At 36.2% G+C, this 71,816-nt stretch overlaps 4 protein-coding genes across 7 annotated transcripts; all 4 read right to left on the bottom strand.

Annotated features, from left to right (window-relative positions):
- Nucleotides 1–9,353: 9,353 nt before the first annotated feature.
- Nucleotides 9,354–12,540, bottom strand: LOC104089826 (metal tolerance protein 9). Its single transcript, XM_009594816.4, has 6 exons — nucleotides 12,218–12,540; nucleotides 11,119–11,231; nucleotides 10,792–11,037; nucleotides 10,552–10,632; nucleotides 9,902–10,132; nucleotides 9,354–9,787 (listed from the first exon to the last, which is right to left on the bottom strand). The coding sequence occupies exons 1-6, from the start codon at nucleotides 12,450–12,452 to the stop codon at nucleotides 9,443–9,445; spliced, it is 1,251 nt and encodes a 416-aa protein (XP_009593111.1). The 5' UTR covers nucleotides 12,453–12,540; the 3' UTR covers nucleotides 9,354–9,442.
- Nucleotides 12,541–15,833: 3,293 nt separating this feature from the next.
- Nucleotides 15,834–21,670, bottom strand: LOC104089828 (glyceraldehyde-3-phosphate dehydrogenase GAPCP2, chloroplastic). Its single transcript, XM_009594817.4, has 14 exons — nucleotides 21,389–21,670; nucleotides 20,810–20,907; nucleotides 20,593–20,660; nucleotides 20,464–20,502; nucleotides 20,105–20,205; nucleotides 19,303–19,415; nucleotides 19,115–19,214; nucleotides 18,870–19,016; nucleotides 18,717–18,777; nucleotides 18,536–18,633; nucleotides 18,265–18,407; nucleotides 18,099–18,182; nucleotides 16,268–16,357; nucleotides 15,834–16,132 (listed from the first exon to the last, which is right to left on the bottom strand). Exons 1-14 carry the CDS (start codon nucleotides 21,446–21,448, stop codon nucleotides 16,078–16,080), a joined length of 1,257 nt encoding a protein of 418 aa, XP_009593112.1. The 5' UTR covers nucleotides 21,449–21,670; the 3' UTR covers nucleotides 15,834–16,077.
- A 2,778-nt stretch (nucleotides 21,671–24,448) lies between these two features.
- LOC104089829 (DEAD-box ATP-dependent RNA helicase 36) lies at nucleotides 24,449–30,734 on the bottom strand. The gene is made up of 6 exons (XM_009594818.4): nucleotides 29,952–30,734; nucleotides 28,563–28,885; nucleotides 27,801–28,004; nucleotides 27,638–27,719; nucleotides 25,942–26,040; nucleotides 24,449–25,095 (listed from the first exon to the last, which is right to left on the bottom strand). Exons 1-6 carry the CDS (start codon nucleotides 30,561–30,563, stop codon nucleotides 24,940–24,942), a joined length of 1,476 nt encoding a protein of 491 aa, XP_009593113.1. The 5' UTR covers nucleotides 30,564–30,734; the 3' UTR covers nucleotides 24,449–24,939.
- Nucleotides 30,735–37,597: 6,863 nt separating this feature from the next.
- LOC104089830 (nuclear cap-binding protein subunit 1) lies at nucleotides 37,598–62,235 on the bottom strand. Of its 4 annotated transcripts, none has more exons than XM_070182038.1 (19): nucleotides 62,030–62,235; nucleotides 61,845–61,904; nucleotides 60,400–60,456; nucleotides 59,407–59,478; nucleotides 56,129–56,191; nucleotides 55,398–55,574; nucleotides 54,323–54,454; nucleotides 53,646–53,712; nucleotides 50,243–50,442; nucleotides 49,721–49,791; nucleotides 49,441–49,525; nucleotides 43,644–43,712; nucleotides 43,381–43,499; nucleotides 43,123–43,261; nucleotides 41,173–41,670; nucleotides 38,897–39,196; nucleotides 38,601–38,776; nucleotides 38,367–38,484; nucleotides 37,598–38,062 (listed from the first exon to the last, which is right to left on the bottom strand). In XM_070182038.1, exons 1-19 carry the CDS (start codon nucleotides 62,111–62,113, stop codon nucleotides 37,955–37,957), a joined length of 2,595 nt encoding a protein of 864 aa, XP_070038139.1. In that variant the 5' UTR covers nucleotides 62,114–62,235; the 3' UTR covers nucleotides 37,598–37,954. The 4 variants fall into 4 exon arrangements, with proteins under 4 accessions (XP_070038139.1, XP_009593116.1, XP_070038140.1 ...); XM_009594821.4 differs by having other exon boundaries at nucleotides 38,367–38,478; nucleotides 62,030–62,234; XM_070182039.1 differs by lacking the exon at nucleotides 41,173–41,670.
- Nucleotides 62,236–71,816: the final 9,581 nt, after the last annotated feature.

The following is a 71,816-nucleotide window of genomic DNA, read 5'->3' as shown; positions in this document are numbered from 1 at the left end:
TATTGTTCTCCTTTTATAGTTACCATAATGAAGACAAATTATTATTTCGTCCCTTGCCATGTCTTCGTACATTCATACAGTCATGAAAAATTATTTTATCGTCTTTCAAACTTATCATATATTGTTGCCACATTCGCTTCATTGAATGGAGCATATCAAGTAGGGTGGGCTTCATGATTCTTTCATCGATATTGTGCATTGTGACTCAAATCCAATGCCTTACCCATATAAAGGCATGTTAGGCAAAATGTGTTGGGACTCAAACCCAACTCTTATCATTATAGTGCACCAGAACTTAAATATGTCTTAACTAGTTGCATAATAGGCCAAAGTACAAGATTAAATTATCAATCTTGTGGTCAGAAACATAAACAAAATTAGTTATAACAAGATTTAAAAATATAACCACTTTTTAAGGTTGTAGGACGAAAACGTTTCATTCCTTCTAAGTGTTATCACTTTTAGATTTACGTGAATTCAAATAGAAGTGCATTCAAATAAATACTAGATAATCTGTTAGAACACTTACCAATTTTGTAAACGATAAACCAAATCAATAAAGTAAGAATAAAGACTAGGACTTGGAAGCATATATATAATTCATGTAGTACTTCCAGTATCTACATATGCGATCCAATTCACATCATAATATATGGATTATAGATGATAGTCAAAGGCTAAGATTGACTGTAAATCAGAATATCTATTATGCTTACAACTATCCTGCCACAATATTATGTTTATTTATGCATGCATTTAACCAACTATGCAGGAATAGTACCAGTTTAGTTCTATTCATTAAATATTACCATAGTAACATTCATCTTAGCGTGAAAAGGGTAAAGGGCACATTGGTTGTCTGATATCTGCGCACATATATGTAAGCACTATTCAGCACGTTAAATATAAGTTAAAGAATTGAGTAGAGAGTACTTGTTTCAAAACTTAATTACAAAATATATATTCATGCATTTTGATTTGGTTCATGAATAGATCCCTTGAAGGATAGCCAAACGATAACTAAAAATTCATATCAGACGTCAAGAAAGAATAAGCAAAAACTATACTTGCCAATGCAGGGCTCGCACACTTTCAAGCTATAACAAAATGGAAATAAAATACTGAAAGCTTATTGTGAGTTATCATGGCAAAATAGAAAAATTTTGAGATTAGTGGAAGATAAAAATAAAAATATGAATAAGCTAGAAAGATGAAAACTTATCTTGTATTAGTATCCAGCCCATTGGCTTCTATCTTTATTTTGTTTGATAGCCACAGAATTGTTGGTATAAGGATAGCAAACACAAAGCACAGTCTATGCCTATATGGAGGTGTACGAAAATGGGAGCACAGTCGTGCTGATAACGTGTTATGAAATAAAAGCAATTTAGTAAAACATGAACAAGAACAAGTTATGAAATAAAAGCAATTTAGTAAAACATGAACAAGAAATAGAGATAGAGAGAAGGAAGAGTATTTCTTCTTCAATTGTGTGTATTTTCCTATCTATTACAAGGCCTTTATATAGGCATAAAAAATGAAGAAAAATATGTCATTGAATATGTCATTAAGCATAAAAATATGTCATTAAGTATTTGAGAAGATCATGGAGGAAGAATAGACATCCACCATAATTTGATTTTTCTTATAATAGCAAGATGTGCATATACAAAATACATTTTTTGATGTACTTTCCAAAATGTGCTCGAAGAAAAATCTCCAAGGAGCAAAAAGCAAAAACAATATTCAAAATTGAGAGTGGAGCTCATAAGCAATGAGATAAGAAAAAAGTTGGAATCCCTATTAAAAATGAAATAAGAAAAAAAAAATTAGGTTAAAAATGATACAAGTTGAATAACTAAGGGTTGTATGTGTGATCATTCATTAATGTTTGCTTTATTTCTACATCATTTATTGAATTAGGTTAAGGATCATAATTAATTTTTAAAATGAAATTTTGTTGATAGGAATGTACTAAATCTTAATCGAAAGCTAAGATTTAGCTTTAGAGTTCCAGTTAGCTCTTCATTACGCGATCAATAACGAGCTTTCCTTAACCGAGAGGAGAGATTTTAGTATGGATTTATTGTATTAGTCAAGATAATCGAAAGAGGTCTTGCATTTTTTTATGAAATGAATCATATGTTTAAGTCATACTTAATATAACATCATAGATTTATACTTAGTAGCATAACCCAAAGGGATGACTCTTATTAGACGTTCTATAGTAGATTAATATATTCATGAAAAGTACCCTAAATCCTAAGAATAATTGATTATCCTAATCGGCGAAATCAAGACTCCCAACCTTGTTATATTTGAATCAACTCCAATTTAGTATACTATACCTTTCTTCCCTTGACACTTACAACAGCAGCAGCAACAACAACAACGCAGTATAATCCCACTAGTAGGGTTTAGGGAGGGTAGTTTGTGCGCAGACCTTACCTCTACCCTAGGGTAGAGATGCTGTTTCTGATAGACCCTCGACTCCTTCCCTCCAAGAACTCCCCACCTTGCTCTTGGGTGACTCAAACTCACAACTGTTGGGATTTTAAGCTTGTGTAGCTTAAAGAGGGTGAATGAGAAATTGAGGGAAAATGAAATATTTGAGTTTCCCTTGGGAAAGAGACATTGTCCCATATCGAAGGAAGAAAAGGCTTTTGATGGGTATATATATAATTGCTCTTCTTCTAGCTCTTAAAAAGTTAAGAAAAAGGCAAGCCTCGCGCCGTCGTCGTCGTCGCTCGCTCGGCTTGGATTCGAATTCGGTCAAAGATTGATTGATTAATCTTTTTGGACAAAATTTCTTTTAATTATTTAATTAATTAATTAAATAATTAACGAAAAATTCAATCTGGAATAACCCATGACCCGCTACCCGGTTCGGTCAGGCCCATTTTCTTTCCCGGATTATTTTAAATATATTTTTCCCGCAATATTTCAAACACCCCTTTTCCAACAGCCATGGCTGTTTCTGAAAGGTTGCAAACTTTTTCAGAAACAATGCCAGCAACTATATAAATAAAGTTTGAATCCCAGTGGGCTCGGGACTTGAGGAGAATAATTTTCTTAAGGACACACTGTGTATTCAGTGGGCTCGATTTGTTCCTATACTGTTTTTTATTTTTCAGAATCTATTTCGTTAAACAAGTATTACTAACTTTCTGTTTTGTTTTTTCAGAAAGTTTAATTGTTTATTACAGCAATACAGAGTTATAACATTCTTAAGGAATTTTTTTTTTTTATTTTGTATTTTGTTTGTGGAGATTAAAACCTGTGTGGTTTTCTACTCCTTCTGAATTTTACTATTCTGATTTGAAGATATAAAAACTTCATCAAAGTATTGAAATTCGTAAAACAATTTGAAGAACATAAAAACTTCATCGTTTTTCTGTGAAACAGTATATAAAAACTTCGGTTTTATTTATTATACATACAGTTTTTGTTAATAACAGTATTGTTTACTGTTCTGATTATGCCATTAATTGAACTCTTCTGTTGTTTACAGTGAGAAATGGCAATTGATAACGGAAATTCTTCTGCGACTATTGCGGCAACGACGATAGCCTCGTCAAGCCGGACTGCTGTTCCACCAGCATAGAAACCGGAGAAACTTTTCGGAGCCAACTTCAAAGGATGGCAACAAAGGGTGTTCTTCTGGCTTACCACACTTGGTATGCAGAAATTCACTAGTAAAGAACCTCCAGTTCCTGCTGCGGATATGCCGGACAACGAGAAATTCATGATTGTTGAGGCGTGGAAGCAGGCAGATTTTCTTTGCAAAGGCTATATCTTAAGCGCTTTAGAGGATGATTTGTACAATATGTACAGTGCGATGAATACTTTGAAAGAATTATGGGACGCACTTGAGAAGAAGTACAAGACTGAAGATGCATGCTTGAAGAAGTTCGTAGTTGCCAAGTTTCTAGACTATAAAATGATAGACAGTAAAACTGTTAGAACCCAAGTTCAGGAGCTTCAACTTATTTTTCATGACCTTATTGTTGAAGGTATGGTCGTGAATGAAGCATTTCAAGTGGCGGCAATGATTGAAAAATTGCCTCCTTCGTGGAGAGATTTCAAGAACTATCTTAAGCACAAGCGCAAAGAAATGAAGTTGGAAGATCTTGTGATTCGTCTCAAGATTGAGAAAGACAATAAAACAGCCGAGATGAAGTCTCGTGGAAATTCAACGATCATGGGAGCTAATATCGTTGAGGAGACTGCTCCAAAAAGTAAGAAGAGAAAGAGGTCTTCTGGACAGACTAAAGAGCAAAACAAAAAGAAATTCAAGGGCAGCTGCTACAATTGTGGAAAACCGGTCACAAAGCCCCTGATTATCGTCTCCCGAAAAAGTATAAGAAGAAGGGACAGGCCAACATAGTGGAGAAGAATGATGATATTGATGATCTGTGTGCAATGCTTTCGGAATACAACCTAGTTGGAAATCCGAAGGAGTGGTGGATTAACTCTGGAGTCACTCGACATGTTTGTGATGTCAAGGAAGCATTTGCGACTTACTCTACTGCTGATCCCGAAGAAGAGCTTTCCATGGGAAATACTGCAACAGCCAAGATTGAAGGTTATAGGAAGATATTTCTGAAGATGACTTCCGGCAAGGTGTTAACGCTCAACAACGTTCTTCATGTTCCTACTATTAGGAAGAATTTAGTTTCTACTTCTTTGCTTGTTAAGAATGGATTCAAATGTGTATTTGTTTCTGATAAAGTTGTTGTAAGCAAGAATGAAATGTATGTTGGAAAGGGCTATCTCACAGAGGGCCTCTTCAAACTAAATGTAATGGTTGTTGACAGTATGAATAAAATTGCAGCTTCTTCTTATTTATTGGAGTCAAATGATTTATGGCATATTCGTTTAGGACATGTCAATTATAAAACCTTGCGAAAGTTAATTAATTTAGAAGTGTTGCCTAAATTCGAGTGTAATAAATCAAAATGTCAAATATGTGTTGAGTCTAAGTTTGTAAAACATCCTTATAAGTCTATTGAAAGGAATTCAAATCCTTTAGACTTAATTCATACTGACATTTGTGATATGAAGTCTACACCATCTCGAGGTGGGAAAAAGTATTTTATTACTTTTATTATGACTGCACTCGATATTATTGTGTTTATTTGCTTAATAGTAAGGATGAAACAATTGAAGTATTTAAGCAATACAAGAATAAAGTGGATAATCAATTGAATAAAAGGATCAAAATGATTAGAAGTGATAGGGGTGGAGAATATGAATTTTCATTTGCAGAAATATGTTCAGAATATGAAATTATCCATCAAACTACTGCTCCTTACACACCTCAATCCAATGGAATTGCGGAAAGGAAAAATCGGACATTAAAAAAAATAATGAATTCTTTATTAATAAGTTCCGGATTACCGCAGAGTTTGTGGGGCGAAGCTATCCTTACAGCTAACCGAATACTCAACAGAGTACCCCACAGCAAAACGCAATCTATTCCATATGAAAAATGGAAAGGAAGAAAACCCAACTTGAAATATTTCAAAGTGTGGGGTGTCTAGCAAAGGTACAAGTTCCTTTACCTAAAAGGGTTAAAATCAGACCAAAAACAATTGATTGCATTTTCATTGGATATGCTATAAACATTAAAGCATGTCGGTTTTTGGTTCATAAATCCGATAATCCCGAAATTCACGTTAATACGGTAATGGAATCAGATAATGTTGAATTCTTTGAAAGCATCTATCCGTATAAAACTGAATGTGAGTCGTTAAGTGAAAGACCTAAACGACCTCGGAAAGAACCCAGGCGTAGCAAACGTCAAAGAACATCTACTTCCTTCGGACCAGATTTTATGACATTCTTGCTTGAAAATGAGCCTCAAACTTTTAAAGCAGCTATGTCATCTTCTGATTCAGCATTTTGGAAAGAGGCAGTCAATAGTGAGATTCAATCAATTTTGGATAACCATACATGGGAATTGGTAGATCTTCCTCCGAAAAATAAGCCTTTAGGTTCGAAATGGATCTTTAAACGGAAAGTGAAAGCTGATGGCACTATTGACAAATATAAGGCAAGACTTGTTGTCAAAGGTTATAGACAATAGGAAGGCCTTGATTACTTTGACACTTACTCGCCAGTAACGAGGATAACATCTATTAGGGTGTTAGTGGCACTAGCGGCCGTGTATGGTCTTGAAATCTATCAAATGGATGTTAAAACAGCTTTCTTAAATGGAGAATTAGAGGTAGAGATTTACATGGAACAACCTGAGGGTTTTGTGGTAACTGGTAAAGAAAAGAAAGTGTGCAAACTTGTTAAGTCGCTTTATGAACTTAAACAAGCACCCAAACAATGGCATGCCAAATTTGACCAAACAATGTTGGCAAGTGGGTTAAAAATCAATGAGTGCGACAAATGTGTTTACATTAAAAATACTCCAGGTCATGAAGTCATTATTTGTTTATATGTTGATGACATGTTGATAATGAGCAAAAACATGGCAGATATAAATGCTACTAAGCGCATGTTGGCTAGCAAATTCGATTTGAAAGACTTAGGAGTTGCTGATATGATCTTAGGAATCAGAATTCACAAGACTCCACAAGGTCTAGCATTATCACAGTCTCACTACATTGAAAAGGTACTTGACAAGTTCAAGTATTTGGATTTCAAAATTATGAAGACTCAAATTGACGTGAGTTATGCACTTCAAAAGAATGAAGGTGAAAGTGACTCACAACTAGATTATGCAAGAGTATTGGGAAGTTTGATGTATATCATGAATTGTACACGACCAGATATAGCATGTGTTATTAGTAAACTGAGTCGGTTTACAAGTAATCCCAATCACATACATTGGATAGCAATGAAACGAGTTTTGGGGTATCTCAAACATACCCAAAATTATGCTTTGCATTATAACAAATATCCCTCCGTGATCGAGGGATATAGTGATGCAAATTGGATCACTGGATCATCTGAAGTTAAATCCACGAGTGGATATATTTTCACAATTGGGGGTGGAGCAGTGTCTTGGAAATCATCCAAACAAACATGCATCGCTCGTTCTACAATGGAATCTGAATTCATAGCTTTAGATAAGGCCGGTAAAGAAGCTGAATAGCTCCGGAATTTCTTGGAAGATATTCCATTTTGGCCCAAACCTTTGGCACCTATTTGTATACATTGTGATAGTCAAGCGGCAATAGGCAGGGCAGGGAGCGTTATGTATAACGGAAAATCTCGTCATATACGACGGAGACACAATACCGTTAGACAACTACTCTCTAGTGGTGTTATCACAATTGACTACATAAAGTCAAGAGATAACGTGTCGGATCCACTTACAAAAGGCCTATCTAGAGAGGCAATTGAAAGATCATCAAAGGGAATGGGGTTAAGGTCTAGGACAAGTCATCATGACGGTAACTCTACCTAGCAGACTGGAGATCCCACGAGCTAGGTTCAAAGAGATCAAACAAAGTTATGAATGACGGTTCAACATTGTCAAATAACTCAACCCATTCTCGTGATGAAGACAATGTTCAGAAATCGAGGTAAAGCATTAAGGCTTTTTGATGAGTCAACAAAGCTTAAAGGTTTTTTTAATGATTTGCTAAGTCTGGAAGGATATGACCAGATAGTGTGTCTATAGGATTACACGTTTAGAAATCACCTATGTGAGTGGGAAGTGTAAGCCGCTTCAAGGGGAATGAAAGTAAAGGCCCATTCTCTAAGCACTCATGAAACCAGGCGGTGTTCATGGCTGAAACGAACACAACCGTGAGAACCATAGATGGTTAAGGATTGATTGTGTGACTTATGTTGTCTAGGTATACAACAAAGCTCGACAGTTCAAAGATATCAAATCTACCGATTGACCGAGTATATTCGATATAAGTTCACTACGGAAAGTTCAAAAGGAAACCTACTTATCCAGATGCAATTAATTCTTGCATGTAAAACACACACGCGTCCGTGCATTCCTTTATTTTATAGCCATTTCTCATTCATGTGGGGGATTGTTGGGATTTTAAGCTTGTGTAGCTTAAAGAGGGTAAATGAGAAATGGAGGAAAAATAAAATATTTGAGTTTCTCTTGGGAAAGGGACATTGTCCCATATCGGAGGAAGAAAAGGCTTTTGATGGGTATATATATAATTGCTCTTCTTCTAGCTCTTAAAGAGTTAAGAAAAAGGCAAGCCTCGCGCCGTCGCCGTCGTCGTCGTCGCTCGGCTCGGCTTTGGCTTCGGCTTCGGCTTCGGATTTGAATTTGGTTAATGATTGATTAATCTTTTGGACAAAATTCCTTTCAATTATTTAATTAATTAATTAAATAATTAACAAAAAATTCAATCCGGAATAACCCATGACCCGCGACCCGGTTCGGTCAGGCCCGTTTTCTTTCCCGGATTATTTTAAATACATTTTTTCGCAATATTTCAAACACCCCTTTTCCAACAGCCATGGCTGTTTCTGAAAGGTTGCAAACCTTTTTAGAAACAATGCCAGCAACTCTATAAATAGAGTTTGAATCCCAAAATCTTTCCTTACGAAATTTTCTGAGCAGCTTCTTCTTCTTCTTCTGCACAATATTTTCCAGTGTGTTTTACGACCATTGAGTGGTTCGCAGTTCATCAGAGTTTTTGGTACCAATACACTGGTGAGTTAAATCGTTCTATCCTGGGAGGATATATTCCAGCACCTCGGGTACTTGAGGGGAATAATTTCCTTAAGGACACACTGTGTATTCAGTGGGCTCGATTTATTCCTATACTGTTTTTATTTTTCAGAATCTATTTCGTTAAACAAGTATTACTAACTTTCTGTTTTATTTTTTCAGAAAGTTTAATTGTTTATTACAGCAATACAGAGTTATAACACTCTTGGTTGGAAGTGGAGGGTGCTCCCTTGACACTTAACTAAGTTTAATTTAATTTCATTGTGTATTTAAATCAATTCTCATACCTTCTATGATTTCTCGAATGGTAATCAAGCAAAACTAACTTGTTCATAGGAGAAATCAATCCTTGGGACGATAATTTTTCTATACTATAGTTAGACTTGTACGAGGATAATTTTACATGGTTAACTAAGCGCTCATATCCAACACAATCAATCGCCAATGCGGCTGCAATAGATTTGAGATGCTAATGTCCCATCTCATAAGCCTTAAAGGTGCGACTAATTCACAGATTCAACTCTAAGAAGCAACATTAAAATTATTTTGAGTTACAAAAAGAAACACCGTAAATGATGTGTAGTCAGGGGGCGGATCTAGCCCTTTGATACCGGATTCATGTGAACCTAGTACTTTCGACGCGAAATACAAATTTATGCGTAAAAATTATTAAAATTGCAACAAATAGTAGAAATGAACCCATAACTTTAAAAATATGATTGATTCAACGCTAAAAATCTTTAAGGTTGAACACATAGAGTTTAAATTCTGGTGTCATTATACCATAGTTTTGTGTTCTGGCCTGTGAGTGAACTCGAAGTCTATATGAACAAAAGCTCGCTCAACTTCAGGGAGTTGCTCCAATTTTTCTTGCAGTGTCTCACCAATATTATGTGCCTTGTTCAACAGCATGTCCTCTGGCAACACTATATCAACCTCTACAAAATAATGAGCACCAAAAGTATATGCTCGAACAGTATCAATGTGCTTGATCTCTTCGTGATGATTCCATATAAGATAGGTTAATTTCGTAAGAAAATCTGGTGGAGCTGTTCTTCCAATGAGTGACCAGACATTTTCTGCCACTGTCTTCGCCCACGTGCTAATTGTGTACATAGCTATCTGAATATGCAAGATGTATTAGACTCTTAACATCACCAGCAGTGTGAAACAAGGTTGGAGTATATATTTACAAGCTTACTAATTGAAATATTTGAGTTGTGATTGTGAACTCACAATTATAGCTCCCGTAGGATCAATCCACCAGTAGAATCGGACTGCTAAGACAGCAGTCACTAATCCAACTGAGTTGGTGATGACATCAAAGAAATGATCTTGAGCATAGGCTCTTACGATTTCGTTTTTGAACCTTCGACAGTAGACCATAAGCAGAAACTTGACCATAGTGACAGAGACCATAATACCAATCGTCCATTTTTCCTTCTCATGGTCCATCTCAGGGCGAGACTGATCGTAAGCATAGAACCACCGAAACAACAAACGTAGATTAAGATGTCAAGGGTAATGCAATTGTTAGTGAAATTGCAGTAAGTTACAAGTCTATATCCTACAATTGAAGTAGCACTATGCGAGTTAATCTTCACTTAGCTATGCAACATCAGTAGAAATATCAAAACCAGTCCCTTTTTATTAGGTAGTATACAGTAGCCTAATTTATCTTATGTAAACATCTTTGGCCTAACTGGTTTGACTACAACTTCATTTCAGTAGTAACTCAACCCGTTTTTCGTCTTCTTGTTTCCTATAAATTGCATGTTTTTTTTTGTCTTGATGTAAAAGATTTTAGAAACTCAAAACTCTACTAACCATAAGAACCTGCTGCTCTGAAAATTCTCAGGATAGTTGAAGTGAAGCAATTCACATACCTTAGTTATGAGTTCTTTAGCTGACTCGAACAATATTTGTAATCCTAGTGTCGCCATTACAGATGCAAAAACAATAATACCCTGAACAAATTGCATCTAATGAGTAAAAAGGGTTCTACAGAAACAAGGTAAAATATGATCCATGAATTGAACATTAAGGTCATTTTATCGCAGACACGAAACAGAACAAATGCCAGAGATAATTCTTTTAAGGGATGTCACATATATTTGAAGACTCACCAATGGCTGCATCCTCTTTTTTCCAATAGGATAGTGATACTGGTTTGGATTTTTCATGGCATGAGAAGTGAACCACAGTATAAACCCTGATAAGAGGTCTAAGAGGGAGTCCAACGTTGACGCGATTACAGCCAAAGATCTGCTCTCAATAGAAGCGTAGATTTTTGCAATGAAAAGAACCACATTAGCCATGTTTGATAAATGAATAGCCATCCTTTCACTTCTTGCAAGCTGCTTCATTTCATCCTGAACAAACATGATCGGTCGATACAAAAATTCACATACTTATCATCAATTGAAAACAGTATCCAGATTCCAGAAACACACCTCAGTTAGACTTCCAGGTAAACAACCAGATTCATTAATGGTGTCCATCTCATTGAACCCTTCAAGCAGCCTTTCTTGTTTTTTGTAGTATTCAGCAATTTTACCTTGTTTCCCTACGGATGAATTTCAAATGATTCCATTAGGTAAACTCAGGCAAGGGAAAAGCAAAACTCAAAACTGAGACTACTGAAAAAATGAATATGGTTATCTGAATTTCCTACTGTAGTTGTCATATATGAGTTATCATATCTCATTAGCTGATTAGCATTATAAATACAGTAATATAGCATAAGCCTATTAGTACTCATAGATACTGTTACGAGCACTGCTGGCCAGTATAGCATAAGCATATACTAACATCTACACTTTCCAAGTAAAGATCCAAAATTTAGGACAAACAATTGTGAGTTTCACTGATCATGTTTATCAACTCTTAGTTGAACTTCCAGTGCTGTTACTTGAACTTAAAATAAGTAATGACTTAATGAAAAAGAATCCTCTAACTTGGAGTTCTGTCGCCGATTCGATCCCATACCAGTGAGAATATGTATACATAAGAAAATTGGCCATCTGATTCATTTCCCAGCAATAGCAAATAGAAATTAAAGGCTCAGTACGTTCCATGGACTATGGCATGATAAGAATAAAGATTCCTCGCCCATTTATGTAAATATATATAAGTCGTAAATTTTGGTTTACCAATATTAGAACTATGAATCTTCTAGTCTAATTTTGGTACTATTCTGACTAAAAAACTATTAACCTTAAAAAAAGGCACTAAGCTTCATTTATGTGCGAGATTCGAGAAAGGGCCAGATCACAAGTACGCAACCTTACCTGCATTTCTTTACCTGTATTTCTACGAAAGTCTATTTCCACGGCTTAAACCTGTGACCAGGAGGTCACATGCCAACAACTTTAACACGGCTTAAACATGTGACTGGGAAGTCACATGCCATCACTTTACCAGTAAGCCAAGGCTTCCCTCAAATCTCTTAACATTAATTAACAAATCCGAAGAAGTTCAAAGGAAGTAGAAAGGTTTAATACATTGTAAAGACAAGTGAAGTGAGGAATATATATATATATATATACATACTGGGAGTGGGAAGTAGACGACGGACACTAAAGGAGTGATGATCGGAGGAGGAGCGGCTTCGTTCGGGAAGACGGAATTCGCTAATGTTAAGTCTCCATGACGCCGACGAAGACGACTGATCCACCACCGCCTGAGCAGCCGGAGACAGCAGTTCCGTCCTAAAACTGCTAAAACTGTCGTCCAGAGCGCCGCCGCTGCCGCCACCACCACTAACATTGCTGCGACTTATCTCCATGTTTAGAGGAGTAGTTAGTTATATTTGAACGATTAATTCCTCTGGTTGTAGTCGTATGATTAATGTTTATATAGGAAAAAATAATGGTGGAAATGTTGTTTGCCATAATCTTTTTATACTACTCTATTCGTGTTTCAATTTACTTTATGTTTCTTTCAAAAAGGTAGATATTTAAGTGATGAAATTGTAGATGAGGTTGATTTTCAATTAATTTTTGAGAATTAACGAAGGTAGGTTGCAGCGCTTTAACCCAATGTGGAGTTCCCACAGCGAATTTTAATTTAATTGGCTCTAATACGGATATCGAACCCCGAATGAAAAATCAAAAAAAAATTAAGATTATCAAAGCAATAGAAAGAAAAGTGACATATATACATATACATACATATATATGTTGGAAAACTTAAAATTTAAACTTTCTTATTTTATATTTAATGACAAATTCTTATAATCATAAATGTCAATGGCATTTCAATATCACAAATTTTAAAGATACTTTTGGTTTGTTTTAACTGTCTTTTCGTTCTTGTTAAACGTACTATCGTATAAAATATAAAATTATATATATATATATATATGGACATACCATAGTGCATTTTACTAAGATTATCAACATATAATTTGAATATAAATTCACACTCTAATAAAATATAAAAATTCTATAACTTTGACACTTTTGATTTGGCACAGTAGAATATCAAATATGGGAAGTGGGATTGTGAGGAAGAGTATGAGAATTGCACCACGACAAGACAAGTCCAACTATCCACGTCCGATATTCTTAAAAAAGGTTAAAACAGCCCAATAGCCAATAGCCAATAGCGGTGGCCGCACCTTCGCACGCAAGAGATTACGTATTCGTGCAATAGTGAGACGTCTCTATTTACCACTTAATACCCTGCGTTCCCTTCCTCTTGTTTTCGCCCTTTTGATTACCATTCATCTCTACCATTACCAAATGTCATAGACAAAATAAATATATATATATAATCGTGTATTTTTATTTTAATTTTTCATTCGATGTTTCATATCTGTATAAGTTTTGATTAAATTCAAATTCACGTAAAAACAAATCTCATGTTAGGGCTAAAATACTCTTTAAGAAATACAACTTCATGTAGCGTACTTATCAATTCACCACAATCCTTGTAACCCTGTCGGTCTAATGGTGCATTTTTCACGTGGAATAATCTCAAACCTCATTGTTACGTCTTCCCCAATATCTCGTGCGTTTTGAATTTCAATTTCAAGCTCGGGGAGAAGGAAAGGAGCGGAGGAATATAGAGAACGGTCGAGACTGGACTATACATACAAATAAATAATTAAATACAAACAGCCATTATTATTATAGTACTAATTAGTAAGCACTTCCACTTGAGGTAATGACGTTTTTTTAATTAAAGTAGGACTCTTCCTTCTTCAATAATGATAAAAGGTTTTTTTTTGCTAGTGTGTTTTATCCATGTACCCACATCAGCATCGGACAAGAAATACGGAAAACGTGACACTCAAACTGACGTACCATCACAGACTTAATTGGCAGAAAAGCAACTACTCCTCAATTGCTCAATACCTTATATTAGTAAACACATGTTATGAAGACAGTAATTTCCTCCAAGGTATTCAAATTTGATAGAATTGAAAAAAAAATTCCGACAAAGAGGTTCAGCATATGTTATATACCTCTAAAACCTAATATATTACCTATATACACAGTGTAATTTTTCGATAAAGATTTAGTAAATATTTCAATACAAATACAGAATTTCGAAAAAAGTTACTGGGTTCGCCCGAACCCGCACCCACTACTGTAGCTCCGCCCCTGCCCTTTAAGACATGTAGCTTCACTCATGCTTGTTATCAAGTTAGGAAACAAGTTATTACAGGACTAATTATATTTGAATTATTATCCCACCCTCTCATAGGGATAAAAATAACACTATAATTTCGGAATTAGTTATGTAAAGATTTTATCCCAACCAAATGTGAAATAAACTAATCTCAAATTTAATTTCGTAATTAAATATATTAAAAATATTAATTGCTGAGCATGCAACATGAATCATGCATCCTTGCTCTTCTTTGTTTTCCTTTTCCTTGCTTTATGGTGTGTCATTCTCCATTATATAAAAATAATGCATGAAAGTGAAAAAAAGGATATGCACTAATGTTCTTTCGTTGGCCTTTTCGATTCCAAGTGCTTAATAGAGTACAAATTAGACGCACTTATCCTGGAGATTTTATAGGTTAAAATCATAAATTGGTCAATACTTGCTCTTTGTTTATTTTTTTTCATGCATTTTGGAAGTTATTGGCACTATTAATTCATAATTTTATATACTCAATTTATATGAACCTATTTGACTGGGCATAGAGTTTAAGAAAAAAGAGAAGACTTTGAGCTTGTAATGTTAAATGAGTTACATAGAATTGTGTGGCTATAAAGCATTGCATAAAGGTATAATTTTTTCCAAATATAAAAACGGGTCATTCTTGTTGGCACGAACAAAAAAAGAAATAAGTTCACTAAATTGAAATAGGGAGACTATATTTTTATCATGCCTAGGTGCACTGCGAAAATAACTAGGGGCAGTTAGTTATCATCTCATAAGTCGCAGCAGTTAGAAACAGCACGATTTCTTAATATGTTGTACCAATACTAATGGACAAGTTAACAGCACGATGAGTTTAGCACAAACGTGCTTAGTAGCTTAGTTAACAGAATGGGCTAGCTAGTCCAGGATTGAGTATCAAGCTGTACATAAATACCATATTTTGTAAGGTCAGTGACTGAATTTCTACTCTGGAACAAGTTCCCCGAGTGTAGCTGAGTTCTCGAGCTACATAAGCTTGCTAGCTAATCTTGTTCGCCGAGTCAACAAGCTGAGTTCTTGAGCTACCTAAGCTCGCTAGGGGCAAGTACACAAATAGTCATTCTCAGGGATGCTTAGCGCCCAAGCTAACCATCTCGACTGATCGATCGGAATGAAACCGATTAATATGGAACTGCTAAAGATGGAAAAAACGCAAGGAACGAAGTTGTGAGAAAGTCCCGTGACATCCAAGTTTGATTTTCGAAATGAAAGATTGAGCAGCTGCTGAAGATGGAGCTGCAGAGGGTAGTTCCGGTAAGAGAGAGAAAGTTTGATTGATAAGGGCATTCTGTGAATGGAGGAATTGGCACAAATCTGATCTGAAGTAATGTGTTGCCGCGAATCGGCTGAAAGAGTTTCAATAGGCCAGGAAACCATTTCCGCTAAAGAGTTCTCTATTGCAATGTTTTTTGGCGGGTCGCTGCTCATCCTACTCTAAGGAAAATACTACTACTACTATAATATGAATTTACCAGTTTAGCAGGTTATTTCTCAGTGAGAATGAGACTAATGCAACACCTGACACAACTATTGTGCCCTCCTTTTAAAGAAACAAAAATGTCCACCTCTGGCCGATGCATCAAGTGTATATAATCACATCCTTGACGAAAAAGTGTAAAAAATCATACATGTCCAACTATTTATTATTTTTAACTGACTCCATAACCAAAATGGAGCATTATAACTCCATAACTTTTTCAAATACAAATTGTTGCTTGCGCCAAATTTTGCAGTAGCTCCTATCTTGTATTTTAATTGGTGGCTGCTACCAACGCCATGTGCTCTATGAGGTCCAACACTCGGTTGCTGCAAAGATTTAAAGTCCAGTAGAACCATGTCAGTTCTGTGCTATAGGGGTATGGACAAGTTTTTAAGTTTATTTTATCACAGCTTTTTTTTTTTGGGTGGGGGTTGTTAGGGATAAAAGACAAAAGTTCATACCTGTAACCCCACTCGTTGTCATACCAGGAGACAAGCTTCATGAATGAGTTGTTCAGGCCCATACCAGCTTTAGCATCAAATATGCTCGACCTACACATCAGATCAATAAATAAGTAATTCAGCATAACTTCAATCAGCAAATTGATAGTATAATTCACAGTTAATACTATTTGCAGATGTGTCCACTTATATCCTACACAAGTCACTGCCGCCTCACTTAAAATCTGGGATTGTGCAACTCTGTTTGGTAGAATTTTGTCTCCGGGATAAGTTATACCACAATTTTGGTATTATTTTTATACCAGATTTAATGCGGGATAGCTAATCCAGGGATAAAACAACCAAAAGACAAAACTATCACTCTCCCAAACTCTTCTTCCAAAGTCCTAGAAGAAGACCAAGGTTAAATTGAAAATAAAAATCTATCCAAATTTATCTGTCACAAATCCAAACACATGTTTTATATTATACCTCGTATATCCTATTCTTAATCCAAAACATTTACCAAAAGAAGTATTCCACTAGATAATCCCATTATTATTTAATCTCCGTATTATAATCCCCACAATATCATCCTGACCCCATTTTATATTACCACCCATCATTTTTCTTCTAATAATTATAGTTTATATTACCACTTAATGATAGTTGTCGTTACTTTCTTAGGGGGAAATTTTCTCTTGTTAATAAATCAGTCTAGCATCATATTCAAAATTTTGTGTTGTTTATTCAGCAGAATTTAATGTTTAAAAAAATAAATATATAAATAAATAAAAAGTTGAGATGTTATTCTCTTATGCTTAAGGTCAGAAATGTCTGATAGAAATGCACCAGAAGCTCGTGCTCCTTTATTCAGATGAACTCGTTCATATCCTCTTTGTCAGGAAAAATTTATGTAGCTGAGAAGAGGAGAGTATATCAACCTTTATACTCTTGCATATCTAAGACCAAATTTATTTCTTTGGGGTAACTTATCTAAGACCAAAACTTTTTGAGAAGACAAAAGTTCTCCTTTGTGCTGGATTATAATTATATACAGTATAAAATTACTTAAAAGAAACAAAAAAGGATAGACATTATGCTTTGACGCATAATTTACTGAATTATAGTGAAAAATCTTCCACTTCCACAAAAATTAAAAAAAGAGAACAAACTCCCATCCAACTCCATTGATAATCTCCGCAGAAAGAGGAACCTCCTGCTTTCCTCTAGTAATGTTTCAGGGTAACCACCAATTCCTTATGGCTTTAGAATGAGATGTTAAGATCATGGTTTTTAAACCAAGATATTCCCGAGGGTTGGCTGGCGCATGGTTCGAAACTCAATGGATAATATGCGCCTGCCTTTCTACCCTTCTCCACTTAAATACCCAAATTTTGTTTATGGTAGGGTTTGAACTCGTGACGTGAGCCTAACCAATACTTCACGCACTACACTCTTACCACTAGAACAAGCCCTTGGGTCAGATCATGAATAATTTTACAGATACACATTCAAAGAAGGGACTGCAGCGTGCAGGTGATATTTGTTTCTACAGTTTTTTTTAAAAAATATATTTCTGTTTTTACAGTTCTTTTGGGTTCAAGAATCTGGAAATCTTTGAGCAGCAGAGGTCTGTTCAGGGGCAATAATAGAGGGATAATTTTCCCACTGCCATTTAACATGTTTTACATTGATCTGGTCAAAGGTGCTATAGGAGACAGAAATCCAGAAGCAGTCAGACATTATTAGTTTCTGAAGCACATTAGATGTAAAGCCTCCAAGGCATGTAGGTGAATGATCCCTAAGAGCAGTGTGTCAGAGATCAAAAGAGAAGAGTGCACAAATCTACCTGGAATCGCCAACAAAATCATTTGAGACAACATCCTCGTCTGTGTAACCCAAAATGCCTTTAAGTGGACCCTCCGATGCATACCTAGAGCAACAACAAACACCAAATTAGGCAAAGTAGCCTCATTAAGCAAGAGGCAGATATATAGAGCATATAGAAGGCATACTTTATTGCTGCTTTCACATCATCATAAGAAGCACTCTTCTCTAGCCGACAAGTCAAGTCCACAACAGAGACATTAGGTGTTGGAACGCGGAAAGCCATTCCAGTGAGCTTCCCATTCAATTCTGGCAGAACTTTACCTACTGCCTATAATTCAAAATAGGAAGATTAGTCTTCCATCAGAGCCACAAACTTGCCCCTCTCCCCGCAACCCAATAATGGAAAGAAGAGGGAAACAGAAAGAGAAAATAATATATCTAGAACTTATGTAATACCTTCGCAGCACCAGTTGAACTAGGGATAATGTTCTGTCCTGCACCACGGCCTCCTCGCCAATCCTTCATCGATGGCCCATCAACAGTCTTTTGGGTAGCTGAATACGACGTTAATTTAAATTTAACATAGTAAGAATGAAAAAACACGGTTTACACATGTGTTAAGAAAGAAGAGACATACCTGTTGTTGCATGCACAGTTGTCATTAATCCCTCAACAATGCCAAACTCCTCATGAACCACCTGCAACAAGCACAGCATGGGAAAGACCGTCAGAAGTGGACGGCAAGCGAATCATGCGTGGCTGTTCAATTAAGCAAGTTCTTAAGCCAAACCTTGGCAAGGGGAGCAAGGCAATTGGTAGTACAGCTAGCATTAGAAACAACATCCATGGTGGTTTTGTAAGTTCTCTCATTCACTCCTACCACGAACATAGGTGCATCAGCTGATGGAGCTGAGATTACGACCTTTTTTGCACCACCCTGCACAATCAACCAAGAAGTATCAACATGAAGAGCTGCACGAAAAAGGAGGCGGGCAAGGAAAGAGCACTTAAGGCTAACAATAGCATGTTCTCGACCTTCTTATGTGTTGAGGCCTTCTCAACAGTTGTGAAGACACCAGAAGATTCAACAACATAATCTGCACCTAAATCGCCCCATGGAATATCTGCGGGATCCCTGCATCAAGAGAACTTTGCATTAGCGATAGCAATAAACTAACTTCATTTATTTCATTGTTCTTAGACTTTTCCCTCAACTGTCATACCTTTTGCTACTGACTTTAATCTGCTTCCCATTGATTTCCAAAGTAGACTCATCCAGGACACTGATGGATGAGTTGTAGACCCCGTGCGTGGAGTCATACTTGAACATGTAAGCCTAAAACGAATGAACAGCAAATGTTACGGCTTTAACCCAGAAAGTTCCACTCTTTTTTTTGATATGGTAAACTCAACAAAACCCCTGCTCAGAAGCTAAACGGTGGCTCTTTCCCTGTTTCCCACTTTACTCCCTTGGTGATAAATTGTAGTTAAGAGTGTCTTCACTACTAGGATATACCTCCCTTGTCAGTTACACCCAAGAAGACCGGAAATCTACTTGTGAAAGTACGTAAAGAATGATAGAGAACGGAGCTATTGAGCAGGAATGAAAGGCTTCAGCTCCATCAGAAGATGAAAGCATCAAATAGACCACAAAAGGAGGAAGTGATTCATAAATACAAAGCCAAAAAAGAAAAAAGAAAAATCTGGTGATCTTATGCTAGGTTTGCATTTTTACCAGTTATTGTTTGGAGACAGCACAAAATATTTGTTTAAAGGAAGTGCTTTTTAAATGTATCCTTATTTTATATATCAGGAACTCCAGTCACTTGGCAACCCTTCCTATTCAGATGCCAATACTTAAAGTTTGACATCATAACATCAGCAGTAAGTCATGGAAATATAAATTTTTTTTCTGAGAGATGTAAACTTTCTTTCTGATGAACTTATATAACATGGGAGCTTAACTATACCAATCCCAATTCCATTCAGAATCAAACACCACAACTTCATGAGATATATTCTTACCATGTACTTTGCATCAATGAATGGGTCATTAACTGCCACAACTTCAATATCATCCCTGAATGTTGCAATTCGTAATACCAATCTCCCAATCCGTCCAAAACCTGCAAGGCTTTAACATTTTAGACATGCATATAATGTGATGTTCTGCAAGAACTGTATATGAACACACACACACAAAAGAAATCAAATCATCCATCCACATTATCCAAAAAGCGGCAGCAGAAGGTTAAATATGATTTGATGAGCTTATAAAAGGGAAAGAAAATCAAGAGACATCAGAAATGAAGCCTGCTAACGTTTTTAACCCCAGAACCTTGAGAAATACATAATCCAGAGCAAAGAAAAACAGAGCAACATACCATTTATACCAATCCTTGTCTTCCCACTGGTCCGTGACTCTGAGCAAATGCCAAACAGATTGGAGCATCTTAGCAACAGGTTTTATCATCAATTCAGAAGGTTTAAGCTAAAAGTGTAAGAAGCCTTACTTGGAACTGTTGGGGGCAACTCAGTAGCAGTTGCTCTAACGGGTTGAATGCTGCCGGCACCAGATTTTCTGCAGGTTTAGTTTTTTTACATCAGCTACAGGAAAATATTCGCATTTTTATCTGCTTCTTTTCACTAAGGTAGTAAGGGAAGTCGAGGACAGTAAAACAAAATTAAATGATGCTAAGGGACACAGAAAGAGAACGGTTTTCACTCAACTGTAAGGACGAACATTGCATGACTGAGACAGCATCTCCGAAGATGGACGATTGTAATTTGACAGAGTTGGCACTCTGATGAAGACCTGCACATGATACCTGAACAGATGCATCCAAAGTCAAAAACTTCCATTAATTCATAAACTAGATTAAAACCACAAGGAAAATAATAGGCATGCCGGACAGCAAGCTTATATACAATGTAAACCATTCAAATACAGCATCTTAAACTGCACGAAGAACAAACCAAAACCCAACTCAGCTGAAGCAAAATTCATCAAAAAATGCATAAAGTTCCTTTTTTTAAAAAAAAAATCAGATCGACGGTAAAGTGTTGACAAAGACAAGAATCAGATATTTAGCTTTAGATCTTTTTAATGATATTAGAAAGTCTGTAAAGGAAAAAGGAAGATAGCAAAGTAAACGAATCGGGAGGAAAAGTTAGAGTGAGAAAGTAGAGAAAGAGAAGTAAAATTCAGAAGACAAAACAGGAGTTGACGGAAATGAAACAACGTAAGGCATAATAAATTTGGATCAAAATTACAGCATATATATTCAGTGTCAGATTTGATTAATTTACCTGGGAACGACGGGAAGGTCGAACAAAGGAGGCGGTAGGTTTGAGAAGAGAAGAGGCCATTGATTCAGGAAAATACGAAGAGTCTCCTGAGGTTGGTGAGTCTGAGTGCGTGCCTGCGCGTGTATGTATATGTGTATGTATTGTATATCTATATATAGTATGCAAAACCCTAGAGCGAGAGAGAGGGAAAGAGAGAGAGAGAGAAGAAAGAGCAGAGAAAAGGCTTATGTCTGCGAATATTAAAATGAGAAGGGGAGCGGAGATTCTAAAGAATAAGCAGTTGGTTGTACAGTACAGAGACCTACTAACCAGCAACGGAGGGGGAAAGTTTACTATAACAGGATGGGCCGGGCCGGGCCGGGCGCGTATCTCCTTTTCTGGTCATTATACTCATTATCGTGGCACGGGCTAGCTATTTTCGGATTGGTAATCGAAAAATAATCAATATTTGTAAAGTCATTAAAAATAGTTGTTGTTTTGCTGAACACGGAAAGTTTCAGCATAATATGCGGTACTATGGAGCTCATGCGTATAAACTTCCAACATATTATGTTGGAAATTCAGCACACGACAAGTTTTATTATAATATACGAGATTATAAAACTCTTGCATATAAACTTTCAACATATTATGTTGGAAGTTCATATGTAAAAAAAAAATTGACTTCAGCATATTATGCTAGAACTAGAATATTTTCGGATTTTTAAGAGTGTTTTTGTTCAGATTTTATCTTTGCATAAAAATTGGCTAAAATGTACCTTTGAAACTATGGTTATTTTTCAATTACCAATTGTAAATATGGCTATTTCTAATTTTTACCCCTTTTCTTTTTGAAAGTTTATGTGGGCGTTTGGACGTAAGAATTATAAAATTTCTGAAAAAAGGTGAAAACAATTCAAACGAAAATGATATTTGAAAATTAGAGTTGTATTTGGACATGAATAAAATTTTGAGTTGTTTTTGATTTTTTGTGAAGGATATGAAATAAAAAAAAATTAAAAAATAATTTTTTGGAGTTTTAAAATTTTTTGAAAAATTTCAAAATTCATCTTCAAATGAAAATTGAAAATTTCATGGCCAAACAATGATTTTGAAAAAAAGTATTTTTTCGGAAAAGAGTGAATTTATTTTACGGAAAAGGGCCAAAAATGCCCTTAAACTATTTGAAATAGCTCAAAAATGTCATTCGTTTATTTTTTGTACAAAAAATATCTATGTTGTCTATATTTTGGACCACAAATGCACTTAAACCGTTAGTCTTGCCATTGAAGGTGGCATGGCAGTCCAACTGGGTTAGATTTGCTTGCATGGCCATCCACCTAAGCAATCCAGCATTGCAAACTTATATTTTCAGAACAAATAATTTTTGATTTTTTTTTTATTAAAATACAAAATCAACAATTATTCCGAAAAAGGTAAAAAAAAAATCCAGAAAAATTATTTATTTCAAATTTTTTTATTAAAACATAAAATCAACACTTATTCCGAAATAAGTAAAAAATTCCGAAAAAATAACCCCCAAATATTTATTTTTCCGGAATTTTACTTTTTCGGAATAAGTGTTGATTTTGTATTTTAATAAAAAATTTCGAAATAAATAATTTTTTCGAAAATTTTTCACTTTTTCGAAATAAGTGTTGATTTTCGATTTTAATAAAAATTTCCGAAATAAATAATTTTTCCGAAATTTTTTTTACTTTTTTCGGAATAGGTGTTGATTTTATATTTTAATAAAAAATTCTTTCCGGAATTTTTTTATTTTTTTCGGAATAAGTGTTGATTTTATATTTTAATAAAAAAATTTAGAAAAAAAAATCTGAAAAAATAATTTTATCATGCTGGATTGTTTAGGTGGATTCCTGTAAGCAAATCTAACTCAGTGGGACTGTCATGTCACCTTCAATGGCAAGACTAACGGTTTAAATGCATTTGTGATCTAAAATATAGACGGCAGAGATATTTTTGGTACCAAAAACAAACTGAGGACATGTTTAAGCTATTTTAAATAGTTAAAACGTATTTTTTGGTCCTTTTCCGTTTATTTTATGGCTAAATGGGCCCTTTATATCCGGAAAAGTGTTTGGGCCGGGCCACGTATCTCATTACTGTCGTCTTCTATAACACAAACACATGTCTCAGTTTTCCGAGGTGACAGCTGGGGCCCACCTCCTTGTTCATGACCAGTACTTTTGCTTTTTTGACTTTGTTATTATTTTTTCAGAATATAAAATTATGAAATAATAGAGACCGAAATTGGAAAAAGAGATACGAACGGAGAGGAATAACAAATCGATGAAAGAGGTATTGTTCAATAACAAAATAAGCACAACATTTTGGAAGACAAAATAAAAACACTTGTGCCCAATTTAGTAAGGAAAGAGAGAGGGGGTGACGGTCTGTTCTATGAACTATGAGACAGCCAAAAGGGTCGACAGCCAAAAGGGTCAGGCGGCAACTCCAAGCAACCTTCATGTGATTAATTAGGTACGTAAAATTTAATTAAAAAAGTAAAATAAAAATCATCAATAATATAATAGTCATAAAGGATCATCACATCTGTTTTGTACTATACTTGTATTATATTTCTGATGCTGTCACAAATTCTATTGTGCATTTTCGTACTCTTAAGTTGAGAGTCTTTCAGAAATAATTTTTATACCCCTCCGAAGTAGGGGTAAAGTTGCGTACATTCTAACCTTCTCAGACCCCACTTGTGAGATTTTACTGGGTTGTTGTTCTTGTATAAAGGATCTTCAAAACAAAATTGGAAAAATAATATCGTATAGATATTTATGTGTTATATACAAAAAATATACCTATCTCATGTAAATAGTTTTAGCAGCGAGCTTAAAGTGATTTTTGCCCCCACTAAATTCCTATTTTCCACTATTTACAAACTATCACAGAAATGTTAATCTTCCGTCCATCCCTTAGCCTATGGTTAGTAGTTCTTGAGCTGTCAAAACTCAGCTTACACCTCAATTTCATCTCCATTACATGTTTGAGAGCATGTAATGCACCTCCAGTTCTCATCTTCAATTCATTGTATTCTCTCTTAAATTTTCAAAATTCATGAGATTTTTAAATAGTTAATATTCAGAAATATCAACTATGAACATTCCAGGGGCAGAGATACATTGTTACAAGCCGATTCGTCCAATGTTATCTCGCCCAAAAATTTCACTAAGTGTATGTAAACAATATTTCAAAAACAAATTACATATAGAAATTTTCAGCACAAGCGGTCAAGCTGATTCATTGCCAAAAGAAAGGTTGCAGACCTCATTTCGAGGTTGTTCCTTTCCATTGCTGTCAAGAATGACCAGTTGAGTAATAACGATAAGTTGGACATTAACGAACCTCTTGATCTCTCAAGTTTGATGGTGCAATACTTTAAGAAGAATGTAGAAATTCTCCTTTTTGGCTGATGAGTAGAGAAATAACTCAAAAACTCCACATCTGATAACTAACATGTTCCTCTGTAGCCGCTTGTGCAAAATGCAGCTCCCACAGAAACGTCTGCTATTCGTAAATACATAAGATATTCAATCTTATACGTCTTTTGCTCCTCTTTCTCTTTTCTGCTTTTTATTCCTTCCCTTTCTCTCGTGTTGCATTTTCACTTTCTGAGCTTTACGACTTTCTGCTTTCTCCTCAAAGCCATCATCCATCATCTTCATTGATGCGACACGCCTAGCCTTGTAAACCTTCAATAGAGGAAAAAATTCATGTGAAGCTAAAAGAATTTCAACCACCACTCTGCTTTAAGGAGGGACATCAAAGTGGAATATAAAACTAGTACTATAAACTTTGGGTGTATTTGGTACGACAGAAAGTGACGTAATTTCTTACTAATATTTTCCTGAAAGATGTTTTCCAATATTTGGTAGGAGATTGGAAAATATTTTCTTAAAAATATTTATTAAAGATTGATAATAACATTAGCAAACCGGATATTGTTTTGATGAAGTTTTTGAGTATTAAAAATTGACAATAATGTAAAGTGTTGGTTAAAAGTTAAAAGAATGGATTTGAAACTAAGAGTTGAGATTGTTGCGAAGGACAATGACTTCCACCTAAAGTGAGGGAAGTCAGTTTCCCTCTTTTGGTGGAAAATATTTTCCCTTGAAAAAACTCTATTCTGACAACCAAATATCAGAAGATAACTAATTTTCTGAAAAGTATTTTCTGCCATACCAAACTCACTATTCAAGCATGTGGGTCCTCATTGCATCGAGGTATATTTTTTTTTTTGCATAAAGTGGGTATAAAAGTTGTTTCGGAAACAGCCTCTCTACCCTTCGGGGAAGGGGTAAGGTCTGCGTACACACTAACCTCCCCAGACCCCACACGTGGGATTATACCGGGTTGTTGTTGTTTATGCCATACCAAACGCACCCTTTAGGCATGTGGGTTACTCATTGCATAAAGTTACTCTATACAGGTATTCAGAAACATGAAAACTAGCAAATGATGACATATCCGTTCCTCATATAAACTCATTTAAACTGACCAGACATTTCGGGAAGAAAAAAATGGAGGGGGTTTCTTACCTTTGTGATATCAGCAAGCACCTCATTCTCTTTGCATTCAAATTTCTCCAATTGTTTCCCGAGCACGGCTTCTATTTCATGAATGAGATCCACGTCATTCTGCAACAAGCAATCTTAAAACTAAGCAAAGCTAAAGAAAAATATTATCAGGCTGAAAGTCCAAAAGTTCCTGATTAGTTCCAAGACAAAGAAAACATTCATAAAAACACAGCACATGTCGCCATTGACGTACCCCTTTTCCATGATATGGGTAAGTAAGCTTGAGAAAATCAAAGGAAGAGGGAACGACTTCAGTCAGAGAGAAGCAGCACTAGTACTGAATCACACTATTAGTAACACATCCTTTTGACTAAAGGTCGGTCAATTCAATTTCTTCATTTCCAACTTAACCCCACTTCTCTTCTTCTCCCTTTATTGGATGGACTATGACCCAAAATCTCACTGTCAGGTGTTTCTAGTAGATCTAATTGTGGAGTGAGGAAATTGGAACAATACATGATGCACTAAGATGAAGGCAAACTTGCAATTGAAGGAGAAACTACATATCAAAGTAAAGCTGAGTTGTTTGAGAACTTGAAGAACCCACAATGAGCTACTAACCAAAAATCAGGAGGCAAGTTTGATTGGTAGAAAAGCTCACTCATGAATTGACTGGGAAAGAAGATGAGCTTGTTGTCACGAAATAATCCTACGGAGCAATTGAGCCAAAGCTAAAGGAAAAGCAGACCGCTGTGAAGCATCTAGGCTCTACAGATCATACGCTTCGAGCTGACTATGTGAGATGCTATGAAATGTGAAGCAGAGAATAGACGGTTGGCATTGGCTTTAGACGGTGCTAATGCAACCAACATCGATCAAGAGCAACAGATTTGTTCTCTTAAACAAGAAATTGAGGTGCTAAGGGAGTTTGCAATGACTTCACAGAAGAAAACATCCTCAGAAGCTGAAAGAGAACCAAAGCATGCAAAGAGTTGAGAAACAAGGATGCATGCTACTGGAGATGGAAGAAGAAAGCAGTAAGCTCGTGGATCAACTAAAATGGAGGAAAAGTTCAGTCATCTGGAGGAGGCTCATGGAAAGTCAGGCAACAACTTCAAAAATGTGAAGAAGAGAATAAAGCGCTGGCATTGGCTTTAGATGGTGCTAATTCAACTAATATGGATCAAGAGCAGTGATTCATTCTCTCAAACAAGAAATTGAAGGGTCAAGGAAATTTGTATCGGCTTCACATAAGCAGTCCTAACAAACTGGGAAGAAACCTAATGCACCCAAAAAGCTGAAGACAAATTGATGACATGCTATGTCAACATAAATGGAAAAAGGAAACGTTCAATCATCTGGAAGACACTCATAACAGCTTCGAAAACATAAAGAAGATAATACATGACTGGAATTGGCTTTAGATGGTGAATACACCTGGGTACCTGCATCTTCCATCAATACAGCTATCAAGTAACTCCGCCACCAAAGCACAGTCAAACAGGGAGAAATAACCAATTATGATTTCATTTCTTTCAGTTGTTCCATAAAAATACAGATACCCACTTATTGCTAGTTTAATTTATTGATGTGTTCTGAACATTCCGTGACAGGCATTTCTACAAACAACCATTCCTGGTACGGGCAGATATTTCCGGCCATACTACTCAGATCTGAAAAACCCTAGCGGCAGAAAAGAATTCTGTCGAGTTCTCACCTGAGTGATAAAGCTGACAGCAAGTCCACCTCGTCCAGCTCTTGCCGTACGTCCAACACGATGAACATAATCCTGTGGATACCTGCAGCGAACAATCGCTACATTTAACACATCAAACTCTTTTTGATTAACTTGTAATGGAAATATCCAATTAAACTCAAACCTTGGGATGTCATAATTTATCACCAGATCAACCGTCGGAATGTCTAAACCGCGACTGGCAACATCAGTAGCAACCAATATTGGGACCTGCCCAGATTTGAATTTATGAAGTGCAGAAAGCCTCAGTGACTGGGACTTGTATGAATGCAATGCCGCAGCATCCATTTCGAGTTCTTCCAATAACAAACCCAAAAGCTGACAGCACCTAGTCAAAATAGTATAATATAACTGTAAACGTCCAGAAAATCATCAACTTCCTCTTTCTTTTTTTATTTACATGCCTTAGTGCTGCACATACTTTCACTTACTGGAATAAAGGAAATACGAGAATCTTCCAGATTAATTAGATAGATGCTAGAAGTATGAAAAGATTTTTTTTGTTTCATTTATAAATTTTGGTGCAATAGTTGGTCTTGGTAGATGAAAGTAGTTGAATCACGCCCTTTTTACATACTCCTCACAATGATTGGGCTGCTATTAATGAAAGGATTACTTGAATTTTCATTTTTAAAGAAACTGTATAGCAGGCCACTAAAAACATATATACATATATATATATATGTATGTTAAGTAAACTTTTGAGTTTTTGGTTTTATGTCTTCTAAACCAGAAAGTTAAACTTTGTTTTCTTGTCGTTTTGCAGGTGTGGCCATCTTAAAGTTGAATAAAACCTCAAGAAAAGGTCTCCTGAGATAAAACCAACACTTCTTTATAGAAATTTAATTAGTAAAATGAGTTTATAGGGCTTCAAAAAGAATTGTACCTGCAGGTGGAAACAAAAATGATGGCAGAGCGAACACCCAAATCTTCGAGTTTGGATAAAATGTATTGCAGATAGACATCCTTCACATTCTTGGGAATAAAAATGTACTGCTGCTTAAGCGACTCTACCGTCTTGAATCCCTCATATGCCTCATAGAAATACGCGTTGTTTGCAGAAAGTTCAAGTAGTGTCTGTAGGTTGCTAGTCATTGTTGCAGAGAATAGAAGAGTTTGTCGATTATTTGGCAAGCACTGAAATATTGCCCTTAATTCCTCTTCAAACCCTACGTCTAGAACTCTATCTGCTTCATCCAACACAAGGAACTGAAAGGCAACATAGAGATAAGCGTTCACAATTGGAGAGGAAGACTATCCATGTGGTTTAGTATGTGTATTTGCTAATATTAGACTAATTTCACAGTAACGAAGCCTAACAGGAACATGGGACTATAAGGAAATAAAGGAATGAACTTTCACCCTTCAGGCATGAAGCACAGAGTCATAAAAACAGAAGACAAATAGAAGAAGAGGTATTTGCCTGCTTAGGCAAATAACTGCTGCTTTGCTGGTCTCTATAGAAAATGAAGTGTGTCTAAAACTTCATCGTTCCTTAGCAAACAGCCTATTCTGGCTCTTATTGAATGAGATAAAAATAGATCTGGATGGCTCAAAGATGATCATTACACAATTCAAAACGTACAATCTGCCTTGGTGCTATATGCATGTTCATTCTCAAAAAGTCTTATAGTTTTTACCAGCCTTTTGATGAACCAAGGCACAAAAGATGTTAGTCCTATGAAGCTTTACCAGAACTTTCGTGTACCCACATATCAATATACTTCTACGACATTACTTATCAAAGAGAAAAAAGAGTTTTTTATAATAAGGGTTCTTTTGAATTGTATTTGACAAAAACCAGCACTGTAATAATGCACTAACTTATCCAACTCTTCCGACATGCATTCTTAAAAAGAATCTCCCTGAAAATGAACACATTTTTGGCACCCAAGGGTGTGGCCTAGTGGTAACCATGAGGTATCAGGTTCAAATCCCAGTGGACGCAAAAAAGCTAGGTGATTTCTTCACATCTATCCAAGCCTTGGTGGATAGAGTTATCTGGTACCTGTTGTTGCTGGTGGGAGATGGCAGGTATTCCGTGGAATATTAGTCGAGGTGCGCAAAAGGTGGTCCGAACACCACGGTTATCAAAAAAAAAAAAAAAAATTTGACCTTGTTCGTTAATTCTTTAGCTATAATAATAGAATTCTAAGAAATCCTCAACTAACCTCACATTATAGGATCTGAATTCATAGCTGAGTTTACCAGAAAAAAGTTACTACTACATCAGAACTAGCAACCTTAAGAGAGAACTGAAAGGAGCTGCTTTTACCTTAGTTCTGGAGAAGACGGGGGGAATATCAGGATTCTGTTCAATGAGAACCTTAATCCTACCGGGAGTAGCTATGACCACGTGCGGTCTTTGCATCAGAGTCTTGGTCTGGGTTATCATATCCATACCTCCCACCACCACAGCGCACCGCAAATTCAAGCAGGAACCCAAGGCCCGAAACTGCTCTGCCAGCTGGAAAGCGAGCTCGCGCGTGGGTGTGATCACCAAACAGGACACTCCGTAAGGATCTTCAGCAAGGCGGTGGAGAATGGGCAATGCAAACGCCGCCGTTTTACCACTACCGGTCTGAGCTAAACCTAATACATCTTGGCCGGAGAGGATTCTAGGGATGCAGTGGTGCTGTACAGGTGTTGGCTTTTTCATGCCCAGTTCTTTACAGGTTTGGACTGCCCATTCGGCGAGGCCCAAGTCGGAGAAGGTGATGTGATTAGGTGTGGGACTAGAGTTGGTCTCCTTGAGAAGCTGCTGCTTGGGGTTTTCGGCGGCGGCGACGGCGGCTGGGGCAGGAACCGGGTTTCGGGTCGTGGGTTTAGTTTTGCGGGAGAATAAGGGGAAGTTTTGATCTACAAGAACTTGTTCTTCGTATTCCATTGCTGAATTAGAGTAATCAAAGTGAGTGCTTTTTAGGTTTCCAAGAGAAATTCTGATGAACCCTAAGCCTGCTACTTATTTTGTAATTTGTAAAGAGAAGCATATTAAAGCATAGAGTAGTTATGTTGTTTATAAGTTATAACCCAAATATTGGAGAAAGCTTGTGAAGCTATGGTAGAGAGGAAGAAGAAAAAGAAATGGGTTAGGGCAAGGGAAGGGTATTTTAGGGAATTCAAGAAAAAACATATACGTATAATAAAGTAACACTCTCTTTGAATCATTGTCGGCTAAGGGAAAGTTCACAGTAAAATACCATTTACCGGGATTTCAATCGAGATACCTGAACAGTGCATTAGTTCATTCTCGAGTTCTTGAATCTGAGTGTAATGGTATGATAAATTTATTTCTTCGCATTTTTGACAATAAATCAGAATTCTTGTGGAGAATAGGCAAATATACGAGATTATATTGCCCAGCACATATGATTCGATTAAGATCTGAATAATCAGGAATCCTATTTTCTTTTTACCAGAAAAATTCAAACTAAATAATTTTTGTCTCGCCTGATCGTTGGTTACTGAGATGTTAGAAGTATATCTTCGCTTGCCGAAAAGAGAATACGCATTCATTTGATCCCGATCCTTGTGGATCGAAAGGTAGACTAGACTGGACATACACGGCTCTCCTAATAATATCCATAAATGGCTTGTTTTTGGTAATAGATGAACATTACCGTATGCTATTTAGAGATGTTTTTATTCTTTAATTACTGTTTAAAATATATTTATTTTTTAGCCAGTACTTAATAATTTTTTACTTGTCCGGACGAAAATACTCATGTGCTAGACATGGGTGCTATGTAATTATTAAGGACATGGTGTCCTTAAATTCATGAATGTTTTGTAAATATTTAAGTACAAAGTGTCGTGTATTTGCACCTTCCGTTGTTAAACTTTAGGACATCATGTCCTTAACTTCATATGTGCTATGTAAATATTAAGGACATGGCGTCTTTAACTTCATGTGTGTTGTGTAAATGTTAAGTAAACCATGTCCTTAATATTTACACAACACTCATGAAGAAAGGGTAAAAACATCCTTTCGTATTAATTTTAATAGAGTAGTGGCTATATTTGCTCAGTATTAAAAATACTAGATAAAAATTAAATAACATGTTAAAAAGTGGCTATCCCACGCCATTTCTACTCTTTTTATAATGTACGTTTGGATAGATTGTATTGTTTGCTGTCGTTAAATAATATTTTATTGTTTGGTTGACTGTATCGTATTGTACTGTAACTAATAAGTTAACTAAAGTATCCTCAATTATTTTAAATATTAAATTTATCAAGAATTACGCATAAAAATAATTTAAGAAAACTCATTTCTACTAATTTATCATCGATTATGTCTTATAAATAGATTAAGCAATAAAATTCAGGCAAATTCTAACAAAATTAGTAGAATAAGCTAATAATATTAAAAACAATAATAAGTACACTTCATTCATAAGTAGGTCGTAATCATAATAATAAAATAAAAAATAAAATGTTAAGTACACTCTATTCAGAATTTAGATCATAAGTAATATTTCCCAACATGACATATAATCCATAACTGAAAAAAGGGACGAAGACAAAAAGGGTTATAGGTTAGATATTTGGAGTTAAAATAAAAAATAAAAAAAAGTAAAGGGTAAAATAGAATTGTGGAATAATAAGTTAGGGCATAATTGAAAAGAAAAATAGGAAACAATCCCACCACACCAAATTGGTTGTTTAAAAAAATGGGACTTTTTATTGTTCCGAAACAATAAATTTAGCAATACAATACAACTAATTTTAACTAAACAGTCAAAACAAACATTATTTTGGGATAACAATACAATACGATATAATGGGTAACAACCATCCAAACAAGTTGTATAGCTTTTGAAGCTTTATGGTTTTGGTTTGTTTTTATTTGTTTTGACATAAAAGTTTTTTTGGAGTTTGTCGAATACGAGAAATTTTATTTTATGTCTCACATGCCAACTCATTTGCTCTGGTGATGGACGTACTGATGCACCACATCCAAGGGGGCGTGTCGTGTGCATGCTATTTGTAGATGATATTGTATTGATTGACGAGACGCGAGACGGTGTGAACGCGCAATTAGAGGTATGGAGGCAGACTTTGAAATCTAAAGGTTTCAAGTTGAGCAGAACCAAGACATAATACTTGGAGTGTAAGTTCAATGGCGAGACTCAAGGAGGGGAAGGGAAGATGAGGCTAGACTCGCATGTCATCTTTAGGAGAATGAGTTTTAAGTACCTTGGGTCTAATATTCAGAGGGATGTGGAGATTGATGAAGATGTCACACATCGCATTGGGGCGAAATTGATGAAATGGAGACTCACTTTCGGTGTTTTGTGTGACAAGAAGGTGCCACCGAAACTTAAGGGTAAGTTCTACAGAGTGGTGGTCAGACCAACGATGTTGTATGGTGCTGAGTGTTGGCCAGTCAAGATCGCTCATGTCCAGAACATGAAAGGTAGCAGAGATGAGGATATTGAGATGGATGTGCGGGGCACACCAGGTTAGATAGAATCAGAAATAAGGTTATTCGCGTCAATGTGGGTGTGGACCTTATTGAGGATAAGATGCGGGAAGCGCGGCTTATGTGGTTTGGTCATATGAAGAGGAGGAGCAAAGATGCCCCGGTAACGAGGCATGAGAGGTTGACATTGGAGGGCCTATGGATAGGCGGAGGTAGGCCAAAGAAGAGGTGGAGAGAGGTGATTAGGCAAGACATGACGTAACTTCAGCTAACCGAATACATGACCATTGATAGGAAGGTATGGAGGTCGAGGATTAGGGTAGTTGTAACAACCCGACCGATCGTTTTGAGTATTACAGCCCCGTACCCCATTTACTGCTCAATTATGCCTTACAGTTGATTTATGACTTGTCGGGTTAGTTAGTTCGGGTCCGAAAAGATTTCGAAGTGAAATGAGACACTTAGTCTCATAATTAAAAACTTAAGTTAAAAAAGTGGACCGGATATTCACTTATGTGTAAACGACCTTGAATTCGAATTGTGATAATTCCAATATCTCTGTATGGTAATTTTGGACGTAGGAACGTATCCGAAAAATTATTTGGAGGTCGGTAGAGGAATTAAGCTTAAAATAGCGAAAGTTGAATTTTTGAAAAGTTTGATTGGGGAGGGGGGGGGAAGGGGGAGGTTACTTTTTTGATATCGGGGCCGAACTCCGATTCTGAAAATTTTAATAGGTCAGTTATGTCATTCATGACTTGTGTGCAAAATTTGAGGTCAATCGGACTTGATTTGATAAATTCCGGCGTCGTTTGTGAAAACTTAAAATTTCAGTTTTCATGAGGATTGAATCTATGTGTGATTCGTGTTTTTAGTATTGTCGGATGTGATTTGAAGACTCGACTAAGTTCGTATGATGTTTTAGGACTTGTTGGTATATTTGGTTGAGGTCCCGGGGGCCTCGGGTGAGTTCCGGGATGGTTTCATATCATTTTTTCTTATTTTGCAACTGCTATAAGTGATATCTGGTATTGTTTTTCGCGAACGCGAAGGGTCTCATGCATTCGCGAATAAGAAATTTGGGAAGCCAACGCGAACGCGAGTGGGCTGACGCGAATGCGAAGAGGAAAAGGAGTTGGGGCTTGCCTGGCGCTAAACCTTCGCGAACGCGAAGGATAGAGGTAGGAAGGCATCGCGAGCGCGAAGCCATGGTCGCGAACGCGATGAGGGCATTTCTGGGTAGAATTAAAAGTTCCAAAACGGAAATTTTGAGTTCATAACACAAAATCAAATTGGGAGCTTGATAAAAGGCGATTTTTGGAGAGATTCTTGCGTGGGTGTTTGGGATGAGTGATTCTTATCCAATTTTGATTAATTTCCATGATTATACCTTTGAATCCATCATTTAATGGGTGAATTAGGTTGGAAATTTTAGAAAACCCCTCTTGGTTTAAATTGAAGATTTGATGGTCGAGTTGAGGTCAGATTTTGATAAAATTAATATGGTTAAACTCGTGGTTGATTGGGCTTTCGGATTTTGTAACTCTTGTCGGGTTCCGAGGCGTGGGCTCCACGGGTATTTTTTGAGCTAAATTTCGGATTTTTATAAAAAATTAGCATTTTCTTATGGAATTAATTCCAATAAATTTTATTTACTGAATCGAATTATTTGTGGCTAGATTCGAGGCGTTTGGAGGCCAATTCGCGAGGAAAAGGCTTAGCGGAATAAGAATTTCACGGTTTGAGGTATGTAATAGTTATAAATCTGATCCTGAGGGTATGAAACCCCGGATTTTTGTGTCATGTGATTATTTTGGAGATGATGCACATGCTAGGTGACGGGCGTGTGGGCGTGCACCGAGGGGATTGTGACTTGGTCCGTTCTGTGAAACTGTAAAGTTGAATAACTTGTTGTTAGCTATATACTCTCTATGTATTGTGGAAATTTAAGTGTAAGTCATGTTAGAAACCATGTTTAGACTATATGTTAGTACTGTTGGGATCCATAGAGGTCGTGCGCATGTTGAATTATCTGCTACATTATTGTTTTGTACTGAGTCACAGTTTACTTGTTTATTTTATCTCAGTCTCTATTGTTCATTATTGATGCATTATATTATTGTTATTTGGGCTGAGTATCATGATTATTGGGAGACCGAGAGACTGGAGAGATTTATGATTGAGTGAGGCCGATGGCCTGATTGTGAGATATTATTATAGCACGTGAGTTGTCCGTGCGGATTCATATATTATTATACTATATCACGTAAGTTATCCGTGCAACACGCGAGTTGTCCGTGCGGATTATAGCGCTTGAGCTGTAGGAGCCCCTCCGGAGTCTATACACCCCAGTGAGCGCGGGTACCCATTGAGCATGAGTGTTAAGGGCTGAGAGCCGAGTGATTGAGCTGTTGTGACGAGTTGTGTGACTGTTGCCCTGAGAGGCTGTACTTATTTTTCATTTGTTGTTGTACTTAGTTACTATTTGTCATTGTTGTGAAACTCTCTGAAAGATTTTATATCTGGATTACATGAACTTGAGCTGTATAAATTGATTTGACTTAAACTGTTGGATTTGAAAGCATGTTTATTCTCTGTTGGAATTACTGAAAATGAACTATAACTGTGTAGCTGGTCACTATCTTCAGTTCCTTATTTATTATTGTTACTTACTAAGTCGGTTGTACTCATACTACACCTTGCACTTCGTGTGCAGATCCAAGTGATCCTGAATACAGTGATGGTTGATTCTTTCACATAGTCGATTTTCTAGAGATTTAGAGGTAGGTGCCATGTTTCGCAAACCTTGTCTCTCCTTCCCTATCTTTTTTTTTGTTTATTGCATTTGGTCTCAGATTATTATAGACCATATTATCCATACTTGTAATATATAGATGCTCATGTACTCAGTGACACCAGGTTTTGGGAAGTGTTCATTTTAGTATTTGTGGGATTTTGTATTGTATTTAAATATTATGTTTTTCAAACTTAAAGGAAATCAAGGGTTATTGATGTTATCGTTTTGCCTAGTATTGAGATAGGCGCCATCACGGCATGTCACATTTTGGGTCGTGACAGTAGTACAATAGATAGTATAGAGTGTTCATAACAGTAGCATTGACACGCAATCTCGCTTTCTGTTGGTAGTAGGTTTTTATGCTTAACCGTTGTTTTCTTTCATTGTTGATCACCTTAGTGTTTTGTTATTTTTATTCTGTTTTTATATGGCTTTTTGGTACTGTCTCTTCTTGTCTATATTTTCATTAATGTGGTGCTTATACTTTCATGAACCGAGGGTCTATTGAAACAACCTCTTTATACTCACAAGGTAAGGGTAAGATTTGCGTATAACTACCCTTCCTAGACCCCACGGTATGAGATAATACTACGTATGTTGCTGTTGTCATCATGGTCACATGCCAACTCATATTTATATAAGGCTCTTTATTATTTAACAAGTGGACTCATGGGTCCCGTGTGTAATGGTAATAAACTAATGGAGTAATAAAAATGGTAATAAAATATTTGTCATCGAGAGAGCATCTAAACGCTTACAACATGTTGATTTTCTTTTTTTGATCGACACTGGAACAATTTGATGGGTTAATAAGCATTATTTTATATTATTTTTCCGTAGCTCATAATTCTGCAATCGTTAAACTAGAAGTCAGTTCAACTAATCTCTCCTTCTCTTATAGTATTCACCCCCCCCCCCCCCCTCCGGCCACAAAATTTTCATTAACATACAACTCTTATTACAGTAAATGAAATAATAAAGTATCATGTTTATGCTCTGAACTAGGAACCACTACTGTTGGTATAAGAATAAATTATTAGTTTTCGAATTAATTTGTCTACAGTTGCTAGTCTGTTAGTTGTCAAACTTCCCGTTACTACAGTATCAAGGAAGCTGGCCAACTTGGCTAGTTTCCCCCCCCCCCCCCCCCCAACTAATTGTCTAGTTTGACCGACATAAACTTTAATAAATAAGGGAAGACTTTTGAGATATGTAAAGTCATAGCATTTGTGTGGCTGTAAACTTTTGAAACTTATAGTCTTAAACTTATCATAGCATTTGTGCGCCTATAAGTGCTTCCCATTAAAAAAAATATTAAAATATATCAATTATTTTGAAATAGACTAATAAGGTAATAGTACAAATCTTTTTGAAATGAAGAAAATCAGATCAAGCAAATCCGTCAACTTATGTATTTTAGCAACAATAAACCCATCGATTGAGTGTTTTCTGAGCAGCATTTAAACCTTAAGCAGGGCTGGAATAACATAAAATATGAGCCAAACATGTGCATAATATTTCATTCTATCCCATTCCAGAAACTCTTCGCTGAATGTGGCTCATAACCAGTACCAATGAAGTATTCCAGTTGAGATTCCCGAACTTGGATGATTATCTCGTCCTTTAACATTAAGAACACACAAAGAAATCATGCAAATCAGAGAGAAAAAAATGCCCTACCAATGAATAGATTAGTCTATGAAGCCAAATGCTCTTGGATGGGTAGTTGAATAGGGGGATCCATCACAATTCACTTATTACACTTGGTCTTTGTCTTACATGTACAAGTGTGTGTAACAATGACCCCAAGAGGAAGGAATAAATGTGCATTCAAAGTCAAAAATCATTCGGGAAATATTACCTGAATTATACCGAAATGAAACGAATTCTAGAGTCTTAAAAATACACGATTTTTCCTGCTAATGTTGTTTGCTTTTGCTCCAACTATTTTTACATTCAACTAAAATGATCTAATCAACATAACAAAATCTAATACTCATGATACACAGACAATAACTCAACAGAAACATCAAGTGCAAGCAAACCGAGTTATTCATCATTCATCCAAAGGTCTTCGCAGGCCACAGTATATAGCTTTTCGAAATAGAGGATGAGCATCTTCAGTTAGTACCTCAGCATCCAAATTCTCAATATTTTGCCATATCTGCAGATCACCAAACAAATGAAACAAAGAAAGATCAGGTTAAGCAACTCTAACAGTTAGGTCCATGAGTTTGCAGCACGGGAGTAATTCACACTCTCAGTGATATTAGAGAGATATGGTTGAACCTCTCCTTTTATTTTCACTTTCACAACTCTTAGGCATTTTTCTTTACTTTAAAAAAAAAAGGTCAATTCACCCTTCACTACATTCTTTATAAGAGAAGGGCTCCCGTCACTTTGGCTGACAAAACTAGTAGTGGCAGATGTAGGTCCGATATGGTAATTGTTAGATGACAAGTACTTACCTCCGAAGCATATTGCCTGGTGAATGCCTTGAGGTAACCCAGAGTTGATAAACACCATTGCTGTTTTCCATCAAGATTATAGCCATTTCTTTCTCTGCTTCCATTAGGATGACTGTAACTCACCAACACAAAAGATTAAAATAATTAAGCAAAAAGAAGAAAAGAACAGAATAAGTACAAAAACCTTGTCCTAGCTACATCACAATGAAGAGGTACAATTAATGGATACACCACCTTTTCTTCGGTCTTCCACCATCATCCTTGTCCAAGTCCATTACAGAAGAATCTTCAAGGTCAATCTTCATGTCATCTGCCTGACCAGAGGGCCGCAAGGTTCCATCTCTGAATGCATCATTAAGGGGTTCCGCTAAAGCAGTCAAGAAGCCTTTATACAATGAAAGGATCAAAACCTGTAACACCACACATAATTTTGGCAGCATTTTAAGCACTCATTCCAGATCCAAGATTTTCAATTATTATACAAGTTGATTTTTTCCTTTAGCTATATCCATGACCACAACATAAAATACCTTAATTTCATCAACTGCTCGAGCAAGAAGAGCTTCCTTTGCTTCTAAAGATTCACGAACAGACACCTCTTCCTCTTTTGCTTTTTCCGCATATGATTTCAGCCGTTTTATTCTTACAGGGTTTTCACCAAGAACAGGTTCCCCATCCATGATACTCAGCTTAGACTCCGCAGAATCTAACTGATCTCTGGCTCTAGATGCAGCTTCTTCTGCCAAGACAACACTTCTCTCAAGGGATGAAATCTCTTTCCTCAGATCAGAAATCCGATTATACGTCTTACTGACAGCATTCCTGAGGATCTACAGTCACACAAACACTTAATCATGGATCAAACTACAATATATCATAACAAAACAGAAAGTAGAGCTGCAAAGGCAAAGAGAAAAAAAACTAGTAATGCAGAGAGGACACAAAGCATATCACAATATTCAGACAAGATAAAAAGTTGCAAGTTTCCTTTAAAATATAGAAAGGAGATTTTCTCACAAACGCAGTAATGGCCAAACACACTTCAAGATCATAAAATTAAGAGCGGATCTGCAGAAGGACAAAAATGCAGGAAAAGGGAATTGAAAACTGTAATAAATAATCCTGCCAAAGCAGGAACAGAAAAACCCACAATAGAATCAACTTCAAACGTATGACTAAGGGGATTAAGCCCCTCCAGCCCCGACACCCCAAAAAAAAAAAATTACTTTCACAGGTTTTCCTTTTACACACTCTAAATACCGGGCAAACCTTTTACGCACCTTAATGTTGAAAATTTCACAGCTAGAACCCACAATTCCACCATGTGGCAAGCACGATTATCCCAACTTTTCTTGTGCTTGAAAGGCTAAAAGTTAAAAAAAAAAATCTAAATGGAATTTAACGGTCCAAATTTGACCAAAGTTATGATACAATTGCACTAAAGTCCTAACGATCCGCTAGAACTTGTGATAGAGCAAGTCTTTACCTATCCATCCGATTTTCAAACGATCTTGCGGGCAAGTTCTGACCTGCAAGCTCCACGTTTTGACTTCAAATTATTTTTGAAGAACTAACATAAACAGGATCAAAACATAAATAAGGGCACGGAAATATGCTATTTGTGAAAATCACCCAATTAACTCTTAAATGAGTTAAGGTGTATGTAAATACGTTTTTTTTTGTTTAGTTTTCTTGTTTAGTACACAAAACTCCGACTCCTTTTCCAAAAGCAATCAACCCTTAGTTTCAAAGTATCACATCAAATTTCTAAAAGCATAACAGCCGAGTAAGGTGGATTAATAAGATTGAGGGTATTAACAATATATAGTTTTAAACATTAGATTACAAAATTAACTCTCGTAATAGTAAATAATGTTTTTTAAAAGTAAATACATATTTTTCAATACACTATATACTAATTTTTTAGCATTTTTATTTTTACGTGGAATGAGGAAGAATTTTTTAGCATTTTAATTTTTATTTGACGTAATGACATGTGCTGCACTGATGGAGAACTTTTTGATTTTTAATTGTAACTAATGACATTGGAATGTCATGCACTTCTAAGCTTAAAAATAATCTAAGGTGAAATCACGGGGTACTTGCTACAGATGGTTATGTTTTTTGATAAAGTAATAAACATCATTTTGGGCAAGAAAAGCCTATATACAAGTATACCAAATAGTAGAAAACCTACACAAAGATATGGTTTCCTACGAACATCTAATCCTACGAACATCTAATCTTATATACATAAAGGAACCTCATGGCTTCACAAAAAAGAAACATGGGATAAGAAGCTACTCAAATGCACAAAACTCATTTCTACACCTTCAAAAACTCTCCTATTGTGCTAGTGTACCAACATTCCACGCCCTATATGTTCTCCTCCGTCTAATACAATTCTAATTGAACATTACTTCTTTCACGATGTCCGAAATCACTCCAAGCATTCCAAACCATCTTAGAATTTCCCACCATAACCTCGAGACTACTCGACAATCTAAAAGGAGATGGTCGACGTGTTCACCCGAGCCCTAACACAAAGTACTAGCTGACCTAAGTGATCTTCCGCTTCATATCTGGTGTGTATAAGGTTGCCCGTGCATTTAGGGAGTTTTTTTTGGGTGGGTGGGTGGGGGGGTATGCATTACTTGGACTGGAGAACTAATAAACTAAGCACATCAGCACAAAAGGTGGGTGAGGTTTTTACAAAGAGAACATACGTTTAAAAAGTTCAGAAGAGATTGAATATAAAAATGCCCGTAAAGAAGTGACTCCACACTAGTTAAATCGGGTTAGTTACCTCCCATGGACTGTCAGAGACATGAAATCGATCAAGGTTCGATGAAGAGAAAACCCATCTCACTATGGCCAAATTAGATATAAGCCGATAACTCATCATCCGGTCAATGGATATAGCTGTCATTTGTGCGCTGTTTTGCCAGTAAGAACTTACTTCACTAATCAGCTTAACTTGTTGATCATCATCAGTACAAATCTTTGCGATGACTTGGCCATATCTCTCCAAGACAGTAATCAAATGAGTAAAGCTTTTGGATCCAATGTCAAGAAGTGTTTGAACAACAACTCTGAGGGTGATATCAAAACCATGGGCTGGAAAAACATTTTCTTCTACCCAGGAAATCATTTCCCTGGCAGATTTCCTACCTTTCACCATGTCCTTAAGCTCTACAGAGAGCGCACGCTCAGTTGGATCGGTACCATCTTCTGCACTATATTTAAACTGTGGTCCACCTCTCGGTGGAAGTAACTCCTCCAAAGCAGGGGTGTTCTCAATGCTCTGTTGAAGAATGAGGGAAAGAAGAAATCTAAATAAAATTGCATTAAAGCATCATAAGGAAATGGATTAAATTCTTCCCAAGAAAAAATGAACTACGTCACTAACTTCTTTCTAGTGTATACTCCATCTAAAACCTATCTAATGTTATAGCGGTAAAATCACAGATTCTATTAAAATATTTTCCTAGAAAAACATGCTCATGCAGTACTTCAATTAGCAGCTCATATAAAAGAATATGCAAACATGGGATACATGTGCAGAATTTAAGTGAACACATCCATTAAATATACAACTTTTACTGGAACTAACAATATAATTACTTATAAATTGATACTTGTAGTAAAAGCAATAGCAGTATCACCTAATATACTCTGCACCCAGTGCATTACATTCTCAAACGAATATTCATTATTACTTCATGCAATTCAATTATTGGATTTCTTTGCTCAAAACTTTCATCTTGAATGAATCTTGTCAACTTTTGTCTAGATCATCTAAAAGAAACTGTTAACAAAACAGGCCAAACATCTACCAATTTCACATAATACTGTTTTTAGCTATTAATATGTTATGTCGTTTGTTTGGGCACATAATTTAAGAAAGAAAGACTATTGAAATTTGTGGTCTAAAACAAGTCATAGATATTTGTGCGGTTATAAATCATCTCATTCAAAGTAAAATAGGAAGTTTAAAGTTGAATTGTTTTTAAATATAGAAAGATGTATTTTTAGGGACAAACTAAAAAGGAAAGAGTATCACATAAACTGGGACTAAGGAGTAACTTGATAAATTTAGAGGCTAACAAAAATGAACATCAAAGATAGCATTACATATTAACATCAAAAACAACAAAGAACCATACCCAAGCAAATTAATTCATTTGTCTCACAGCACTTCAAAACAAATTTTAAGTGTTATTGCTTTGAAGAGTACACACAAAAATAATGGAATATTTTAGCCCAAACATTATGTGAAAGAACTAATATATGTTCACATAATATTCTAATCCAATTAAAGGTACTTTTTTAAAGCTTTATTGTATGCCCTCTTTTCAAGTGCTGAGTAAAGTATTCAAGTACTTCTCAGATCTACTTATTTTACAAAGAAACTTCCAGCTCTCTGCCAATAATGCAAAGAATAAAAACGACAATTTATTGAAGGTCACAAGAAAATGAAGGGAAAACATAAATATGTGCTTTAAATAACTTAAGCGACAATTTATTGAAGGTCACAAGAAAATAAGAGAGAATATAAATATGTGCTTGCGGCGACATTCTTTCCAAGAACCAGGTAATACAGTTGCCATTGAAATAACTTAAGCGCCAAACGTCTAACTTGTTACAGCAACCATTAGTGTGGTACAACTCATTTGAGAACTTAAATGACCAGATTAAGTTTTTCAGTATCAATATGCAATTAACTGGTGGAATTTTCAATTATGTAAGCAGATACCTGCTTGATTTTGTCCCAATATGAAAGACGGACTTCTCTTTCCAAAACCTCTTGAACAAACACACGCTGTGGGGCCCATTTTGGCAGATCTAACACATGAGCCCATTCTTCCCATGGCCAGATAAATTGAAAGTTTGACCTGCAAGACAAAATCTCAAGAGAGAGTGATCTCACTGCTCGTACATAAACACAACTCAATAATGGAAGGTAATAGTTAATTTAGAATTAACACCTCAGAAGAGTAGCATTTCAACTTACAAATGATGTGAGAACCAAAGGATGAGACGTGTTCGGCAATCCATGTCTAAATCTGCTATTTTATCAAAAAGAGCACGGACAGCCCCAGCTACAACCGCTGGAAAGGCCCCTGGCAGAGCCTAAAAAGAGAAACATGCAGTCAGAGACTTGCTTTTCCGTGGACGTATCTTTAACTAGAAATTTTTTGAGTTCCATAACACTCAATGGGAATTTCCAGAAACAAATTTAAAATAAGCTTACAGCTCTAGAAGTTCTTGGATTACCTTGCATAAATCGATGATAACCAATGTGTAATATGTCGGTTTGAATGGCGGTTGAGGTAACAGAAGAAGCTGCAAATTTAAAAGATATTAGGAGAGATGAAGAAGAAGCCCCATAATGTTATCATGGCATCAATGATGAAGCAAGGAACAATTTGAAGCAATAAAACGTAAACTGAGAACATGCTCCATCAATAATAAGGTTACAATTCTTGTATACCAGCTATGGTTATGGCAAAACTTAACCCCTGCAATTTAGTCCCCCCAACAAAAATAAAAAAGAAAATTACGAGAATAAATAAACGAAATACATGTCATTCATCCTAACTTTAGGTTCAACTCTGCCAGTTCAGGTTGATGACCATCAAAAACGATATTTTCAAGAAGCGCCTATAGAAATGGTTTCTCAGAGTTAAGGTCTGTAGGTATAGAACACACACACACGCAATATATATATAATGATAAGTTGTAGGTATAAAGCATATTGCCTCTAGCAAGTATTCCTGCAGCAACTACATTACTCTCCTGAGAGCAAGAGATGAGAAAGCCAAGGCTATAACAAACATTCCTTAACCCAAATGTGCATCAATTAAAGTTCCGAGCAGATACCCTGGACATCGGATCCCAGTTATTAAAATATCACTAAAACTTCCTGACAGCTTAACACCTTGCAATGGTCCAGCATGAGGAGCTCATATATGCACTTGATATCAAAATATTCTGTCCGACAAGTTGATGCACCGTATAATGCAGTTCTTACAGCTATTCTCTGATGCAAAATATAACACACAAATTTCACCACTTTTATCCTCTAATGTGACTAAATTTTGAGAAAAGATATTTTGCTTCCTTCTTTATTTATCATCTAGACAACATGTTAAACTGCGCTTTTCAAAGACTTTGTTGATTCAGACACGAGGTGTTTTATTCAAGCACAGCTCTACTTTTGAACTTCTACTTATTCACAACAATGTACTTCCTTTGTCTCCAAATATAAAAGATTAACAAACATGATTTCCCACTATCAGGCGCAAGGTAATATCACGAGATTTGCCATGATATAGCATCACAGTTTATGCAGAAAGGGAAGAAAAGCTCACTCTCATTTTAGCAACTTAACCAAAACCAGGATCCGATCAGAACTCGATAGTACTGAATTGTGGTGCAAGAGCAGGGGAACCAGCCCCTTTAGATTTTGATTTTTTAAAATATATAATGGACATGTCATGGCGCATGTGCAGGGAACCAACCTCTTAAGATTTTATTAGGGTTTTTCCCACAACGGAAGTGTGCTCGCCTAATCCATGGTGTTCCTCTTAAGATTTTATTTGGGTTTTTTCGTAAATCTGTCCATCAATGTTTGGGTAAAGAGAAGAATTTACCTAGTGTCACCCCTGCTGAAATTTGAACCTTGGTTACAGGGTAGTGACTCCACGTCTTCAAACCGCTAGGCCACCTCCTTTAGATTGGAAATATGTGCAACAGACTCGAGAAGAGTGTGAAAAATTGGTGGATGAGCTACCAGCATCAAGAAGACTGGAAGGGTGACTGGTAGTCAAATGAAATCATTGGTAACGACTTGAAAAAATTGCAAGTGCGAGAATATTTTAAATGATGGAAAATAGTATGATGAATTATATGAGCAAGGAAAAAAAGAGATGGGGGAACAATGTACAAGGAGAAAGGAGTTAAAAGGGCAGTTGGAGAGAACATTGATGCCAAAGAGGTGTGTTTGAGACAAAAATCAAGAGTGAAATGGTTGAAGGAAGAGGATAGCAATACTAGATTCTCCACAAAATGGCTATTATCCGTAAAACATTCAAACTCATTGAGAAGTCACTAGTTGATAAACCAATATGTGAGAGGACCATAAAATTCTGGAGGGACTGGTACATTTCTATATAAGCTCTATAAAGGACATGACAGACCAATCCCAGATAGGATAAAATTCCACCACTCTACTTGAAAGGTATTCACAGAGGCAATTTGGCAGGGAAGAATGAAAGAGGAGTTAAGAGCTATTTAGGAGATAAGGCAGATGACAAGAGGGCTTCGCTCCATACATTTTTCCATCGAAGCTGAGAGATATAATAGAAAAGGATGTCATGGAATGCCTTAATTAACTCCCATCTGAGAAGATTCTTATTCTTGCTTTCTTGTACTCGTTTCAAGGAAGACTGGATTTACATCAATAAAATAATTATATTATATCCGAAAATGGCTCAAAACAGCTATAGACAATCTATTTTCCAATTCTCGAAATGCATGTTTTGGAGGAAGAGCAATCACAGACATTCTTGAAAGTAAATGAATTAGAGGAATCAAGATTAAAAAGTAGAGCTGGGAGTGTTATGCTTCGATATTGAGAAGGATACATTACTCAGAATTTTCTGTTTTACATGCTTGGAAGAATGGATTGGACAGAAAAGGAGAAATTGGATAGAAAAGTTGCAGTTGCACGAAAAATTTTCCATTACTTCGAGTGGCACTTTTTGCACATCTTTTGGCAGCTAAAGGGATAAGACAAAGAGACAGGCCGTCTCCATTACTATTCTTTTTATTGTGACGGAGGCACTAGCTTTATTCTGGGGGGTTTGCGTAGGTGTTGATGACACATGAATTTGTTGTGTTCCATAGGCAAAAAGCTTCAACATTTGTTTAGGCCACTGGTTAGATTCAAAGTGGTGCACATTTGGTTTCGGTTGAGATGTGAGTATAAACTATTCATGAATTAGCAAGAGCATACAGACAGCAAGGTGACGAGCTGACAATACCACTGGCAAAAAAACCAGATTTATCACTAGGAGAAAATTCAGGTTACCTTTATATGTATAAACTAGGTGAAGTTAGCACGTGGGTGTGGCCTCAATTGAGGACAAGATGCGGGAAGGGAGGCTTAGATGGTTTGGACGTGTGAGGAGGCGGAGCACAGACGCTCCGATCAGAAGATGTGAGAGGTTGACATTGGAAGGCCTAAGGAGAGGCAAGGCAGGACAAAGAAGAATCGGGGTGAGGTGATTAGGCAAGACATGACGCAACTTCAGCTTACCAAGGACATGACCTTTGATAGGAAGGTGTGGAGGTCGAAGATTAGGGTAGTTAGTTTAGTGTTCCCCCTGTCATACCGGTAGTATTAGTACGTACTTTAGTATTCTGTTGGCATTAGATTTCTATGACTACCTGTCAGTTCTTTCATTGCGGCCACCTGATTATTTGGTTGTTATTTGTGCTACTTTTACATGGCTGTTCACTGTTGCGCTTCTTGTTTTTCTCTTCTTTAACGTGGTGCTTATGCTTCTCTGAGCCGAGGGTCTATTGGAAACAGCCTCTCTACCTCCACAAGGTAGGGGTAAGGCTGCGTACACACTACCCTCCCCAAACCCAACTATGTGGGATTATGATGGGTTTGTTGTTGTTGTTGTTGTTGTGAAGTTAGCACGTGCTAAGCACGGGCCCAAGCTTAATTAGCGAGATATAACACAAACCAAGTTAAGAAATGGACTGATTCTATTTTTTGCATATTTATGTATGATTAAAAAAATTATTCGCAGCTTTAGTTTACGATTATCAGGGAACTGAAGTTAATGTCAAGGCAACATATTCCTTTATGATGGAGTTGTTGAGTGATTACGTACATTCTAATACATGAATAGGAACTGCTAAATATAAGATATTCTTTTTCAATATTCATGCGGGACAAGTTTTCTTTTTGTAATTTTTTATTGAATACGTTTTCACTAAATTCACCAAGCTCGCATTAGAAAAGGTTGGATTAGGTAGAGCATGAATCATAACATTATTCAATTGTTATAATCGGAAATGAGTATAGACAACACTGAGATGGACATCACTAACCAAGTCATTGTTATCCACCCCATCAAACATATCATATTACATTTTGTATTTCAATGTTAATTTCAGCAAGTGGCTGGGGAATGTCATTACCTTCATAGGCATTCAATTATTTTACTTCAGCATTTTAATGACATAATTCTAGAGCAAGTCGAACTAAATTTTGAAACACTCTCATTTCCTCCCGCTTTTCCTTACGAACAATTAATACAATTATTAACACAAATCTTAAGGCGTATATGTGTATATTTGATATGACTCTCTCATCCTTTTAGCTGTATATATTTAATTGCATAAAGTAAAACAGCTGGGGTAAAATGATAAGGGTACAGTAATTTTCAGGGAAAATCGAGAAAGAGACACCAATAAGCTTCTGATAGTAATTAAGTTCATAAGTTTCATCTTCTAATTTTTAAGCTATTCTTTTTTGTTGTTTCATGTATTTTCTACTTTTGCTTGCCACATAATCAATATTTGTCTTCCTCCTCTGCCATCTCTCTAAGGATAAAATTAAGTGAATTACTTAAAGAAACATTTCAAATGCAAAAAAGTTGTCCAAAATAATTCGTAGCCAGCATCATGCTAAAAGTAGGACAATATGTAAATCTAGTGACAGGCAAATACATGAAAATATAATTGTTGATGAGAAAACAAGTGAACTTTGTTTGACATTTTTAACAATCTTTTGAATTTGTTTACCTTTTCTTCTTCTTTTTCTTATAGTTTGTTTATCCTACGTCCTAGCAAATAAATTCAAAAAGAGCAAAAAGGGAAGAAACTTGGTTTTTGTTTTGTTGGCAATCAAAAAAATAGCTGATAAGTAATCAGCAACAGTAAGCTAAAATAATTGAAGTGCAGAGCTAATAATGGGGTGGAGGACACAGTCCAGGTGAGGAAATTCAATTTGGGGGGTGGGGGTTTTGGGGGGGGGGGGGGGGAGGAGAGGAGGAATGGATTGTGTAAGAAAGGATATAGATGATGTGAGCACTGGGGTAAACTGGTCGAGACAACAAAAATTTGTATGACAGCTACAGTAAAGCAGTTTTCTGGCCAATAACATTGCTGCATTTTAATAGCCTGTTTGGCCAAGCTCCTTTTGAGGCAAAAGCGCTTTTTTTTGGGTCAAAAGTGCTTTTTTTCTAGAATTAAAGTGTTTGGCCAGGCTTGCCTTACAGGTAGTGACTATACCACTCACATATCGAACAAATCTTACTCTCAAGAAAAAAGTGCTTTTGAGGAGAAGCAGAAGCAGTTTTGGAGAAGCAGAAAAAAGTAGCTTCTCTCCAAAAGCACTTTTTTGAAAAGCACTTTAGAAAAAAATACACTTAGAAAGCAGTTTTTTAAAGCTTGGCCAAACACTAATTGCTGCTCAGAAGTGATTTTCAAATTAATTAGTCAAACACAAACTGCTTCTCACCAAAAGTACTTTTGAGAAAAGCACTTTTGAGAAAAAACACTTCTCAAAATAAGCTGATTTTTTGCAGCTAGGCCAAACGGGCTATAAGACATTTACAGATACACACCCTCCGGGGGCCCATATTGAAAAGGCAGGTCGTAGTTAATATTTGAACGAAAAATTCCTGGTTTATTCCGTCATTTCTGGTCCACAAGAAAGCATTAAAGCCCAGAGAACAATCAAATAATGCACAAAAGTAATCCAAAATCACCAGAATGTCCACATAATGAATTTTCTGACCATAAGCTAGCATTTGGATGGGGATCTACTTAACTCCCACTTATAGAATAGTAGAATTTAAAGAGAGAGAGAGAGAGAGAGAGTTACGAAGGAAGGGAAATAACACCGATAAAGTCTACTAATTCCTAATACTAACACCTACAACATGTCTTCATTTTATATGCCGAATGCCATATCAAATCAATGTAAAAGATATACACATCATGGGACAAAGAAGTCCATTATTAAGTAAGCAAGTGCATCAGTTCTTACCTGAGAGAATATTGTCTCAGCCATAAGATATTCATATCTGAATGGTACAGGCAGCCCAACCATGTATGAAGTGCATTCCTTTCGACTAGCTTGCATAAACCGAAAAGAAAAGGAATAAGAAACTCGTCCAATTCAGCAGATACAACAAAGGCACATTGCGACTAGGTGCAGCATAGATACACAAGGGCACCTGTAATATTAAACCCTAAACCCAAACACAACAAATGAAACAGATATCCTACTTAAAATTAAAGAACCAAAACTGGGAGAGTCAACAAACCATCCATTCAAGAATAAAAGCACATCCAACAAATACTCTTCCACAACAAAGCGATCAATGGGTTGAATATCCTGGTAAACAACAAAAAGATAAGGCAAGATGAGCAAGTAAAAATAATAAGTTAGAGTAACTCATCCCCATTAGTCAGTACAACCCTCAAACAAAATATCCTCAGCATAAGCCATCTATTCATAGAAACCAACTAGCATTGACTAGTCCCAACATGCATGCTCTATAGTAGCAATTAAACTGCTTTAATACCTAAAATTACACTACATAACAGATAAATTGTGACAATTGGGGGGAAATTTCCTGAGGGGAGGATGAGGAAGGAGAGCAAGGGAATTCTAGTTAAAACAGGAAGCACAAACACAGGACATATAACAAAATAAGAACTTCATGATATCTAATATGCCTGGATGGCTGGATATATGCAAATTCAAATCTCTATGAGCGAATCAGCTATCATGTTTGCCTTCGCTAGGATCAATTTAAGCATCACAATATAAAATAATCAATTACCTCAGTTTTATTTGATGGAAATATATTAAGCCTCCTTATCCTCTGAGGATATTTTAACTCAGCTTCGTGCTTTTGTCTACCAAAGGCAATTCCAGATAAAACTCCAGAAGGACCTGGTTGCTCGGGGCAGCTTACTGGAGCCAAATCATGAGACTTTCCAGCAACCAATTGTGCCTCAAAAGAGAGGTGCGGTCTGGGAACTAGTTTTCCCAACAAAAAAAAAATGTCACTTTTAACATTACTTCGAAATGGGAAAGAGAAAAATGAACTGCAAAAACATGCACTAATAGCTTAGTTCACATGATGCGAGACTTGAACCTATGACCTAAGTCACAAGTCCCTCAATCAAGCGAGAACAGTATAACAGCAGGCGCACTATCCTCGAATTTTGAAGGTTGCGGTTGGTCCTAAGGGTTGATCCTAGACGGACTTCTCGGTCATCAAAAAAGAAACACCAACAACAACAATTGCGCCTCAGTCACAAACAAAGTTGAGATCGGCGATATAAATCCTCACTTCTTTCTTTAAGCTCAACACATATCATCATCAAGCCAAAATAAAATAATAGTAGTGAAAATAAGTTTTATATATATATATATATATATATATATATATATATATATAATAGTAATAATAATTACAAAACATATAATATTAAAAGTTCTCTAACAGATTTAAAGCCTATTTCTAACTAATAAGTATCACTTATATGGATCTTTTTCTTTCATTGTGCTCTATCTTTAGCTAAGTATGTATTGATTTCAATTTACAAGTTTCCTCATTGACGGGAGTAAGGGTACAAAAAGGGCAGCCCAGTGTAGAAAGCATCCTGTTGAATGCAGGGTCTGAGGAAGGGCCACACCCCGGGAGAGTAATGTAGGCAACCTACCTCGATGCAAGGGTTAGTGGTTGATTCCCAAAACTATCCAGCAAATAACCTGGGCACAACTTGATTTAGGCTCGGCTCGATTCATCTCCCACCCAAGCTCATGAGGCTCAAATATGAATGCAAGCATATCTTAGCCCCTATTGTAAGAAATGGACCATGGACCTAACTCCACCTTAAAAAAATAGCGCATGAGGTGAGGATTGTCCAATAAAACTATACAAGGAGGCAATGAATTCCCTCCTTGATGTGGGACATTCTAATACCCCTCTAGCACGTCTAGGCCTGGCAACTCCCTTGGAGTGTGGACAATATATCATAGGGCACAACATTGGGTAAATCCGATATAGAAATGAATCTAGCATTAATACCATGTAAAATTTGACTTTTTTAATATTATAAGCTAAGTAGCTCGAACACGGGTGTGGGTGTCCGGCACGGGTGAGGATCTAGAGGTTGATCCTTCGAGATGTAAATTCCAACATTCGGGGATACGGATCCTAGTATGGATACGGGCAGGGATGTGGCTAAAAATAATTCAAAAAAATAAAAATATAAAAATATCTCTAAATTATGAGAAATTTTGTGGAATACTTACGTATAGCTTGTAAGTGTGGATTTCTTTTTTTTATTCTCAAGTTGTAGATAAATAAAGGATTGATTTCCTAGATAATGTATGTTATTTTCTTCAAATTTAGTTTTGGTTTTGATTTCGGGAATCAAATTGTATCTCATCTCAAATTTTTCCGTCCTTCATGGTCAAAGTACCCAAAATTGTTTGACCAAAACCGGTACGGATCCCATATCCACACCCATACTAGTGTCGTGTCGACATGGGTGCGTGTCGTAGCAACTTAGATTATAAGGTAAATAATTTTAATCTCTCGTATATAAGTAGTATATAAAAAATAAAAAACTTACATGCTTCCCCACGAAAGACAATCTTCCATACAAGAACTGCATGGGTGCACCAAAAAGAAACAAGGAACAAAAATAAATTTAAAAAATGGATCTTGAACCTAACTCAATCTCAACAGCTAGCTCATGAAATGAGAATTGCCCAAGAATATATAACGAGACAACAACATATTCCCTCACCAATGTGGGACATTCTAACAACTATGATACACTCGAAAGGCTAGCAAACCAATCTGGTCCTTGTCTTTTCTTTTTTTAACACATATACATATATATATATATATATATATATATATATATATATGTGTGTGTGTGTGTATTCCGATCCTATTAGATTTTCACATCAAGCTCAAAAACAAAAAATCAAGTACATATTCAGCACTCACTTGGTGTTCTTTTCGTGAATTAAAATCTTATCGTTTACCTAGAAAATAAAAGTGAATTCAATAAATATATAGAAAGGGGTGTGTAGCAAGAGTTTCCAAGATTGAAAGTCGAATCTCTCCTCTCAATACCAAAACATAATCTCCCCCTTATCCTTTCAACAGAAAGAAAACTATAACATCATCCATCTCGAGCCTTAATCCAAAGTCCTCTAATCTCTTAGGTTAAGCTCAGTTCTTACTGGCCATTTGGCTTCAAATCTATGGAATACAGAGCTTCACGACACGAGATTCTGCTCCATGTTCTACAACTGCTAGTCCACTGCTCCCTCCGCCAAGGGATTTCACAGTGTCGATTGCTGCCTCCACTGCATGTATGCCTCCTCTGCCCATGCTGCCTTCACCACACACAACTTTGTCCACTGAATAGCTTTCTTTCGCATACCTTTGAGAGCCTATAAGGAGTCTATCCTGAGCCTGAACAAATTGGACGCATGCGAGATCAAACCTGCTAAATGGTGGCTCTATTGAGCCTTAGCTGAGATCTCGTTTGGATAGAATCAACTAGATTGAGTCTAAAATTTACTCAGCTCAGCTCATTATATTATACATCCCTAGAGGATTTTAAAATTATGGTTGTTAATTTGTTATTTAGAGAAAAATAGCAATGGATGATATACAGTCATTAATAGCTTGTTTGGCCAAGCTGGAAAAATCAGCTTATTTTGAGAAGTGCTTTTACTCAAAAAGTGCTTTTTTCAAAAGTACTTTTAGTGAGAAGCAACTTGTGTTTGGCTAATTTATTTGAAAAGCACTTCTGAGAAGCAATTAGTGTTTGGCCAAGCTTTTAAAAACTGCTTCTAAGTGTATTTTTCCCAAAAGTGCTTTTCAAAAAAGTGCTTTTGGAGAGAAGCTACTTTTTCCTGCTTCTCCCAAAACTGCTTCTGCTTCTACTCAAAAGTATTTTTTTTCCTCAAAAAGCTTGGCCAAAACTTCAACTTTGGGGAAAAAGCACTTTTTTTTGAAAAACAAAGTGCTTTTGGCTTGGAGAAGCTTGGCCAAACAGGCTATAATTCACCTACCATTCTTATGTAAGTGTTTTGCCTTCTTTGGAGCAGAAGAGAGACAGCTTTTCTTTGTCAAAATAGGAACAGTTTGTAATGTTGACAGTGGAAAGGATCAGAACAATTTTAAAATTGATGGAAAGTACAAATACCACTATCAAGTTTCCACCCTCTACTGGAAAGATCTTGAACTCGAGACCACAAATCCTCCAAGAAATCCTGTAAATCAAACATTTCAACTCTTAATAGTACAAACATAGCTGCATATAAATAATAATAATAATAATAGGGAAAAAACAAAAACTATTTTGATTGAAGAGCGATCTTCACTAAGTTTATCTTAAATATCTCTGATGTTTAGCAATTTCTTTCTATCAGTCAAGTCCATCCAATCGATGATATGACAACCCATCAAGGACCACAAGTGGAAACTACCTGTTATATACTAGAAAGCAGAGACACAAAAGCCAAGGCTGCACACTCAGGTTGACTCAAACTGGCCACTGATGATAATTAAACACCATGCTGGTGTGTTTGATAGTGATAATTGTACTTCCTCGTGGGTTAAGTACATAGAGAAGAAAGTCATGTCAGCCCACTAATCTTAAACTTTTGTCTCTATGCTACAAATGTCCATGTGTTACATAAGCTATATGACGCAAGGTCTTTAAAATAAATAAGCTGAGTCTCGTAGTAACGAAATAAATTTTGCTCTTCTTTGACATTCCTATCCTCTATCCTGGGATAACAGAAAATTAGAGCGGACAGTGCATAGGAACAAGCTAGTATAACTTAAAAGGGCAAGTTTTCAAATCTATTACTAATATACCTTCTCATTGACAGCATTATTGGTTTCTTCAATATCCTCAAAGACAGAAAACCCAGCATCAGAAACACGTTTTCGAATACTTAAATAGGCTTCTACTCCAACCATAACCCTTTCAATCTCCTCAGGAACTTGCTGAAAATTGACATGAGAGGTAGATAATTCAGATTTATGTGAAAAAAACAAAGTAAATGAGAAAAAAGCATGCATATGATTAAGATGAAAAGGAAATGACGCATTATGAAACTTAAAAAGAATCACAAATATAACCTCAGAAAAACCAAAATGGTTGACAATCACCATGACACTTGAATTATCTGTCTTAATTCCTCGTAATTAAAAAAAAAGTATATTGATTGTAGGAACCATACAAAAGAAAATGAAATAATACAAATATAAGTTGACACACAAGCCTCAGGGCCTTCATGATGATGACTTTATGCAGTATAAATGCATAAAGCAACAATATAGGCCTAACTCGATGTTTAATGAAAACTTTACCATTTCCAGAAAGAAGCAACAGAAAAGGAAAAGCATTGCCACATTTTGCACCTTTTAACAGATGTCTTAATTCTGAGATCAATCAACTGTGCCTCAACACTAATTGCGGATGCTGCCTTAAATCTTTTACCTATCTCCTTTTCTGGGGATAAAGCTAATTTCCTTCTATATTGCCAATCAGTCCAACCCCAACATGTGCAGTTCAATATTTTAGTTACAATTGTGGGTGGCATCATAATAAAGTGCCATAATGGCCTTGCTACCAAGAATTCACTAAGATTCATGACTGTGCCTCAGCACTAATTGCGGATGCTGCCTTAAATCTTTTACCTATCTCCTTTTCTGGGGATAAAGCTAATTTTCCTTCTATATTGCCAATCAGTCCAACCCCAACATGTGCAGTTCAATATTTTAGTTACAATTTTGGGTGGCATCATAATAAAGTGCCATAATGGCCTTGCTACCAAGAATTCACTAAGATTCATGCTTTTGTTGCTCAGATTCGTGGCGAAATTGTCACCAAATTGCAGGCAAGAATTGTCAGGTTTTGGCATTTTGATCAAATGCATATTGTTACCTCAACAAGTTCAGCTCCACCCCAAGGAAGGCATGATAAAATACAAGTTATATAAAAGTCAGCACGTGCTTGCCAAGAGGGAATTCCTTTTTCCTCGTCCACAGTAGTCGCTGCTGATGATAATAAACATTCGAAAATAACCACTAATGCACTCGGTTGGATAACTTTGCTGCACATCTAACCACAGAAACCATGTATTAGAATCAGTAATAACTGAAACTACAAAAGGGATTCTGTCTATCAATTAACTCGCTACATCAGATTATGCCCGAAATTATCTGTGAAGGCACGAACAAATGTGATGCAAGGTTGCAGGTTAAACAGAGAATGAGTAAAAAAGGAAATGAACTCAATTTAATGTCCGAATGTAACATGATGTTAGTTACCCGATCCTAATTGAAAGAGTAAAATCAAAACAAAATTGCAGAGGAAGGGAAGGATGCAAATTATGGTTATTAATGAACTTGGTCTCGAGGAATTTTCTGAATGTTGGCATAATTTCTCACAAAGATCAGAACTACAGATGATAACTAAAGTAAATGTACTTTATGCATACTTCCATTCTTTTCGAAATATCTCCACACCTTAACCAAAAGGCGACCAAACGCCCTGCTCTCAGACTACTTAGTTTTCGAACTCAAATAGAAACAGAATAGAAAAACTTCAGAGGACTTAGTTGGAATTGGAATAGATCATGAAAAAATCAAAGGAGGCAGATTTCTAGGACATACCAAAACAGTCAGAAACCTCATCAATATACGGATCCTATTGCACTTTCCAGTCTCCAAGGCATCCTGAAACGAAGGAAAAACAGCAATTGTCGAACGGATACCTCATCCAGAGTAACCCAAGCCTATCTAACAAATTTTGATTACAAAATTAACATTGATGGAACTTCCTCTAACTCCTCTCTCATACCCCTTCTTCCACAAAGCGATGGAAATACCAAAAGCATAAAAACAACAGAATTCTCTAAGCACCAAAACTAATCACAGTTGATCCAGTTACTTTACAGCACTGACACTTGATACAAACAGTAAAATCGCAAATTCACATTTCAACCCGACTATTTCTGTGGTGGTTTCAACATCCAAAGCTAGCTTTAGTAAATATAAGAAACAAAAAACGTGAGATAAATCAAATTTGGCGGTCCAAGAAAATATTTCTACCAGAATACCCGCAGTACTTAAGATTTTTTACTTAAGATTTTACAAAATTAAGGTTTTAGCATTTTCTTTCCTCTACTACTGTCTTTTTCTCTAACAAAAGAATATAAGCCTATATTGTTCAATGTAGTTATCCCATTCTTTTATATGCCATGTGTAAGCGAGCCTTTTCAAACATATTTAAACAATTTTAATCACGTTCTCTTCAGATCAGTGTTCTGATAAGTGATATATAGTTCCACAAAAATCTTCCAGAAGATACACCTAGAAGGCTTATACTTTTCTTCTGTGAAATTTATTATCCTTTTACCAGCATTATGAAGCCACTAAACATCTTTTTCCTTGTTGACCCTTCTCTTCAATCTGTGAACCCAAAACATTTAGACACTAGTTAAATAGGGTTAATGACCTAGATTTTGCATCAACACGTAGATCATCAACACATAGTAGAATTCATCTCCGAGTGAGCTAGGAGTTGGGCAACTCGTACCCGGCCCATATCAATGATACACCACAGAATAGGACAACATTTCAAACTACCACTGAATCCATGGGCAAGCAAGAGACAACTTGATTAATTCAAACATCTTAATTGCATAGGAAATGAAAGCAAAACTGAATCTGACATAAATCCAGACACTTTTTTATATTTAGCTTTGATGTGATTGGAAGATACTAAAGCTAGAGCATAATGGCTAAAACTGATCAAATAATGGTGTCAAACAACATCCCTAGTAAACAGAAAGAATTACAAGAAAATACACGTGACTTCACACCATAACAAAAAATGGCCCGTATTTTTAAGTTTTACCAGACCTAGCCCATATTGTACATATTTTGAAAGCACTAGTAAATTCAAAATCTGTATTCTTACAACTATTGCTTCTAAAAGCTATGTAGTTAAATCTGTGTTCTCACAACCATTGCTTTCACTCTCTCTCTTCTTCTCACATCTTCTACATATGCTTCAAGGGGCCATGTATTTTCTGCTTCCCCGCCTGTGTCACCTGGTTGCAATGTAAGAAAATTGAAGAGTAGAAGTCCGCCATTGAAGGCCATTCAAAGCTTTACTTTCGAAAATATGATTTTTTGAGTTTGTTAGTTGTTTGGATTGGGTGTTGTTCCAATTGATTGAAAATATCAAAAGGAGTTCAAAATTTAAATTTGAAGTGATTTGGAGTAGATTTGAGCAATATTTGAGTTAAATTTCAGAAAAGACGCAAGGAAGAAGACGAAGTCAGTTTTTTGTATAATTATGTATAATCTTGTATAATAGTGTATATGAGTGTATAAATACATCTTATACACTATTATACACTTTTATACAAGCGTCTGTAGACGAACTTCTTCCACGATTTTCAGTTGCAATTCTTGTTCAAAACCAGTCCAAATCTCCATTAAATGACTTCAAATTTTATATACAACCTCCTTATACTATTTCTAACGAGTCTAAATAACATCCACTCCAAATTTCTCACAAAATCAAATTCGGAATTTAAACCCACATATTTAAACTTGTTAAAAATCTAATTTTCACCACCCAAATGGATTTGGTTTGTTGAACTAATATTTGAGTCACAGTTACTGATTCGAAAATTAACTTAAAAGCTTGAGCAATCTTTTTTAAAAATTAAATAGTAATTTCGAGAACCTATTGGAGTTGGATGTTGAATCTTAGCCTATTATTTTTGGGCTAGTTGGTTGTAAATTGGAATGTGGGCTATAAAATTGAAAAGTAGGGATCCCAATTGTTCTTATGTGAAATTTTCCCTAGTAAAAACAGTCTAGATCCTCAACTTTCAGGTCTGCAAGTGTCATCCTTACTTGTGAATTAAATTAGGTAAAGTAATGGTGTCAACACTTGCAAATCAAAATATAACATTAGGCTTGTGATCCATAAAGTTTATTCAACTCAACTTAAAAGTAGAGATGCTTGTGTATCCTTGTTTATAGAGAGAGAGGGGCATGCGTGTGTTGTTGTTTGGTTTTGGGTGGGGGTGGGGGGAGGGGAGGGGGGGTCAAACATGTTCGGTGAGAGAAACCAGAATAGTGACAAATGCAGTAGTTAGTTGAAGAATAAAGAATAGAGTAGTGCATAAAGCAACTTAGTTATATTCTATAATCAATTAGGAACTATAGAAATAAAAGAACGTCTTCAAGACTGTGAGAGATATGATGAGCACAAAGAGCTCAGTTTTGTTTAACTTATACTTGTGGATACAAAAAGGAATCTTCTCTATATACCTAAACTATAAGTTAAAACAACATTGAGCTCTTAGTGCTCATCATATCTCTCTCAGTCTTGAAGACCTTCTTTTATTTCTATAGTTTCTAATTGATTATAGAATATAACAAAGTTAGCTTTCTGCACTACCCACATGAGGCAGTCAATATACCATATTCTAAATATTTTAAGCACCGTTTTGCTGTATTACTAGTGAAAGCAGCAAAAAAATAAAAAAAATGAATCCAGATGAGTTGGCAAGTTGATTTCATAGTGCAAAACTAATGAACAAAAACAGAACAGATAACTACAGGATAAAAAGACCTGTTTGCAATATCAGATAGACAGATATGGAACCACATGATAAAAAGACCTGTTTGCAATATCAGATAGACAGATATGGAACCACATGATAAAAAGACCTGTTTGCAATATCAGATATGGAGTAAAGATAAAGAACAAGATAAAGAAGACCACCTTTCACTTATAAAAACAGATATAAGATGTAAAAATAAGATAAAGAAGACCAAGCTTCCCTTATCAGCAAACTTTTTTTTAAGAAGGTAAGGTCACTCTCTTCTCAATGCACAAAAATAATCAAATGCTGGGGCTTGCTGACCTGTAAATTAATTTGAGCATTCTCCACTAATTTCGCAACAAATTCCTCATTTTCCAAATTCAAAAGGCCTACCTGCAGATGGACAGACATGGTAAGAGGCGGAGAGAAGGAGAAGACTAAGAAGAAGAGACAGAAAGATTATTAAATAGTTAAAAGGAAACAGAAAAACCATTAGTATGCGGAACTAACAAACATGAAATGCTAATACCCCAATAATTCAATCGATCAATCAATTATATATGCCTCACCTAAAGTTACTTAAGTCAATTGTATTAATCTTCTATATCCTTTTTTGCTCTATTTGAAAACCATTTCTTTCCAATGCTCAATGATCTTGACTTGCAAGACAACTAATGGGATTTACAAAACTAGAAGTTCCCTAAATTTCACATAGCCGTATAGTGACATACAAGTTTCCGACAACACCAAAAGGACTCCTGGCAAGCACAACACCTAATATAAGTGTAGCAAAAAACAATGAGGCGCAAAACCTGTACAGATTATTTAGAAATAGTCTATACATATTCTTTGCACCACTGTATTGTATTGATAAGAAAATATATGAGAAGAGATATAGTAACACAATGTAAAGTTTGCCTACGTCCCATCTCAAAAACAAGAATCTGTTTAAATTATACTAGATCCTAAATATATTCTCCCGTCGAATCATGTTCCTGATTCATCTACGATATGTCTACTCCTAATAAGAAGAATCAAATTACGTAATGCCAAAAGAACCTTGAGCCTTACTGAAAAGAGTTTCAAAGAGTATCAGCTGCACATTTTTCTTAAGCTTCAATTGTGAAATGCTGAACCAGTGTTGCTTTTAAAAAAAATATTTTTACTATCAATTGTCTATATCTGGCATCACTACAAATACATTCACAGGTACGTGAAGAAGAAAGGTAAGAGGATAGAAAATAAGAAACAAACAGGAAAAAACATGAACTAAATGGAACTCGAACGAGAAAAGGGCATCAGAAGAAAACCTACCAGCGTTCCATACAGAGGAATCTTGTGAGGCAATTGCTCAGCACACTGGAGAAGGAACTGCCAAGGGATAGGCAAGAAAGCACAAAATTTAGCACACAACTCAGGAGTAGAAACCCATATCAATAAGCCTCCTTGGAAGCATAAACTTGATCTCTCTTAATTAGTGAAAACAATAGTGCAAAGCTTCAACTGAAAGAGGAACTCTTAGGCAATGCGAGTTTTTTTTGGGGGGGGATTGGGTTGGGGGTGGGGTACCCTTCCATAAATAAAGGGAGTGACTGGATACATTATAGAGATAGCTGCAAAGACGGGTTCTCCAACTACATTACATGTAAACACCCCAATGAAAACATAATGCCAAAAACACTGCATTGCAAAGCAGGGCAACATGCCTAGAAAATTTCTCACGACTAGTAGAACCGCCACGTGGAGGACGCGTTGACATTTTATGAGTTCAGTTCACTACACACAAGAAACTAATCAAAAAAATTCTTTATATGTTAGCACTGAAGATGCTATAAGCGAACCCAGATATTCCGAAATGTAATAGCTCTAAATATATTGAAGCAATGACTTTGGACCTCAACTGCAGTTCCAGCGGCATTAAATTCCAACTTCCGCCATTCTATCAGTATCTAACTATTATTGACCCAATGATAACCACCAAGAGCATAGCCTTTCAGCTGAGCAAGAACATTTTCTCACATATAACAAGCCTAAGGAGAAGGAATTGAAAATTCACATAGACCATTTTCTTTTTTCTTTTCTAAGGTTATATCATGTTTGGTCACTACAGAAAGGAGGAACCTTTTCAATTTCTGTCCCGCACCAGCCCCAACATGTGGTCTAAAATAGAGGGTTGATTACCACTAGTTTTGCCCAACACTACTTAAGACAGAAATAATGTTCTATTTGACACATTGACCAAAAATTATCAAGGGGAAAAGCAGATGAATCAGAAACTAGGTTTGCGCTTGATAAACAACAACAACAACAATGATCAAGAAGATGCAGACAAAGCCACATGTATTCAAGGGTGTCAACATCGAAAGTTACACCGTGTAACTAGGTAACAAAAAAATAATTATATATACTACATATGATACCCCTTGGCTTCTTCTTGGGTTGACTTCTTTATATTTGGAACCTCCCCCCCCCCCCCACACAGTGAAAAGCCACCGAGGCAGGCCCCCAAGGCTTTGGCTGAGTGATAAGGGCGCAGAGCATGAACTACGATGGGTTAGGTGCACCTTACGAGTTTCGCTACTAGCTGAATCTTGGTATTTAAGTGGAAGCAGAGTGGAGGTGTGGTCATACTTACTAATGAGTGGGCACAATTAGGGTTGGGCCAACTAACTCACAGGGGCTTTCTCCATTATAAAAGAGAAAAAGAAAACCCAAAAACAGCAACAGTGAGCAATAAGTGGAATAGGATGACATCTTACGGGAAAAATATCATCTCCAGAATGCTCCAATTCTCGGCGAACTGCACTATAGCATGCCTCCTGCAATATAGCAAAAGTATAAGGATTTAAAAAGCATGCTTTGAAAAACCGTTAGAATAAGTGAAAGCAGCATTCATCTTAGGAATAAAAACAATAGTTCAGAAAAGAGCAAGTTGTGTACTGACAATTTGGTCTTTGAAGTCGGCATTTCCGGCGTACTCAGGGCACTTCTCGCCGAGTCGCAAAAGCAAGCTCTTCCAACTGCTCATTCCTTTCTTTACAATTACAACAATGAATGGCAACGAAGCCGCGCGGATGCAGAAGAAGGCAGGGTTTTGCGCTTCTGCCTCTGGTCTTCAGTAAATTCTCCACTACTCATATACCCTTCTTACAACTAACCAAAACCCTTATGCAAAGACCTGAAATAGCCGACCCGATCCAGCTCCATCCAAGGTCCCGTTTGGACCGAAAACTCATTTGAAAATACCTCTCAACACAATAAAATATTGGGAAAATGTACTGATATATCCCTCTACTTTACTTAATAGTTTAAAAGTGTCCCGTTATATTCTTAGCCCACTTAAAGACCTACCATTATCAAATCTTACTAAATTAAGAAATTTTATCTTCTATAGAAAACTATTACACCTTATTTATTATAAACCAAAATAATTTCAAAATATTATTAGTTATAGTTACCTTTTTATATTTTATAACATAATAGGTATTTATTATATACCCTATTGTTGAAGCGTGAAATACGTCAGTTATATTCTTTCTCTCTCTTTCGTCTCCCTATCAACAAGATTCGCAATCCTCTCTCCTCTCCCTCAAATCTCTCTCCCTTTTCCATCAAGACAGTCATCGTAACAGTCTTTTTTTGTGGCGATAGTGGACTTTATAAAGCAAAGAGAATAGATATGTGTTTAGTAAAGCACCTATTTACTATAGCAGCTAACTTCGATTTAAGGGAATGGTTCCCACCTAGTCGAGGATTCAAAATTTGTTCAAACTTCTTTCAGGTCTAGAAGATCTGGTCTCACACATTCCGGAAGTTTCTGCTTATTTTCTAGGTTTATTTCTGTCCAATGGACGCCTGCCGGTAATGAGTTCATATAGAAACACCCCAAGAGTCACCGGAGAAGATTTGAGGGCCGGGTTTTTGTTCGGCTCCATTTTTAATTTTAATACAATGTATACAGTATTTTGCTTGGCCGGAAAATGCCATCTCCAATGAACTTTCCTATCTTCTTTGCTATTGAGTCACATACAATGATACAAATACATTGTATTATATACAAATATACTCAAATACATTATATTTTTGTATAAATAAACTATTTTTTCGCATGTATTTATCTATTCCGAAGGTCTATATTTTTTAATACAGCTGAATGTCATTGTTTTTGTATTTTTTTATTGTTTGGATACAATCGAATTTAATACGGTGAATTGAATACAATGTATAATAGTGAATAATGAGTATATGTGAATTAAATACAATATATATATATATATATATATATATATATAAATACAGTGAGGTATATATTCGAATCGAATAGAACGGTATACACACTATTTCTTGATTTCTGTTGTTTGAATACAACTTAATTCAATATAGTGAAAGTGAATACAATTCAATATTGCGCTTTCCGTTGTTAAACACCTGTAATCACTATTTTTTAGGCAGATTACCTCACTGTATTTATAAATACATTCGTGCGAATACATGGAATACAGGATTAAACAACTGTAATCCATATTTTTAGGCGGATTACTTCACTGTATTTATAAATACAATCGCGTGAATACATAGAATACATAATTAAACAGTTGTAATCCCTATTTTTTAGGCGGATTACCTCGCTGTATTTATAAATACAGTCACGCGAATACATGGAATACAACACATTAGCAATGAAAATTTGTAGAATTGATTTTGTTGAGTTAAATTATGAGTAATATACGCTAATTGATCATCTTTTCGTTATTAAATATTTGGACTCACTACTTATTAGGCGAATTTCGCGACTATATTCACGAATATAGTAGCGCGAATACAGCGAATATTATCGCACATCTGGACTCCCCTATTTTTTAGGCGAATTTCAGCGTGAATACAACGAATACAGTCGTGTAACAACTAAATAGTAGCTATAGGAAATAATTATGTTTATGGTAGCTATATGAAGTTATAGCTACTAAACATTAGTAGTTTCTGAAAATTCTTCATTAAATTACCCCTTTTTGGACGGTTGATGGTAGACTAGAATCACGTATTTTAGTCATAGTTTGCACTCCAATTACTGCATTTTACTTGTGTGTTGAGCTTGGATGTTAGTTATTGCACTTATTATGGCCTTACAGGAAGTGATTTTGAGTTAAAAAGATATTCGGGAGCTAATTTGAACAAGTTGGAGTTTTGAAGTCTGAGTAAAAGCCCGAGAAATTAAACAGGAATCACGTTCGGTGGTCGAGGACCAATTCTGGATGTCAAAAAGTGAGAAAACAAAAATTACTCTAAGAAAATTGTACTACCGCGATGCGCCATGCGTAGCGTGGCGCGTGGCGCTAGTGCAAAATTCCCGCAAAGTGTAAAAATCAACTCTCTAAAGTTCTCCACATGCGCACCGTATGGGGCGCCGCGCATGTGCAATTTTTACAGAGTATTTCTCCTACTTCGACTTGAAAAGGATAGTTTCATCTGGGCTCATTCCTACATGGTATAAATACACCAAAAATACGATTTTGAGCGAACTTTTGACCTTGAAAGCTTTGGGAGATCATTGGAGGCTACAAGACACAGGATTTCATCACATCTACATCAATTCAATATGGGAGTTTGGATTGTAATATTAGATTGATGCTTTCTTATTCTTTAACTCTTTTGTGACAACTCACTCCATAATTATGGAGTAGTTTACATTAGGGTTTGGCGTGATGTGGTGACTTGGTTATTGTTTATGGGTTTGATTATTGCTTAATTGCTTGAATTTATTGGAAGAGCTTTAACTCTAGTTGTGATTTTATTCATTATCTATTTTGATCGAAAGAGGAGCATAATATTGAATACTGTCGCAACGCATGCCCTAATTTATTTTGGTACTTCTTTAAAGTAATCGGACGAGCTTTGTGATCTACCTCTTAAATTAGGATTGAGAAATATTTGAGAAAAGTTTCTCTTAGACCATTCTTACCAATAGATTCTTGCAAGTTTCACCGTACTTCACACTAGCTTATTTGAAATATTTAGATTTAATCAAGAGAGGAGTCTGAATCGGAAGCATAAGCTAATCAAATATTGAATTCATGAGAATCGATAGAACCTCAATAGTGAAATATAACAGTATCATATACATGATAACAACCTTGCACCTATCATGTCAAAACCCTTATTTATCACATTGATAAGAAACCGACTTTGCTAATATCTTATTTGTCGTAGTCAATTGTCAATTGCTTTACGTCAGTAATTAATCATAGTTCGTAATCATTTAACTCAAGTGTTGATCCTCTTGAATAGTAATTTAGCAAGAAATTACTCGAACATTATTTAAATCCAATCCATGTAGAGACGATATTTTACTATACTATCTTTAATTAGCGAGCATCAATTTTATGTTGTATTTTGCGCTCGTCAAATTTTGGCGTCGCTGTCGGGGATTGGCAATTAATAGTTTTCAAAATAGTTATTAGTGCTAATTCAGGAATTTATTTTTATTTTATTCTTCACGGGTTTCTCTTCTTTGTGCAGGCAAGGTTAAGTTCATGGTGTATGACTCGATCTTCTTCAAAAGAAGTAATACCCTACAAACCGGAGATAGAAAAATACCTGCGACAACTTAGGAAAGAGAAAGAGCTCACCGGAAAGTTCTTGGGGCAACCTTCAACCCAAGAACACATGGCTAATAATGGTGACGATGAGGTAGATTTAGCTGTAAGAGGGGTGGCACAACATGGAGAAGAAGCTATAAGGATAGCAGATGAGGCAGCTCGTAGAGTTGCTGAGGAGACCGTAAAATATGATAGGGGTCGAAGATTCAATCTAAATCGACCCTTGATTGAAGATCATTTTGAGAATGCGGTACCCAGGCCTGGTAGGGCATTGGGTGATTATGCCAGACCAGTTTACAATCAGGGACTGTCCAGTGTCAGACCTCCGCTAGTAGCAACAAATAATTTCGAGTTGAAGCAGGGCTTGATTCAAACTATTCAAAACAGTTGTGTCTTTAGAGGGAAGGTGAATGAAGATCCTAACATTCACTTGATGGATTTTGAGGAAATCATGAACACATTCCAGTACAACAGAGTGTCGAAAGATGCAGTCTACCTAAGGGCATTCCCCTTTTTCACTGGAGGATGACACGAAGCACTGACTTCGTAGCTTACTAATAGGGTCAATCAGGACATGGGAAGATATGACAAAAATATTTCTTGACAAATACTTCTCAGCTACAAAAACAGTGAAATTCATAAGGGAAATTCACAAATTCTACCAGACAGACATTGAAGCGGTTTTCGAAGCCTGGGAAAGATTCAAGGAGATAGTGAGGAAGTGTCAGCATAATGGGATTGAATTGTGGATGAAACTCCAGGACTTTTGGGATGGACTGACACCTCCCTCACGGTGAACTCTAAACACTGCAGTCGGAGATCTTTTAATGAAGAAGACTCCCAAGGAAATCATCACCAGTTTGTGATTTTTGTGGAATGGGTCATCCAACGCATGAGTGTCGGCCCCTGGCTGCAGATGAAGTGGTATATGTTGTGGGAAGCCTTGATAGAGGCAACTACCAGAGTGGTAATAATTTAAATTTTATGGGACAAAGGCACCTAAGCTTTTCTTGGAATTCACTAAGTGGTAGCCTGAACTCATGGCAGCAAAATAACTTTAGACCCCAGGGACAAGGAGCTCCGGGCTTTCAAAATCAGCAAAGGTAGCAATATTAGCCTCCATGGTCTAATCAATATAGTATGGAATATCTAATGAAGGCTTTCATTATCAAGAAAAATGAGAGGTTTGAAACTCATGGCTCAGTTATACGAGAACATGGCGCATCTATAAAAGAACTGGGCACGGCTGTTCGAAACTTGGAAAAACAGGTTGGACAACTAGCTAATCTATTGTCTGGGAGGGTTCTATGAACTCTTCTTGCTGATACTGAAAGAAATCCAAAAGAGACAATAAATGCAATGTCTTTGAGGAGTGGGCACGTATTGGAGGATCCCAAGGCAAAACAGAAGCATGAGTTGATTGAAGGACGGGTAGAGATTGTGGAGGAGCAGAAAAAGTATAACAATCAATAAGGTGCAGTGGTGGTAGATGATGGTCTGGAGAAAAAGGGGAAGGCTAGAGCTCATAACAAGAAGAAAGGTGGAATTCCATCGGATGAGGAGATTGAGGAGAGCAAATATATTCCTTCTCTACCTTTCCCACAAAAGTAGAGAAAAGTGAAGCTTGACAAATAATTCGGTCGCTTTTTAGAAGTGCTCAAGCAGGTACATGTGAATATACTTTTCGTAGAGGTGCTTTCGCAGATGCCAGCTTATGTTAAATTCATGAAGGAGATATTGTCCAAAAATGAAAAGTGGAAGAGACATCGGTTGTCAAGCTGACAAAGCATTGTAGCGCCATTTTGCAAAATAAGCTCCCTAGAAAATGTGAAGATCTAGGGAGTTTTACTATATTGTGCTCTTTAGGAAGTACTAAATTTAAAAAATATTTGTGTGATTCATGTGCTTCTATTAATCTCATACCTTTGTCTATTTTCAGAAAATTAGAGGGAGATATTGGAGAAATCATGTCAATACATGTGTCTTTGCAATTGGCGGATCAGACAACAATCATACCAGAAGGAATCGTGAAAGATGTGTTGGTTCGGGTAGACAAATTTGTGTTCCATGTGGACTTCATTGTGGTGAACATGGAGGAAAATAGGGAGGTCACTATTATTTTAGGAAGACCATTCTTGGCTACGTACAGAGCAATTCTAGATATTCAGGAAAGGCAGCTCATGCTTAGAATGAAGGTTGATCTTCAAGATGGAAGGAGAAAATGGGCCCTTGAAGGAGCAACTTGGAGAGAGTCAAGCAGATAAATGCGGGGTTTTCCCAAAGAAGGCCGAAAATAAGCTTTCAGCATGGATGTGTGCACTGGATCGGGCGTGCAAAGGATATCCCGACTTCGATTCAGCGTGCAAAGGATATTCCGACTTCGATTCAGACCCCGACTAGATGAACCAGGGAAGTTTCCTTTACCTCTTACTTTTTATTTGTGTGTCATAGGGACAAACCACAATTTAAAGTATGGGGTGGGGAATGCATATATGTATATGTGTGTTTGTAATTGCTTCTTTTTCTTGAAATTTTTTTGACTATTTCCGACTATGGATTTCCTCGGCTGTCTTCTTGAGGGATTAAAGTCGAAGAAAAAAATGTTAGACGTTTATTCGTGTTTTGTTTTCTTAGGTAGTGTAATAATTTCCCCTTTGGTTTTCTTTGTGTCGCGGTTCTTTTTAAGGGTTTTGCTTGAACCGCGTGCAGTTAGTTTTTTTTAGTAGGAATAGTGAAGTCTTATGCTATGTATTAAATGGAGATGACTTTCCTTGACTTTGTTGCGCCTCGAGAGCAGTGAGTGCCTTATTTGTGATACCCAAACTTAGTTCTTGACTCTTAAATAAGTACCTTAAATTGTGTGATTGTAACGTTGCTTAATTGCTTTGACTAGAGAGTTGTGATAAATTCGATCTTCAGTGAGTTATGTGTCATAATGTGAGTGAGGTTTTTGTTGATATTATGTGCATGCTAGTGATGTCTAGAACTTTCCCCATGTATTTGCAAAGTGAAATAAAAGTCTCGTTTAGTCTAGGAAGTGACATAAGTATTTTTTTGTTGAGCCACATATATGCTTTTACCCACCTAATGAATGTGTATCTTAGTTAGCCCCTTTGAGCCTGTAATCATATTTCTTTGGCAACCACACTACAAGTTTGATCCACTTTGTTTGGATTGACCATTTGTTTGAACCTTCTACTTCTCTTGCGCACTTGAAATTGTTATGAGCTTGTGAAAGCTAAAGTCGAGGTATGGTTGGGTTATTGAGTGGAACTATTGAAAAATGAGAAATGTGCATTGTTTGAAAAATTGTGAGAGCCACTTGTAGGGAATTGAAAAACAAAATGAGTTTGCTTAAAGAGAAAAAAAAACAAAAATCAGAACTTAGAGAAAAAATGGATTCCATGCTAGTGGTAGTTCTCATGTTATTTGTGCTTAAAGATATTGGGAGCGTGATGCTATTATATATGAAGGTTGGGGTTTGGTTCAACATAAGCGTGGGTTTGAATTGTTAATGTATATGTATTAAAGTGCTTAGGGAGATGTGGTCATTATATCCAAATCTATCATACCCGTCCCGCAGCCTACATTACAACCAAATTAAGTCCTACTTGATCATTGACTAAATGAACTCAAATTAGTAGAGTACTACACTACGGGCAAGCCTATGGTATGTTTTCTGTGGCATATGAATATTAATTATGAGAGTGGGTGAATTCTTTCTATCTTGAGTCTTAATTGTTCTTGAAATTTATCGTGTGAAATTAAGTTGTCTGATATGTATCAAAGTGCTTAGGGAGGTGTGGTCATTATAACCAAATTAAGTCCTACTTGATCCTTGAGCGAATGAGCTCAAATTAGTAGAGTACTACACTACGGGCAAGCCTATGGTACATTTTTTGTGGCATATGAATCTTAATTCTGAGAGTGAGTGAATTCTTTTTATCTTGAGTCTTAATTGTTTTTGAAATTTTTCTTAATTATGAGAGTGAGTGAATTCTTTCAATCTTGAGTCTTGCTTAGGGAGGTATGGTCACTATATCCAAATATATCATACCCGTCCCGCAACATACATTTCAACCAAATTAAGTCCTACTTGATCCTTTACTGAATGAACTCAAATTAGTAGAGTACTACACTAAAGGCAGGCCTATGGTACGTTTTCTGTGGCATGTGAATCTTAATTCCGAGAGTGAGTGAATTCTTTTTATCTTGAGTCTTAATTATTCTTGAAATTTATCGTGTGAAGAGCTACTCTCTATTGTTTGTGTGAGGGCACATAAGTTGCGAAGGTGAGGTAAAGTCTTTTACCTCTGTGTTAGAGTAAGTGAGCAGGTTGTGTAAAATACGTGGTACTTTTGAGTCGAGTCATGAGACTAGGATGTTATGATATGGTGCCAAGTCAACTTTAAATATTATTGGCATGATGTGTTAGGGAAGTTGTTTGATAAGAAAGTCGTCTCTTTGTGAAGTGCGGTTTGATTGCTCGATGACGAGCAATGGTTCAAGTGTGTGGTGTCGGTTGTCCATCGTGTCAATTAAAAATCCACGTTGGAGTTTTTTATTTAAATAAATCAACTTATCCTTCATATTAATGTCTTATTCTTCCTAAAACCTCCATATCTGTAAGATCTAGGGTTTAGTTAAAGAAAAATAAAAAATTATGCTCTCTTCTCTCCTCATCTGCCTTGCTTTTGGTTCATATACAATGTTACAAGGAAGTTCTTCGTCTCATATTAGATGCCACTATGGTATGATAGTTAGCCACTTAACTTCCACAAGTGTTTCTAATCCTGCAAGGAAGTTCTATAAATGCCCCAGGCCTAAGGGTTGTTGTTGATGATGTAAAGCTTAAATTTTGTATGAAATAAGCTTTTAGTCAAGTCTTACGTGTGATTTCATACTATTGACAAATTTATTCATGTGGGTATTGGGAGTGGGAATATGAAGTTTACCCAGATTCACCTATAAATGCACTATGAGAATTGGGTGTTGTTAAGTTAGACATGGAGAAATTGAAGTAGGAAATAGTTATCACAGAGGTTACAAACCATTCTCAAGTGGTTAAAGTTTCAACATTGGAAGAAAAAGTATCAAAGATGTCGCTCCTTCTCCAGATTTCATCGGCACTTTTTCTGGGTTTCATTGCAGCTTTAATAGCGAAATGATTGTCTTAGGAGTAGTATATTTATGTTGTTTCTTGTTTTGTTATGTTAGTTCTACTTGGTGTCAACTTGTATGTGTTTAATAGTTTAAACTTGTTTGTGTAAGTGTTTAATGTTACTGCTAGTGACCATTATGTTTGGTTTTAACTTATTTATGTTAATGTTTAATGTTACTGCTAGTGACCATTATGTCTTGTTTGTATCTTGAAAAAACTTTTAGTGCAATGAATGTTGGTTTGTAAATCTGGTATGGATGAATTATAACTGGTTGAATACAGGGAAAATGTACTGTTATATGGACAATAAAGTCGCATCTGGATATAATTTCAGCAATATAACTCAAGATATATGCTAACATATAACATCCATTGTCAATAATAATTTTAACTAAAAAATCCAAACACATAAATTTATCAGCAACGTAATTCAACAACATTCAATAAGAACTGCCAAAAACTGTGAAGTGCAATTACATGGACAAACGGGATGTCGCATTAGAACCCCAAAACCTGTCACCACCCAGGTAATAATATAACATCTATTGCAACGGTTAAAGAACCTAAAACTAAGTTAACAGTATTGTCACATGCGGTAATTAGATTACATTAGACACCAAAAACTGTCACGACATTCACATGTTCAGATTTGTGAATTGCCATTTCCTTTTCTTGCCATCAACTTGATCATTCTTTGTCTCTATGTTAGGTTTCATATTATAACAACTTTTCCTCTCCATGTGAGATTCTTTGGCGAGTATGAAAGTTGTGTTGGCTTACTCACACCATTGGCATCGCCAATAAATTTGATAGTCCTTGTTCTAGTTGGTGTCCCAACTTGCTCCCTCATTTGGAGTCTAGTAGTTTCCTCTGACACGCTCCTTGGAATTAGAGGGGGTCTGTTTTGTCAAATTATGGATAATCAAAATCTGAAAATGTGGATGCACTGTTGATGGATTGCTTCCTTGGCACAA

This window comes from Nicotiana tomentosiformis, chromosome 8 (assembly GCF_000390325.3).
Source record: "Nicotiana tomentosiformis chromosome 8, ASM39032v3, whole genome shotgun sequence".
In the NCBI taxonomy this organism is placed as follows: domain Eukaryota; kingdom Viridiplantae; phylum Streptophyta; class Magnoliopsida; order Solanales; family Solanaceae; genus Nicotiana; species Nicotiana tomentosiformis.
Note: the sequence above shows the minus strand (reverse complement) of the source record. Positions and strands in the feature narration are given on the sequence as shown.

What these genes read in the sequence shown, in the direction of transcription:
- LOC104089829 (XM_009594818.4), bottom strand. Translation starts at nt 30,563, where the DNA reads ATGGAATACGAAGAACAAGTTCTTGTAGATCAAAACTTCCCCTTATTC. An exon ending in CCGTCTTCTCCAGAACTAAG is followed by an intron (nt 28,886 to 29,951) that starts GTAAAAGCAGCT and finishes GTTGCCTTTCAG; the next exon opens with TTCCTTGTGTTGGATGAAGC. An exon ending in ATAAATTATGACATCCCAAG is followed by an intron (nt 27,720 to 27,800) that starts GTTTGAGTTTAA and finishes TGTTCGCTGCAG; the next exon opens with GTATCCACAGGATTATGTTC.
- LOC104089828 (XM_009594817.4), bottom strand. Translation starts at nt 21,448, where the DNA reads ATGGCCTCTTCTCTTCTCAAACCTACCGCCTCCTTTGTTCGACCTTCC. An exon ending in TCATTGATGCAAAGTACATG is followed by an intron (nt 19,416 to 20,104) that starts GTAAGAATATAT and finishes CATTCGTTTTAG; the next exon opens with GCTTACATGTTCAAGTATGA. An exon ending in ATTAAAGTCAGTAGCAAAAG is followed by an intron (nt 19,215 to 19,302) that starts GTATGACAGTTG and finishes CTCTTGATGCAG; the next exon opens with GGATCCCGCAGATATTCCAT.
- LOC104089830 (XM_070182038.1), bottom strand. Translation starts at nt 62,113, where the DNA reads ATGAGCAGTTGGAAGAGCTTGCTTTTGCGACTCGGCGAGAAGTGCCCT. An exon ending in TTCCATCAAATAAAACTGAG is followed by an intron (nt 49,792 to 50,242) that starts GTAATTGATTAT and finishes GTTGTTTACCAG; the next exon opens with GATATTCAACCCATTGATCG. An exon ending in CTGAGACAATATTCTCTCAG is followed by an intron (nt 43,713 to 49,440) that starts GTAAGAACTGAT and finishes TTAAATTTGCAG; the next exon opens with CTTCTTCTGTTACCTCAACC.
- LOC104089826 (XM_009594816.4), bottom strand. Translation starts at nt 12,452, where the DNA reads ATGGAGATAAGTCGCAGCAATGTTAGTGGTGGTGGCGGCAGCGGCGGC. An exon ending in AAAAGAGGATGCAGCCATTG is followed by an intron (nt 10,633 to 10,791) that starts GTGAGTCTTCAA and finishes CAATTTGTTCAG; the next exon opens with GGTATTATTGTTTTTGCATC. An exon ending in ATCCTACGGGAGCTATAATT is followed by an intron (nt 9,788 to 9,901) that starts GTGAGTTCACAA and finishes TTGCATATTCAG; the next exon opens with ATAGCTATGTACACAATTAG.